Source organism: Oncorhynchus gorbuscha, linkage group LG08 (genome assembly GCF_021184085.1).
Source record: "Oncorhynchus gorbuscha isolate QuinsamMale2020 ecotype Even-year linkage group LG08, OgorEven_v1.0, whole genome shotgun sequence".
In the NCBI taxonomy this organism is placed as follows: Eukaryota; Metazoa; Chordata; class Actinopteri; order Salmoniformes; family Salmonidae; genus Oncorhynchus; species Oncorhynchus gorbuscha.
Window position 1 is genome coordinate 46,186,123 of NC_060180.1, and position 72,089 is coordinate 46,258,211.

The window sequence follows — 72,089 nt, forward strand, 5'->3', positions numbered from 1 at the left end:
TTCACTGGTGTACGTGGCCAAAGAGGTCTATCTTCACTGGTGTACGTGGCCAAAGGGGTCTATCTTCACTGGTGTACGTGGCCAAAGGGGTCTATCTTCACTGGTGTGCGTGGCCAAAGGGGTCTATCTTCACTGGTGTGCGTGGCCAAAGGGGTCTATCTTCACTGGTGTACGTGGCCAAAGGGGTCTATCTTCACTGGTGTGCGTGGCCAAAGGGGTCTATCTTCACTGGTGTACGTGGCCAAAGGGGTCTATCTTCACTGGTGTACGTGGCCAAAGGGGTCTATCTTCACTGGTGTGCGTGGCCAAAGGGGTCTATCTTCACTGGTGTGCGTGGCCAAAGGGGTCTATCTTCACTGGTGTACGTGGCCAAAGGGGTCTATCTTCACTGGTGTGCGTGGCCAAAGGGGTCTATCTTCACTGGTGTACGTGGCCAAAGGGGTCTATCTTCACTGGTGTGCGTGGCCAAAGGGGTCTATCTTCACTGGTGTACGTGGCCAAAGGGGTCTATCTTCACTGGTGTGCGTGGCCAAAGGGGTCTATCTTCACTGGTGTACGTGGCCAAAGAGGTCTATCTTCACTGGTGTGCGTGGCCAAAGAGGTCTATCTTCACTGGTGTACGTGGCCAAAGAGGTCTATCTTCACTGGTGTACGTGGCCAAAGGGGTCTATCTTCACTGGTGTACGTGGCCAAAGGGGTCTATCTTCACTGGTGTACGTGGCCAAAGGGGTCTATCTTCACTGGTGTACGTGGCCAAAGAGGTCTATCTTCACTGGTGTACGTGGTCAAAGAGGTCTATCTTCACTGGGGTGCGTGGCCAAAGAGGTCTATCTTCACTGGTGTACGTGGTCAAAGAGGTCTATCTTCACTGGGGTGCGTGGCCAAAGAGGTCTATCTTCATTGGTGTACGTGGTCAAAGAGGTCTATCTTCACTGGTGTACGTGGCCAAAGAGGTCTATCATCACTGGTGTACGTGGTCAAAGAGGTCTATCTTCACTGGTGTGCGTATCTTCACTGGGGTGCGTGGCCAAAGAGGTCTATCTTCACTGGTGTACGTGGCCAAAGGGGTCTATCTTCACTGGTGTACGTGGCCAAAGGGGTCTATCTTCACTGGTGTACGTGGCCAAAGAGGTCTATCTTCACTGGTGTACGTGGTCAAAGAGGTCTATCATCACTGGTGTACGTGGTCAAAGAGGTCTATCATCACTGGTGTACGTATCTTCACTGGGGTGCGTGGCCAAAGAGGTCTGTCTTCACTGGTGTACCAACCACTCCACTCTCTAGACTCTTTTGATCACTCGACTAAGGATGCCTCTCCTTAATGTCAATATGTCTTGTCCATTGCTGTTCTGGTTAGTGTTTATTGGCTTATTTCACTGTAGAGCCTCTAGTCCTGCTCACTATACATTATCCAATTTATTAGTTCCACCACCCACACATGCAATGACATCTCCTGGTTTCAATGATGTTTCTAGAGACAAATATCTCTCTCTTCATCACTCAATACCTAGGTTTACCTCCACTGTATTCACATCCTACCATACCTTTGTCTGTACATTATACCTTGATGCTATTTTATTGCCCCCAGAAACCTCCTTTTACTCTCTGTTCCAGACGTTATAGACGACCAATTCTTATTGCTTTTAGCCGTACCCTTATTCTTCTCCTCCTATGTTCCTCTGGCGATGTAGAGGTGAATCCAGGCCCTGCAATGCCTAGCTCCACTCCTATTCCCCAGGCGCTCTCTTTTGATGACTTCTGTAACCGTAATAGCCTTGGTTTCATGCATGTTAACATTAGAAGCCTCCTCCCTAAGTTTGTTCTATTCACTGCTTTAGCACACTCTGCCAACCCGGATGTTCTAGCTGTGTCTGAATCCTGGCTTAGGAAGACCACCAAAAATTCTGAAATTTTAATTCCAAATTACAACATTTTCAGACAAGATAGAACTGCCAAAGGGGCGGTGTTGCAATCTACTGCAAAGATAGCCTGCAGAGTTCTGTCCTACTATCCAGGTCTGTACCCAAACAATTTGAACTTCTACTTCTAAAAATCCACCTCTCTAAAAACAAGTCTCTCACCGTTGCCACCTGCTATAGACCACCCTCTGCCCCCAGCTGTGCTCTGGACACCATATGTGAACTGATTGCCCCCCATCTATCTTCAGAGCTCGTGCTGCTAGGCGACCTAAACTGGAACATGCTTAACACCCCAGCCATCCTACAATCTAAACTTGATGCCCTCAATCACACTCAAATTATCAATGAACCTACCAGGTACCCCCCCAAAGCCTTAAACACGGGCACCCTCATAGATATCATCCTAACCAACTTCCCCTCTAAATAGACCTCTGCTGTCTTCAACCAAGATCTCAGCGATCACTGCCTCATTGCCTGCATCCGTAATGGGTCAGCGGTCAAACGACCTCCACTCATCACTGTAAAACGCTCCCTGAAACAATTCAGCGAGCAGGCCTTTCTAATCGACCTGGCCGGGGTATCCTGGAAGGATATTGATCTCATCCCGTCAGTAGAGGATGCCTGGATATTTAAAAAAAATGCCTTCCTACCCATCTTAAATAAACATGCCCCATTCAAGAAATTTAGAACCAGGAACAGATATAGCCCTTGGTTCTCCCCAGACCTGACTGCCCTTAACCAACACAAAAACATCCTATGGCGTTCTGCATTAGCATCGAACAGCCCCCGTGATATGCAGCTATTCAGGGAAGCTAGAAACCGTTATACACAGGCAGTTAGAAAAGCCAAGGCTAGCTTTTTCAAGCAGAAATTTGCTTCCTGCAACACTAACTCAAAAAGTTCTGGGACACTGTAAAGTCCATGGAGAATAAGAACACCTCCTCCCAGCTGCCCACTGCACTGAAGATAGGAAACACTGTCACCACTGATAAATCCACCATAATTGAGAATTTCAATAAGCATTTTTCTACGGCTGGCCATGCTTTCCACCTGGCTACTCCTACCCCGGTCAACAGCACTGCACCCCCAACAGCAACTCGCCCAAGCCTTCCCCATTTCTCCTTCTCCCAAATCCATTCAGCTGATGTTCTGAAAGAGCTGAAAAATTTGGACCCCTACAAATCAGCCGGGCTAGACAATCTGGACCCTTTCTTTCTAAAATTATCTGCCGAAATTGTTGCCACCCCTATTACTAGCCTGTTCAACCTCTCTTTCGTGTCGTCTGAGATTCCCAAAGATTGGAAAGCAGCTGCGGTCATCCCCCTCTTCAAAGGGGGGGACACTCTTGACCCAAACTGCTACAGACCTATATCTATCCTACCATGCCTTTCTAAGGTCTTCGAAAGCCAAGTCAACAAACAGATTACCGACCATTTAGAATCTCACCATACCTTCTCTGCTATGCAATCTGGTTTCAGAGCTGGTCATGGGTGCACCTCAGCCACGCTCAAGGTCCTAAACGATATCTTAACCGCCATTGATAAGAAACATTACTGTGCAGCCGTATTCATTGATCTGGCCAAGGCTTTCGATTCTGTCAACCACCACATCTTCATCGGCAGACTCGACAGCCTTGGTTTCTCAAATGATTGCCTCGCCTGGTTCACCAACTACTTCTCTGATAGAGTTCAGTGTGTCAAATCGGAGGGTCTGCTGTCCGGACCTCTGGCAGTCTCTATGGGGGTGCCACAGGGTTCAATTCTTGGACCGACTCTCTTCTCTGTATACATCAATGAGGTCGCTCTTGCTGCTGGTGAGTCCCTGATCCACCTCTACGCAGACGACACCATTCTGTATACTTCCGGCCCTTCTTTGGACACTGTGTTAACAACCCTCCAGGCAAGCTTCAATGCCATACAACTCTCCTTCCGTGGCCTCCAATTGCTCTTAAATACAAGTAAAACTAAATCCATGCTCTTCAACCGAACCTGCACCTACCCGCCTGTCCAACATCACTACTCTGGACGGCTCTGACTTAGAATACGTGGACAACTACAAATACTTAGGTGTCTGGTTAGACTGTAAACTCTCCTTCCAGACCCATATCAAACATCTCCAATCCAAAGTTAAATCTAGAATTGGCTTCCTATTTCGCAACAAAGCATCCTTCACTCATGCTGCCAAACATACCCTTGTAAAACTGACCATCCTACCAATCCTTGACTTTGGCGATGTCATTTACAAAATAGCCTCCAATACCCTACTCAACAAATTGGATGCAGTCTATCACAATGCAATCCGTTTTGTCACCAAAGCCCCATATACTACCCACCATTGCGACCTGTACGCTCTCGTTGGCTGGCCCTCGCTTCATACTCGTCGCCAAACCCACTGGCTCCATGTCATCTACAAGACCCTGCTAGGTAAAGTCCCCCCTTATCTCAGCTCGCTGGTCACCATAGCATCTCCCACCTGTAGCACACGCTCCAGCAGGTATATCTCTCTGGTCACCCCCAAAACCAATTCTTTCTTTGGCCGCCTCTCCTTCCAGTTCTCTGCTGCCAGTGACTGGAACGAACTGCAAAAATCTCTGAAACTGGAAACACTTATCTCCCTCACTAGCTTTAAGCACCAACTGTCAGAGCATCTTACAGATTACTGCACCTGTACATAGCCCACCTATAATTTAGCCCAAACAACTACCTCTTTCCCAACTGTATTTAATGTATTTATTTATTTTGCTCCTTTGCACCCCATTATTTTTATGTCTACTTTGCACATTCTTCCATTGCAAAACTACCATTCCAGTGTTTTACTTGCTATATTGTATTTACTTTGCCACCATGGCCTTTTTTGCCTTTACCTCCCTTCTCACCTCATTTGCTCACATTGTATATAGACTTGTTTATACTGTATTATTGACTGTATGTTTGTTTTACTCCATGTGTAACTCTGTGTCGTTGTATCTGTCGAACTGCTTTGCTTTATCTTGGCCAGGTCGCAATTGTAAATGAGAACTTGTTCTCAACTTGCCTACCTGGTTAAATAAAGGTGAAATAAAATAAATAAATAAAAAATCTTCACTGGGGTGCGTGGCCAAAGAGGTCTATCTTCACTGGTGTACGTATCTTCACTGGGGTGCGTGGCCAAAGAGGTCTGTCTTCACTGGTGTACGTGGCCAAAGAGGTCTATCTTCACTGGTGTACGTATCTTCACTGGTGTACGTGGCCAAAGAGGTCTATCTTCACTGGTGTACGTGGTCAAAGAGGTCTATCTTCACTGGTGTACGTATCTTCACTGGTGTGCATGGCCAAAGAGGTCTATCTTCACTGGTGTGCGTGGCCAAACAGATTTATCTTCACTGGTGTGCTTGGCCAAAGAGGTCTATCTTCACTGGTGTGCGTTGCCAAAGAGGTCTATTTTCACTGGTGTGCGTGGCCAAAGAAGTCTATCTTTACTGGTGTGCTTGGCCAAAGAGGTCTATCTTCACTGGTGTGCGTGGCCAAAGAGGTCTATCTTCATATCTTCATGGCACCATTTCCAATCCAAGTGACAAAGCTGTTTAGCAAATTCTAAACGTTTACATTTGTTGGATGACATGAAAATAGAGCGAGATGATGAGTGAGAAAGTTACAGACACACAAATATCATATCCTCAATATCTCACCATTACAATAACAGGCAAGGTTAGCATTTTTGGGGGGGTATGATATTTGTGCGTCTGTAACTTTCTCACCATTTCCTCTTTTACTGCTTGGTAGCCCGTGTAGCAGACCTATAATTCCACAATCAAACAATGAGGGTTGGGATACGTATCTTTCCATTTCATAAAGAAGAAGCAGCTGAGCCAGCACTTGTTCAAGGATGCTGAGGGGTTGGGTAGACAGAGTTAGAGAGGAACTGATCAGTCTGCAGCATAAACTGATGAGGCAGATGCTGGCTGACCAGAGCAAAAACCAAGCCAGGAGGTAGAAGGAAGGGAGATGACCAAGAACCCTATGGTCACTCTGATAGAGCACCAGAGTTCCTTTTCGGAGATGGGAGAGCCCTCCAGAAGGACAACCATCTCTGTAGCACTTCACCAATCAGGCCTTTCTGATAGTGACCAGATGGAAGCCTCTCCTCAGTAAAAGGCACATGACAGCTTGCTTGGAATTTGCCAAAAGGCACCTAAAGACTCTCAGTCCATGAGAAACAAGATTCTCTGATCTGATGAAATCAAGATCGAACTCTTTGGCCTGAATGCCAAGCGACATGTCTGGAGGAAACCTGGCACCATCCCTACGGTGAGGCACGGACTATGAGACTAATCAGGTTTGAGGGAAAGAAGAACCGAGCAAAGTACAGAGAGATCCTTGATGAAAACCTGCTCCAGAGTGCTCAGAACCTCAGACTGGGCTGAAGGTTCACCTTCCAACAGGACAATGACCCTAAGCACACAGCCGAGACAACGCAGGAGTGGCTTCGGGACAAGTCTCAGAATTTCCTTGAGTGGCCCAGCTAGAGCCCGGACTTGAACACGATCGAACATCTCTGGAGAGACCTGAAAATAGCTGTGCTGCAACGCTCCCCATCCAACTTGACAGAGCTTTAGAGGATCTGCAGAGAAGAATGGAAGAAAGTCCCCAACTACAGGTGTGCTGTGGGCATCCCGAGTGGTGCAGTGGTCTAAGGCACTGCATCGCAGTGCTAGCTGTGCCACTGGAGATTCTGGGTTTGACTCCAGGCTGTCGTGACCGGGAGACCCATGGGGCGGCGCACTAAGGTGCTTCAACAAAGTAAAGGGTCTGAATACTTATGTAAATGTGATATTTATTTTTATTATATTTAATATATTTGCGAAATGTTCTAAAAACGTATTGTTGCTTTGTCATTATTGGTTATTGTGTGTAGATTGATGAGGAATGAAAACAATTTAATCAATTTTAGAATAAGGCTGTAATGTAACAAAATGTGAAAAAAAAGTGAAGATGTCTGAATACTTTCCAATGCACTGTATTATTTATTTATCTTTGTATTATATAATCTTTAAACTGCATATACAATGATATACTGATGTTAATTGTTGATTTAGTCAAGCCTGTTTGATACAGGTTACGCAGCCATATACAGTACCAGTCAAATGTTTGGACACACCTACTCATTCAAGGGTTTATCTTTATTTGTACTATTTTCTACATTGTATAATAATAGAGAAGACATCACAACTATGAAATAACATGTATGCAATCTTGTAGTAACCAAAAAGTGTTAAACAAATCCAAATATATTTTAGATTTTAGATTCTTCCTTGTAGCCACCAGTTGCCTTGATGACAGCTTTGCACACTCTTGGCATTCTCTCAACCAGCTTCATGAGACAGTCACCTGGAATGCATTTCAATTAACAGGTGTCTTCACTATTATTCAGCAATGTAGAAAATAGTAAAATAAAGAAAAACCATGAAATGAGTAGCTGTGTCCAAACTTGTGACTGGTACTCTTCAACCAGGATTGCCATTACAAAAATGACATTTTTGGCAAGCAATTATTATTTTAGCAAACAATTATTGTGATTCATCCTATATTGTCCCTAATATCATTACCCACTAGCAACAGATGTGGGACACACACACACACACACACACACACACACACACACACACACACACACACACACACACACACACACACACACACACACACACACACACACACACACACACACACACACACACACACACACACACACACTCAAAATTGAGCAAAAATGTGCAAAAATGTTTTGATTAGATTTGATTAACCATTGTCAAGTCCTAGGTGATTGAGATCAGATACACCCCCTTCCCCTGAAACACACCCAAGCTGGTCCCCCGCTTTGACTATTATCACAAGAAACTCTGCTGTCAGACCTTTGATTATTTTGTGCAACCAGGGCCACAATAATATGGCCTCCCCCCTCTAATTTCCTTAGTGTGACCCCCTCCCCATGGGTTACTTCAGTTAGAGTTGCCAGCGCTGCCACTATCTGGGTGGGGGCACCCCACCGGATTCCCCACCAGCTAGGCACAAGGTTGTCAAGTTTCTCATTAGCAGCTTTGGTCCTGTGTAGCTCAGTTGGTAGAGCATGGCGCTTGTAACGCCAGGGTAGTGGGTTCGATCCCCGGGACCACCCATACGTAGAATGTATGCACACATGACTGTAAGTCGCTTTGGATAAAAGCGTCTGCTAAATGGCATATATTATTATATTTATTATTATTATAATTTCCTTGTACTGTATATTATGCTCTCCCATATGGGTTGTTTGGCACTGTAGGAGCAGCCCTGCCAGGCAGGCTCAGATTCTTGAGGGGGCGGTGCTGCTTTGGTAGGTCTATGACAACATCAGCTTTCTGATTTGGATGCGTATCGGCTACTTACAGAAGGCCCATGAAACAAATAAGGATTTCTCCTTAGTGCATGGGTCTCTCAGGTGGGTGTTTAGGGTATAGTGTTGGGGACCGTTCCATCATGATAGGACAACAAATAAATCAACTATATTTATAATTTATTTTAAAATGTATATCCCATATCTGCACAAAATTGAAAGCTCTCTCTCACAACCCCTGCTAACAAGCACACATATGGGCTCCTGGTTTTGCAACCGTTTTCCATTTTCAGTCACTTAACTCCACACTTTTCTAGACACCAAAACACACACTCCACCTTCCATCACAATACATCCGCACCCACCCACATAAGGTGTCTTCTATTGAGTACTTTTGTGTTCCAGTTATATATATTTGAATATGTATTATTTCTCTAATTATCCTTTCTTCTAATGCTGTTTTATCAGTTTATAAAATACTATAAATGGAAAGTCTAACGCTAATTATTTCCCCAGCAATCTATCTTGAATGGTATAGTGTAATTGTAGTTTATTTCTTTAACAATTGTTGTATTTGATTGCTTTTCTACCCATGGGTTTTCCATTATTTGACCCCTCTATGGGAACTGTGTAATATTTAGAATAGCCATGGAGTAGTCTTTGTGTCTCGGAACATTTGACTGTCAATGTACAGTTTATCGACTACGAGAGCTACACGTTTCCCTTTTAAATTATTCTGAAGACTGCTACAGAACTTTGCTCCGTTTTGTCATTTCCTTCGGGAACTGATCATTCATGACTATTTTCGTGCCAGCGACTCTTTCAGCCCTGATTTATCTTTAAAGAAAGTGAACTTGGCAACAATTGGCCACTCATATCTCGGTCTTCTTGGTCTGAAGCGGTGTACAAATTCGCGTGGATTTTGTTGACAGCTTCGCGTGGGATCTGAAGCGCTGTCAGAAAGAATTCCTTCACCACATTTTTAGGAACTGCCTTGTTGTTCTTGGTTACCAGTAGTCTGTAGGTCAAGTAAGGCTTCTCTCGGAAAGATATTCTCCTTTTTAACATCCGTTTGACTCATTGATTGTCACTTTTAGCTTGTTTTGTCAATTATTGGACTCACCTGGATTCAATCACCTGTGTCATTACCTCCCCTATATCTGTCTTTTCCCAAACTCTATTCCCTGTTTCAGGATTAATGTTTGTTTGTCTTTGTATACCCGGTTCTGACGCTGTCCTGTTTGATGTGTGTTCCACATTGAATGTTCAACATGTTTGGTGTTTCCTGTTTTCAACATATTTGTCGATGCATTTCTCTTGCCTTATGATTTGCTTTGTGGTGTTAACCAGATTGAAGGTTATTACTCACAAGTTTGTAAAGTGCAAGTATCTAGTCTAACTTACAGATATTGAAGATAACGTTTTTGTCTTGAGGCAATCTGCACAGCTGTGTTCAGTTTGCCGCCTTCTGATTTATTTGATCTCTCTTCTCTAATTCCTCCTGGCCAGAGAAATTCCTGGAGTAACTACAATGTTGTTGATCCATCCTCAGTATTCTCATATCACAGGTATTAAACTCTGTAACTGTTTTAAAGTCACCATTGGCCTCATGGTGAAATTCCTGAGTGGTTAGGACGGACAAATGTATCTTTGTACTGAGTGTGTGTATTGGTACACCATCCGAATTGTAATGAATAACTTCACCATGCTCAAAGGGATATTCAATGTTTTTTTAAAATACAAATCTACCAATAGGTGCCCTTCTTTGCAATGACATTGGAAAAACTCGCTGTTTCTTGTGGTTGAATCCGTGTTTGGAATTCACTGCTTTACAGAGAGGAAGCAGTCATTCAAAATCATGTTAAACACTATTATTGCACACAGAGGTTGTCCATGCAAGTTATGTAACATGTTTACTCCTGTACTTATTTAGACTTTCCATAAAGGGGCCATAAAGACGTTGAATAGTTATTGACTCAAGAGATTTCAAATGTCCATTTTTATTCATTTATAAACATTTTTAAAAACAAAATTCCACTTTGACATCATGGGGTATTGTGCCAGTAACACAAAATCCCAAATTGTATATATTTTTTTAAAACTCAGACTGTGACTAAATGTGGAGTCAAGGAGTGTGAATACTTTCTGAAGGCACTGTACAACTTAGGTCAGTGTAAAACCTTGATCTGTTTTACCTGTCCTTGTGCTTTTCTCCACCCCCTCCGGGTGTCACTCATCTTCCCCAGGGTATTTATACCTGTGTTTTCTGTCTGTCTGTGCCAGTTCGGCTTGTATGTTCCAAGTCAACCAGCGTGCCTTTCCCGTGCGCCTGCCTTGTCTATTCTCTTTTGCTAGTACTCCTGGTTTTGACCCTTGCCTGTTTTCTGTACTCTGTACCCGCCTGCCTGACCGTTCTGCCTGCCTGCCACACAGTACCTCCTGGACTCTGAACCGGTTTTGACCTTTTGCCTGTCCACGACCATTCCCTTGCCTACCCCTTTTGGATTATCAATAAATATCAAAGATTCAAACCATCTGCCTCCCGTGTCTGCATCTGGGTCTCGCCTTGTGTCCTTATAGTCAGCTATGTAAAGCTCTTGATGAATGTTTTCTGCTAATTCCATAAAGAAGAGCAATTTAATACATGCTAACTTAGATATGTCATTTAGCAGACGCTTTTATCCAAAGCGACTTACAGTCATGTGTGCATACATTCTACGTATGGGTGGTCCCGGGGATCAAACCCACTACCCTGGCGTTACAAGCGCCATGCTCTACCAACTGAGCTATTGAAGGACCACACTTCCAAACCACTGTGGTTACTCATCTTACTGACACTGTGTACATCAATGTGCAACATACTATAGATCTATAAATCACCAGTGAAAGGGTTTCATGCGCAAGGTGGAATGCTCTTAAACCCTCAATGCCAACAAGCTGTAGGCCGTGAGGCCCCCTAACCCCCCCTCACCGGCAAAACACCAGTCTCAACGTCAACAGTGAAGTGGCGACTCCGGGATGATGGCCTTCTAGGCAAAGTTGCAAAGAAAAAGCCATCTCAGACTGGCCAATAAAAATAGAAGATTAACATGGTCTAAAGAACATAGACACTGGACAGAGGAACTCTGCCTGGAAGGCCAGCATCCTGGAGTCGCCTCTTCACTGACGTTGAGACTGGTGTTTTGTGGGTACTATTTAATGAAGCTGCCAGTTGAGTACTTGTGAGGGGTCTGTCTCAAACTAGACATACTAATGTGCTTGTCCTCTTGCTCAGTTGTGCACCAGGGCCTCCCACTCCTCTCTCTATTCTGGTTAGAGACCGTTTGCGCTGTTCTGTGAAGGGAGTAGTACACAGTGTTGTATGAGGTCTTCAGTTTCTTGGCAATTTCTGGCATGGAATAGCCTTAATTTCTCAGAACAAGAATAGAATGATGAGTTTCAGAAGAAAGTTCTTTGTTTCTGGCCATATTGAGCCTGTAATCGAACCCTTCAAATGCTGATGCTCCAGATACTCAACTAGTCTAAAGAAGGCCAGTTTTATTGCTTCTTTTATCAGAACAGTTTTCAGCTGTGCTAACATAATTGCAAAAGGGTTTTCTAATGATCAATTAGCCTTCTAAAATGATAAACTTGGAATACCTAACACAACATGCAATTGGAACACAGGAGTGATGGTTGCTGATAATGAGCCTCTGTACGCCTATTCCATAAAAATATCAGCCTTTTCCAGCTACAATAGTCATTTACAACATCAACAATGTCTACACTGTATTTCTGGTCAATTTGATGTTATTTTAATGGACCAGAAATGTGCTTTTCCTTAAAAAACAAGGACATTTCTAACTTTTGAACGTTCAAACTTTTGAACGTTAGTGTATATGTATATGTATTTATATGTATGTATGTGTATATATGTATAAGTATGTACAGTTGAAATCGGAAGTTTACATACACCTTAGCCAAATACATTTAAACTTAAAAAGCGTGTGCGAGCAAGGAGGGGGGAATGGGCCAAAATTCACTCAATTTATTGTGGGAAGCTACCTGAAACGTTTGACCCAAGTTAAACAATTTAACGGCAATGCTACTAAATACTAATTGAGTGTATGTAAACTTCTGACCCACTGGGAATGTGACGAAAGAAACAAAAGCTGAAATAAGTCATTCTCTCTACTATTATTCTGACATTTCACATTCTTAAAATAAAGCGGTGACCCTAACTGACCTAAGACAGGGAATTGTTACTAGGATTAAATGTCAAGAATTGTGAAAAACTGAGTTTAATCGTATTTGGCTAATGTGTATGTAAACTTCCGACTTCATCTGTATCCGTAGGCCGCACATTGTATGTCTTACTCAGCCACTTTCGCCCACGCGCAAAAGTTCATGCTTCAATCAAGAAGGAATGACTGACCCCCGGTAGTCCCAACGTTGGTCTCCTTTTGTGCATGCTCCTCTGACACTCGGTTTGATTTCCTCAGAGTAAATAGAGAGACAATGGCTGGAAAGGCAGGGAAGACAACAATAGTCGAGTACACATGTTCTCTATTTTTTTCTCCTTCTGATTACACAAATAATGTCTGGATTTTAGCTCGGAAGCACACCCAGGGCCAAGGGGCTATAAAATACATCTGAGATAGTTCCCAGGGTAAAAATAACTTTTCACACTGTCTGACAAGGATGCTTTTTGTATGGAAGCCTTTTGAATGATTCATTATCAGTCCCAGATCTTTCAGTAGGAATGAGCTTCCACAAGTGTTTCTATGTAATTACATAATTTCTGGACAATATTTTCCTGGATATTTATTTAACATATGGCATTGTCACTCCAGTTGAATTTCTCTCTTTAACTCCCTGTTGTACAACTGTAGGCCTATAGACTATTGGTGATTGTAAAGATGATCCACACGTGTTTCTATAATGTGGTTAGATAACTTATATTAACTTATAAAAACAATATTTTTCCTGAATGTCCATCCTGTGATTTCGTATGGTTTTCTCACTCTTTCATGTGTTGTCAAAAACCCAGATAAACGCATTGCACGAAGCATTATTCCGTTCTTTAGAAAGATTGCAAGTGACAGTATAAGAAGTCAAACTAATCGATCTAGGTAACAATATCAACACGACTGAATACATTACATAATTCAATTGTCTTGCTCCAGAGAAGATTGGAAAAGGGTGTTCTTGTAACCAGTCTTCTCTTATGTGATGTTCGAACTGACATTTAAATAAGCCAGGCTCACAGACAGATTTGTTAATGCAACATGTACGACATTAGGAACGCCTTAACTCACAGAACAGCTAAAACACACAATTATATGGAATTCGTCTTATTCATTTATTTAAATTTTTACATGTGCAGTTTGATCTTATCATATGTTGCTTTACATGTTGCCACGTTATCACATTAACTTCACATAAGATCACGTGATCACATAAAACATGTGTTCCCTTTCAGTCAGGCAACTTCGGCACAACATACCATGGCGAGTCGCACTCTCGCGACTTTGGTTGAAGGATCTACACTCCAGCTTGACAAGGCCAATGAAATCTGCACCTCGCTGGAAGCCCCGCTTTCCACATGTGATAAGCGATATTCATTCCTTCAATTAGTTTGCTCTTTACCTAGGGGGGTAACAGGAACAATTCGTGCTACTAAAACAAACATTTGGAAAATGAGACTGTCCCATAGTGGTAGAGAGTGCTCAGCCCTTGGATGTTGTGTGCTGAAGTTTGTATTTGTTCTCAGGAAGTTTTCTAATCACAAACACTAAGCTGTTCTTCAATATGCTGGTGCAATGAGTAAGATGGCTAACAAAACGACCAAGACGATGATGGCTCAGCCGGGTTCGGCGTCGGGATTGTGCACACAGTCATGCGGTTATAGCATTTCTCTGAAAGATTTCCACGATCAATGTGTAGTTAGTCTCGGCTTGGAACAAGCTCACCCTCACTCGAGCCAGTCCACGTGCGCATTTACACGTACTGCGTACAAACTCCTTGGAAAGACGTAGTATTCTTGAGAAAGCTTGGAGTAACCGATGGTGTCTTTCCTTTCACGAATGCTGGTACATTGGCTGAGACCAAGGTGCAGGAAGTGGAGATGGATTGGGTGGTCGGTGCAAATGTCTTGTCTGCCTGGGCATGGCGTTTGCTGTGGCTGGCCCTGCCCAACTCGGCTACTGTGTGAGCTGATGCTGGTTACGGGGTGCTACTTGTAGAGAGAGGGCGGCCAGGTTTGGTGGGTACCCCCCGCCGCCTGTGTCTACCTCGGTAACGCATCACTTGCCTCTCTTCCCAGACTTGTTGATGAAGGGTCCCACTTACGTGTGCTTTCAAGACCGGGCTAGCTTAATAAGCACTGCAATGCGTGCAAGCCAGGTTGGCTAACTCGCTGAGGTGAGATAGCTTATTCTAGCTATTCCTGCCTCCCCATGGTGGATTCGCTTGGTTGTTCTAAATGGACTATGCTGCGGTCAAAGAGGTTAGCTAGCCTAGCTTAGGCTTAAAAGCCTCCTGGCTAGCATTGGCTAGCATGCTTAACTTCCGGCGAGTGAAACTTACTAGCTTCCCCCGGCCTTATGGGAACCCCATTCCTATTTTCAATTCCTAGAGTGAAGGAAGCGGGGTTTCCGTGCACCTCTGATGAAAAAGCAGCCCCCCCCCAAGCACTCGGCTGGGGTAACCCAGGATACTACGTCAGCCATTGCCAGAGACCCCTGTGCCTGTAAAGGGCCCAGTCTTCATGCAGGCTATACAGTCTCACGGAAGCACAACGTATGCTGGAAGCTTGTCCATGTTTAATGCTGCCCCCCTATGTTACCACACGTTCCACAGTGTTCATAGGGTTCAAGGGGTGTATCAATCTCCCCAGGGTGAGTGATAAGTTGGGTTACTGTCCACAAGGGGTGCCCCTCCCCCACGGGTGTGTCATTACTGGGATTCATTGTTGATTCCTGCCTGAAGGTCACTAGTCCCTATGAGGTGTCTTGGGATACAGGTTATGGGCTCTTTAGGCGATTAGTTGTTGGGAGTCGAGGGAACAAACAAAGTTGGACACGACCACATTATTATCCCACATGCAGTCGCTGTGGTTCATATGAGCCCCGAAATGGGGCTGTCTTTTTCCAGCTCAACGCTTTTCATTCCTAATATTTTTGTCTATTTTTAATGCGTCCAGTCCAGTCCTGCAAACATAGGAATGAGAAGCATCCTGCCCCTTCAGATCGCACTTGATGTTAAGATACAGGCTACAATTTTATGTGCCTCCCCCATGCTTCTGCAGCATCATCACATCGACTGTTTCCGAGGCCTCAGTGCCCATTCCCGTCTCCAGAAGCAGGCAAACCCTGTGTTTCTTATATTGAAAGATCTGTGACGGCTGGTACAGCTGGTATTCATGGTTACGAAATGGGATGGGACTTTCCTTCCCAGAAATCACCTCAGAGTTTACAAACTCAGAATGCTCACGAGCCGCTGGCTATTACAGCGATTGGTCGAGTGAGCAAGCAGTGTTACACACATCCATGCTATTGTCCTATATTCAGTCTTTAGGCTTCATAAGAAACAAGAAAAATAGCTGTCTGACGCCATCTCAGTGCATTCAATTTCTGGGTCTCGAGCTAGACTCACACGCTTATCGCGTTTTTTCTATCCCTACGGATGGTATCTGGGTTCTGGTTCTGCTTAGCCAAATTTTGTCTCAGTCACTCAGTGCGTTTTTGCCAGTGCCTGTGGAGATGATGGCTTCTGTTGTGGAAGTCGTTCCCGTGGGGCTATTGTTGATGCAGCCCTTCCAGTGCTGAGTGCTTGCCACTCACCTGGATGCATCTCGCAGCCTATGCTGGTCGCTTCGGGCGTCCCTGTTAGGCCTACGGTCCAGGGTCCAGTCAATGGACCCTCTGCTGTTGTCATGGGGGCTCCCATGGGCTGAGATATATACTCTGCAAATTTGGGGGTTATGGACAGTGGTGTGACGCACACTGCATGTCAATTTCCCAGAGTATCTGGCACTCAGGCGCTTCCCCCTGTTTTTGTCAGGACGGTTTGTGCTGGTCAGCACCAGCAGAATGTCGGTGGTGGCATGCATAAATGATGGGGAGAGACTCTGTCTTTCTGGGGAGCAGTGCACACATGCTTTCACTCTGGGCGACCCATGTCCCCTGTTGCCTCAACTAAGATGAAGATCTTTTATCAAGGTCTCAGGAGTGGAGCCTCTCCCAGGTATGGGGAATGTTCTGCAGGGCTGACGTAGATCTTTATGCATGACTTTGATCTCTTATTTTTATCTGTATTTTGTTTAAACTGCATTGTTGGTTAGGGGCTCGTAAGTAAGCATTTCACTGTAAGGTACACCTGTTGTATTCGGCGCATGTGTCTAATACAATTTGATTTGATCTCCAGAAAATGCGCAGTGTCGTCAATTTTTTTTCTAAGAGGGACACGAGTTCCCCGTTGGGAATGGACGCTCTGGCACACCAGTGGCCTCGGACCCTTGCGTTTCCACCGGTGGTTCTGATCCAGCCCACATTGGAGAGGTTGCGCTGGGTGGCCTTACCATTGATTCTTGTGGCTCCCCGTTGTCCCAGGCAGCCTTGGTTTACAGGGACAGGTTGGCAAGTTGGTTTCCATGGGCCTGTCCCCTAAGAGGGCCAATCTGATGGCTAGAGGTTTAACGCTGAATGTTATTTCTACCATTCAGTCTGCAACGGCACCCTATACGAGAAGGCTGTATGTATAAAAGGCAAGCTTTTGAGCTCTGGTTCCAAGATAAAGGATTTTTTCATTATCAGTGCTCTGTGAGGCACATCCTTATGGTTCCTGAAAGTTGTATGTCATCTCAGACAAGTCTCTAAACCTATTGCTCCCACATAGGACTTGGCGCTGATTTTGGAGGCACTGTGTGCAGCCCCCTTTGAGCCTCTGGAATCGGTGGATCTGAAGATCCTCTCCTAAAAAGCCTGCCTACTCATGGTATTGGCCTTGGCTAAACATGTTGGGGACCTCCGTGCGTTATCAGTACACCCTTCCTGTACTCAGTTCGCCACTGGCAACTCTAAGGTGATGTTGAGTGATAAAACGCGGCCTTTGCCCCGAAAGTCATGGCTATGTCCTCCAGGTCCTTAGCCTTTGAGCGATTTACCTTTTTGCCTCCTCCTTTGGCTTTAGAAGAGCAATTGTGATTTACAAGCCATGAACGGACCCATTGATACCCGGTTATATGTGACCAACTTTTTGCCTGTTTTGCTAATCCAGCTCGCACAGGGCGCTCTCTAAGCAGCGTCTCTCCCACTGAATTGTGGAGGCTATCTCCCTGGCATACAGCAGCATGGGGCAAGGATTTCCTACAGCAGTGTATGGACCCACTCCACAAGGGGTCTGGCAACATCTTGGGCGTTATTTAAAGGTTTGACTATAGGAGATATTTCTGCTGCGTTGAGTTGGGCATCACCACACACTTTTGTGAAGTTTTATCACTTGGATGTCACTGCTTCCAGTATAGTACACAGAGTACTTATGGCTGGGACAGGGGAAAGTCACTAGCCAGCACGTTGTGTGTGCAATACTGGCGCATCTGGTGAGATCAGGTCTGGTTGGTTTGCCATGGGCTGTTTCATTAAGTATCTGTTGGGGTCAGCTTGGGGCGTGAATATATTTCCCCATGGTATTTTGTACCGATGTTGACTGACCGAAGGGGAATGTAACATTATGACTATAACTATTGTTCCCAAGAAGGAGGGAAACGAGGTACAAAACCAGTTTGGCCCAGCACAGTCCATTCCTGGGCTCGATGTAGACGGGTATTAAATTGAAGGAATGAATCTGAACCTCCAGTGGAATGCGGGCCTCCAGCGAGGCACGGATTTCATTGTAGATCCTTCAACCGAAGTCGCGAGAGTGTGACTCCAAATAGTATGTTATAACTCATTTCCTTCCTCCAGGGAACAGAAGTTATAGTCATGACATTGGGACACATCATATTTTGTTTTTTCCCTCCTTACAGGACATACCTGGTCATTTCTGTTCTGTACAATAGTGTGCAACCAATAAAATCTTGTGTAATTTGGTCAGATGCTCGACTACGTAGCATGTCCATGAGAGATTATGCAACCAACAACTTTGTGTCCATGATGTCATCACATAACAGGGTTTAAGGCTATCGTGTGTACTCTATATCTGTTACTGTTGGTTTGTGTGATAGCATGCAAACCATAACATTTTGAGGACTTTGGGTGGAAGTGGGAGGCATTGCACAATCTTGCCAATTCATTGTTGGGATGTTTAAAAAAAAACAAATGTTGGTGTGATTGTGTACTGTGAACTGATAAAAGACAATAGTAGGAATAGGGATGCAGAGGCAGGATTTGACACAACAGGCAGTGTGGTAGCATAGCATCAGATGGATTCTAAAATAGAATGGATTCTTAGAGAGTCAAGAGAATGCTCTTTGACAGTCCCACAACAATCTGACACAATAGAATCTGACCACGCCAAATCACACAATGTTAGGATTCTTATCTGCAAACGAAAGGAAATGGATTGACACACTTGGAGAAGCTTGTCAGACAAGCAAAGAGACGTTTGAGACTCCTTAGTAGATACAAACTCCCCACTGGTTTGGTTTAAAACAGGGGTTCACAAACCTGTTGGGGCCGGGGACCGCTTATGTGATTCCAATTCATCAGGGACCCACTCATAATCAGAACACAACTCGAGTGAGTTACATAATATTATTTAAGGAGTTGCTATGACTTCTGCGGTGCATGGCCGGACGAACCAAGTCTCGGCCCTAGGAGGGAACATATTAAAGGGATTCTTCGGGATTTTGATAACAAAGCCCTTTATCTACTTCACCAGAGTCTGATGGATACCATTTGTATGCCTCTGCATCCAGTATGATGGAAGTTAGAGGTAGTTTTGTGAGCCAGTGCTAACTAGAGTTAGTGTAATGCAGTGTGAGTGTCATAGTGCTGGAAACTGAGGTCCTGTCTCAGGGATTGTACTCGGGTCTTAACTTGGTCTCGGACAATGAAGACTCGTAATTTCTTCCGAGACCAACAGAGTAAAGCCAGGACTTTCTACTTCACCCATAAAATTATTGTCCTGTACTTTAATAATAAAATATCCTCAAACTTTGTCCCACTCGACAGAAATTCCTTGATTCGCTGGTAAGGATGAGTGGGGTAAGTTGTAACCTATTTTGTATTTGTATCTATTACATACCTTTTTGGGTTAGTGCTCATTTGTTTGGCTCTCTATTTGCCCCCAGCATGCATTATTTCACTATTCTGAATATCTAAGGAATCCACATGTTCTTCTGAAATATGAACACAGAAATACTGGACATTTTGAACTTTTATTATGGTGGTGATTTGACACAATTGCAACCATGTTATTGATTTGGACTAAAAAAATTCTGGTCTCAGTCTTGACTCGGTTTGGACCCCTGCTGGTCTTGGTCACAACTCGGTCCTGCCCCCCCTCCGGTCTTGAATCAGTCTCGCTTTAGGCGGTCTCAAACACAGCATTGGCGCAATGACTGGAAGTATATGGTATCTGCAAGCATGCAAGTTAGCAATTGCGATAGATCTAGTTATCAACTTCCTTCAAACTGCAGGCAGAGAGATAGAAATGGTATCCACAAGTTCATGACTCTGTAGATAAAGGGCATCATTGCGAAAATCCAGATGTGTCCCTTTAAAGGCCCCAGAGAGAAAATTATAAAATGTTCAAGCTAATTTCCTGTGATTCTACACATTTTGTCATGTAGCAGAGAGATTTGGGGTTGTTTCGACTTTAAAGATAATATCCTGCAATTCTACCATTTTTTCTATGAAGCAGAGAGAAAACGTTGCAGTTTTAAAGCTGAAATTACAGTCCATTTATGTAAAAAAAAAATATTGAAGTATTGAGTTGAACAAAATGTATAATTGGTAGATACCAATATCCTTTTGAGCTTCCCAGTCCAATGTTGCCCAGGGTTAAGAACATACATTTTACATTAATAATATTACAATGTATTGTTTACACCCTCTAAACTTTGTTTAGTTTAATCTGTTTGTTGTTAGTAATATTCATACAAAATACACAAATGTAAGAATTTATATATATATACAGTATATATGTATATACAGTTTTAGTCGGAAGTTTACATAAATAAAATAAAATTGAAATATCACAGTTACATAAGTTTTCAGAACATTTACTCATTTCTTTATTGAAGTACCTTTGTCAGTGACTACAGCCTCACTTCCTCTTGGATATGACGCTACAAGCTTGGCACACCTGTATTTGGGGAGTTTCTCCCATTCTTCTCTACAGATCCTCTCAAGCTCTGTCAGGTTGGATGGGGACCAAGCATCATGTCTGGAAGAAAACTGACACCATCCCTACGGTGAAACTTGGTGGTGGCAACATCACGCTGTGGGCATGTACTTAAGTGGCAGGCACTGAGGAGACTGGTCAGCATCAAGGTAAAGATGAACGGAGAAAAGCATAGAGAGATCCTTGATGAAAACCTGCTCCAGAGCGCTCAGGACTTCAGACTGGGGCAATGGTTCACCTTCCAACAGGACAATGACCCTAAGCACACAGCCAAGACAATGTAGGAGTTGCTACGGGACAAGTCTCTGAATGTCCTTGAGTGGCCCAGCTAGAGTTCGGACTTGAACCCGATCGAACATCTTTGGAGAGTCCTGAAAATAGCTGTGCAGCGGCGCTTGCCATCCAACCTGGCTTGAGAGGATCTGCAGAGAGGAATGGGAGAAACTCCCGAAATACAGGTGTGCCAAGCTTGTAGCGTCATACCCAAGAAAACTGCTGTAATCGCTGCCAAAGGTTCTTCAACAAAGTACTGAGTAAAGGGTCTGAATACTTATGTAACTGTGGTATTTCAGTTTTTAATTTGTAATAAATGTAGAAAAATTCTAAAACCCTTTTCTTGTTTTGTCTTTATGGGGTATTGTGTGTGGATTGATGAGGAAAACATTTTTTAAATCAATTTTAGAATTAGACTGTAACGTAACAAAATGTGGAAAAAGTCAAAGGGTCTGAATACTTCCCGAAGGCACTGTTTATTTAGATATGGCTGCAGGATCCCCTGCAGTACCTCCAGACCCCACTTTGAGAACAAAATTTACAAAATTAGTTACGTGCACATATTTTTCTTTACCAAACACATATGTTTTCCATTCAAATTTTTGTCATGTTTGTCATTTATTATCATTGTCTTGTCCCTGTTCTAAGAATGCTGATTTTCATTTGGACACGTGTGAACAAATCACATTTGAAAAAAATGTTTTTGGACACTTGTGAAGTTTCACATGTACAAAAATCCCCACATGTGACATTACACATGAATAATGCATTACTTCCAGCTACATATGGTCTCCCATCCAGGGACCAACCAGGGCCGACCCTGATCAGCTTCAGAGGCATGCAGGTGCTATGTTGCTGGAATGGATGTTCGAAAACATGCAACTAGATAAAGGGCAGCAAAAGCAAAGGCCAGGGTAACAACTGAAGATAATAAAAATTGCAGGAAAGAGGGAGGCGTTTCATTTAATTGCGTTATCATAAAAGCATTTTTACTGAAAACGACACATTTTTGCATCCATTTACAATACGTTTTTCTAGCATTTAAAGAGTATTTCCTTGCAACACTTTGTTTAGCTATCAATAATTTTGTGGACATATTTTGCTTTCAATACCATTATTTTTGTTTGCAATACTAAGAGCCGTTAGACAAGCCTACGCCCATGTTTGCCTTAGATGGTAGTCATCTTGTATCATTTCTTCCCAGCAAATTTGAGACACTACCTTTAGTATGTCATAATCCTCATTGGTCTAGTATCCTATCCTGGAACGCAGCTTTTGCCATGCTGTTCTCGGCTTCAGTTTCGCTTGAGATTGATGGTACAAAGGTAACTTACTCACTAGAGGATTGAACCATAATAACACTACTACTCTATTAAAGGTGTTTGAAGTGGCTATCCCTAATAGCCTCTTGAAAGAAAAAGAAAATGCAACCACTCTCAAATCCATAGACTTATGCTAATCCATTATATCAAAATTATAATATTAATCATGTTTTTAGGCTCTACAGTGTTTGGTTACATTTATTTTCTTTACAAACATTGGAGTAAATGTTTTCTTACATGTAAAATTGCCAATTTGATTTTCACTTTCACATGTGGAGTTTTCTTACATGTGAATCTGCAAATCAGATTGTTTTCACAGGTTTTTACATGGTAAACGGCAAATGTGATTTTCATGTTTTTCACATGTGGAAATGCAATTCCAAATGTGAAAGTGAAATGTAATACTGTACATGGGAAAATATGGTTTCACATGTGAAAATAAAGCTCAATGTGAAAACAGCTATTCCACATGTAAAACAGTGTATGATTTTCACATGGGAAACTGCCGCTTCTTCCATGTTTTTTTGTTGTAAGGGTTGTGGTTTCTCTTTTGGTCACACCGACCTTGTCTCGACTCATTAACTTTTACAGCTCAGCAACGTTTTGCAGAAATGGTTGGGTCGAAAGACATTGACTACATAGCAACTTAGACTGCTCAAAATGTTTAAAAAAAAAGACTTATCCACGAGCTACAAAATGTCTGCTGTTCTTGAATTGTTATGTTTATAGGGATAGCCTGCTGTCACTGTGTGTGAAAGGCAATTTGGAACACTGACATCATATCTTCCACAGTCTCACGTGCTCTACGGGCTTCAAACTCAACTCTGGACCTCAAAGCCAGTTCCACTGCATTTTTTCCATTGTTCCCCTCCTTTTTAATAAGGTAGAACATAAAACCAGCAGGCTCGGGCCTCGTGGGGTAAGAGTTGAGAACCCTTTCTCTACAATATCTCATAAAGAAGGCTAATAATAATTTGGTGTTCTAAATCAATTTACTCGCATGCACAGTTGATGGTTAGCTATGCTTCAAATGCTAAAATTGAACACTGTGTAACTACAAAAAAGATATATTTATCTATAATATATACTCTTGACAGTATCTCTGTTGTGGTTTGCCTGCTGTCAATATCCCATCTTAGAACATACACAAACTGTTGAGAGATATAGATTTGTTGCCTTTCTTGGATTTACTCTCAAAGATCAGAGCTATTGAACGACATTTTAATGATGGTGCTTATGTCACCAATACAAATATCAACAACTACCAACATCCCGTCAGCATCCATCACCCTTAATTGACTAAGTAACAAGACCTCATCTAGACACTTGCTCTGGCTCCACCCATATCATGGCCGCTGGTCACATCAATATAGTTAACCTAACCGATGCAAATATCAACTCATAAATCTCATGCACAAAGAACTTCAATGTTTTACATTTGAGTAATTTAGCAGATGCTCTTATCCAGAGCGACTTACAGTTAGTGCATTCAAGCAGAGCACACAGACACAGCACACAGAGCGCGTGCACATTCTGAGCAGAACCGTGTTGGAAAGGCTACTGAGTAATCAGCAGGGGGGTGGATTGTTGGAAATAGTAAGAGGCGACGTGATGTGGTCAACTGTACCGCCGGTGGTGGTGTCAGTTGAGAAAGTAAAGGATCTTCTTACAGGGACCATACCCGTGGGGAAACAGAGTCTCTTATGTCTGTTTCCCATTCTCTGGTGATCACTGCCTTTCCTTTTGTTGTGAAGGAAGCATTCTGGGACCTGCTTCCCTTCATTGTGTATTTTTCCCAAAGTGAGAGCAGGTACTTATGACTCACAAGTACTGGGACATGAGAATATACTCCAAGGAGGTTAGCTCAAGCTTAAGGCTGTGTCAGTGCCCAAGGGGGATATCATCTGTAGTATGGTATCTGAAGTTCTGGAGATGTCCTTATGGATAAGTAGAGTAACAATTCATATGGATACGTTGATATGGAAAGTGAGAGTCAAATTTTATAATTAAAAAAATTGCATTTAAAAGCCTTCTTGCTGTACCTTAGAGAACTGCTTTATATCGACCCATATTATAGCTGGACCAAGTGATCAAAATGAACTTTTAGAATTAAAATCTCGAAATTCCTAACATACTGTACCCAATTCCTCCATATTGAACATTTATTACAGTGGCTTGCGAAAGTATTCACCCCCCTTGGCATTTTTCCTATTTTGTTGCCTTACAACCTGGATTTTAAATACATTTTTGGGGGTTTGTATCATTTGATTTACACAACACGCCTACTACTTTGAAGACACAAAATATATTTTATTGTGAAACAAACAAGAAATAAGACAAAAAAAACGGAAAACTTGAGTGTGCATAACTATTCAACCCCCCCAAGTCAATACTTTGTTAGAGCCACATTTAGCAGAAATTACAGCTGCAAGTCTCTTGGGGTATGTCTCTATAAGCTTGCCACATCTAGCCACTGGGATTTTTGCCCATTCTTAAAGTTGGATGGGTTCCGCTTGTGTACAGCAATCTTTAAGTCATACCACAGATTCTCAATTGGATTGAGGTCTGGACTTTGACTAGGCCATTCCAAGGCATTTAAATGTTTCCCCTTAAACCACTCAAGTGTTGCTTTAGCAGTATGCTTAGGGTCATTGTCTTGTTGGAACGTGAACCTCCGTCCCAGTCTCAAATCTCTGGAAGACTGAAACAGTTTTCCCTCAAGAATTTTCCTGTATATAGCACGTTGGAGTGGGGGCTATCCTGTCCCAGCGATCCGTCCAGGACCAAAAGCGCCATCTCTGTGCCTTCCTGTCCCATTGTCTCAACTCTGCAGAAAGAAACTACGATGTGGGTAACCGAGAACTCCTGGCAGTCAAGGTGGCACTGGAGGAGTGGAGACACTGGCTGGAGGGAGCAGAAATTTTTGGTTTGGACCGACCACCACAATTTGGAACATCTGCGCTCAGCCAAGCACCTTAACTCCAGGCAGGCCCGGTGGGCTCTGTTATTCATCAGGTTCAACATCACCATTTCCTATCGCCCAGGGTCCAAGAATGTTAAACCTGATTCGCCTGTACAGTCCCGCTGCCACATCCTCTGACTCTGAGACCATCCTCCCTACCTCATGCCTTGTGGCTGTTGTGGGCTGGGGTATTGAGACCCTGGTCTGCAAGGCACAACGTTCCCAGCCTGCCCCCAGAGGGAGCCTGGCTAACCGGTTGTTCGTCCCTAATTCCGATCCAGGGTCCTGGAAGGGGCTCATTCCTCCAGGCTTACCTGTCATCCGGGTTCCCGTCGAATCCCTACATTCCCCCGACAACGTTTCTGGTAGCCAACAATGGTTCCTGACGCCTTTTCCTTCATCGTTGCATGCACCATTTGTGCTCAGAATAAGACTCCGCGGCAAGCCCCTTCCGGCCTCCTTCAGCCACTACCTGTCCCTCATCGTCCCTGGTCCAATATCTCCCTGGACTTCGTCACTTGGCTCCCTCCGTCTGATGGCAACACCATCATTATAACGGTAGTGGATGGGTTTTCCAAGGCCACCCATTTCATCCCTCTCCCTACACTACCCTCTGCCAAAAAGAAGGTTCAGCTCATGGTGCAGCACATCTTCAGGATCCACGGACTCCCGGTGGACACGGTCTCTGACCGGGGTCCTCAGTCCTTGTCACAGTTCTGGAAGGTGTTCTGCATCCTTATTGGGTCGTCAGCCAGTCTGTCCTCCGGATTCCATCCCCAATCCAACGGCCAGTCGGAGCGAGCAAACCAAGACCTGGAACCAACATTAAGATGCCTCGTCTCGACCAACCCCACTACCTGGAGCTGACAACTGGTCTGGGTGGAGTATGCCCGGAACATACTTCCCTGTTCGGCCATAGGACTCTCCCCTTTCAAGTGCCCTATGGGGTATCAGCCTCCGCTTTTCCAGAACAAGAGCAGGAAGTCAAGATGTTCGTCTGCCGCTGTCGGCATAGCTGCAGAAGAGCCCGGGTGGCGCTTCTCAAGACCAACTCCAGGTATCGTCGACAAGCGGACCACCGCCGGACTCCAGCTCCTCGCTATCACATTGGGCAGAGGGTATGGCTATCCACACGGGACCTGCCCCTTCGGGTGGAGTCCTACAATCGTTCCCCCCATTTCATTGGCCCTTTCCCCATTTCTAGAGTCCTTAGTTCCACTGCTGTTCGTCTATTGTTACCCCGTGCCATCCGTATTCACCCTATGTTCCATGTGTCTAGGATTAAGCCCGTGTCTCACAGCCCTTTGTCTTCTGTTTTCAGGGCCACCCCTCGGCCTGTGTCATCGATGGCCATCCGGTGTACACGGTGAGAAGCCTCCTGAGTATTCGACTGCGTGGCAGGGGTTTCCAGTACCTGTTTGACTGGGAGGGTTATGGCCCGGAGGAGAGGTGCTGGGTCTCCATTAGAGACATCGCCATCTTCCACCGCCGGCACCCCGGTCAACCAGGTATGCGCCCAGGTAGGACGCCAGGTGTCACCCCTAGAGGGGGGCCGGGGGTACTTTCACACCCTGATCTGTTTCACCTGTCCTTGTGCTTATCTCCACCCCCTCCAGGTGTCACCCATCTTCCCCATTATCCCCTGGGTATTTATACCTGTGTTTTCTGTCTGTCCGTGTCAGTTTGTCTTGTTTTGTCAACTCAACCAGCATGTTACTCCGGTCTCCTGCTTTTTCCTTTTCTCTGTTTTTTTGCTAGTCCTCCTGGGTTTTGACCCTTACCTGCCTTGACTCTGATCCCGCCTGCCTGACCATACTGCATTGCCACTCTGTACCTCCTGGCCTCTGACCTTGTCATGAACTTTTGCCTGTCCATGACCATTCTCTTGCCTGCTGCTTGAATACTAATAAATATCAGAGACTCTAACCATCTGCCTCCTGTGTCTGCATCTGGGCCTCGCCCTGTGCCCTTATACTTCAGTCGTTTTTTGGGGCATCTGACCTTTATGTTAATATTTATATTTTTGGCTACTTTTACTTTTGATTCATTACATTCCCAAATACAATATTGTACTTTTTACTCCATACATTTTCTCTGACAACCAAAAGTACTCTTTACAATTGCAATGCTTGCTTGAACACACTGTGCAAACATTCACAGATAGCCTTACATTCTCCTGAAAAAGTCTTAAAAAACGTACATTTTTACGTCGATGACAACAAGCTGACCAGGCCTTTTTTTCTCCACACATAGTGTTTTGTGTTTCTTCCAAACAACTCAACTCTAGTTTCATCTGTCCACAGAATATTTTGCCAGTAGCGCTGTGGAACATCCAGGCGCACTATTGCAAAGTTCAGATGTGCAGCAAAGTTTTTTTTGGACAGCAGTGGCTTCTTCCGTGGTGTTCTCCCATGAACACCATTCTTGTTTAGTGTTTTACGTATCGTAGACTCATCAACAGAGTTTGCATGTTCCAGAGATTTCTGTAAGTCTTTAGCTCTCTACTCCTAGGGAGAGTAGCAACAGTGCTGAACTTTCTCCATTTATAGACAGTTTGTCTTACCGTGGACTGATGAACAGCAAGGCTTTTAGAGATACTTCTGTAACCCTTTCCAGTTTTATGCAAGTCAACAATTCTTAATGTTAGGTCTTCTGAGATCTCTTTTGTTCGAGGCATGGTTCACATCAGGCAATGCTTCTTGTGAATAGCAAACTCAAATTTTGTGAGTGTTTTTTATAGGGCAAGGCAGCTCTAACCAACATCTCTAATCTCGTCTCATTGATTGGACTCCATGTTAGCTGACTCCTGACTCCAATTAGCTTTTGGAGAAGTCAATAGCCTAGGAGTTCACATACTTTTTCCAACATACACTGTGAATGTTTAAATGATGTACTTAATATAGACAAGAAAAATACAATCATTTCTGTGTTATTAGTTTAAGCACACTGTTGGTCTATTGTTGTGACCTAGATGAAGACCAGATCAAATGTTATGACTAATTTATGCAGAAATCCAGGTAATTCCAAAGGGTTCACATACTTGTTCTTGCTACTGTGTATGGATGAGCAATGACCAAGTGGTATAGGCAAGATGCAATAGATTGTATTTAATACAGTATATACATATGGGATGAGTAATGCAAGATATGTAAACATCATTATTAAAGTGGCATTAATAAAGTGACTAGTGATCCATTTGTTAGAGTGGCCAATGATTTCAAGTGTTTATGTAGGCAGCAGTCTCTCTGTGTTAGTGATGGCTGTTTAACAGTGTGATGGCCTTGAGATAGAAGCTATTTTTCAGTCTCTCGGTCCCAGCTTTGATGCACCTGTACTGACCTCGCATTCTGGATGGTAGTGGGGTGAACAGGCAGTGTCTCGGGTGGTTGTTGTCGTTGATTATCTTTTTGGTCTTCTTGTGACATCGGGTGCTGTAGGTGTCCTGGACGGCAGGTAGATTGCCCCCGGTGATGCGTTGTGCAGACCGCACCACCATCTGGAGTGCCCTGCGGTTGTGGGCTGTGCAGTTAATACAGCCCGACATTATGCTCTCAATTGTGCTTCTGTAAAAGTTTGACAGTTGCGCATTCTTCACCACACTGTCTGTGTGGGTGCATTCCAGGTGACTATTTCATGAAGCTGGTTGAGAGAATGGCAAGCGTGTGCATAGCTGTCATCAAGGCAAAGTGTGCCTTCTTTAAAGAATCTCAAATATAAAATATATTTTGATTTGTTTAACACATTTTTGGATACTGCATGATTCCATATGTATTTTTTCATAGTTTTGATGTCTTCACTATTATTCTACAATGTTGAAAATAGTCAAAAAAATGAATAATAATGAGTAGGTGTGTCCAAACGTTTGACTGGTGCTGTACTGTACAAATTAGCTCCATTACCTCGACTAACCTGTAGCCCCGCACATTGTCCCCGGTACCTCCACTATATAGCCTCGTTATTGTTATTTTATTGTGTTACCTTTTTATTACTTTAGTTAATTTAGTTAATATTTTCTTAACTCCGTTTTTTCTTAACCCCCTTGTTGGTTAAGGGCTTGTAAGTAGGCATTTCACAATAAGGTCTGTACTTGTTGTATTCTGCGCATGAGACAAATACAATTGGACTTGATTAATAAAAGGGACTTTAAACGAATTATACTTTTACTTTCGATAAATAAGTATATTTTAGCAATTACATTTACTTTTGATGCTTAATTCTATTCAAAACCAAATACTTTTAGACTTCAACTTAAGTGGTAATTTACCGGCTGACTTTCACTTTCACTTAACTTTTTAAAGTTATATACACTGGACCAGTGACCGCATCTCCTAAGCCATGCATGTTTGGATACCAGGCACCGCACAATCTTTGTACAGGGCAGACAGGGAAAAAGGCACAACCGGCACTTGTGAGCAGATCAACAGGCAAATCAACAGGTACAACAACTAGCCGGGGTGGGGGATGACAAACTTGACCACGACTTGCTGGTAGTGCAAAAACATTTACACGCAAAATATTTTGGGGAAATTATACCACCACCCAAAAGGGCACTTTGGAGACTGGAAGGGCAAAAGGGCCATGTGCTCTGCAACAGACTGGTCTCATAGACAAAAAGTAACATAGTAAACCTAAATCCGGGACACTCAATTTAATATGATATGTTACGTTTGGTGTGGTTACATGAGATAGAAGGTTACTTAAGGCAAAAACAAAGGGAGGGTGGACTAGTAAGTGTATAATATGAATGTCTAGCAACCCAAAGGTTTTGTGTTTGACGCTCATCAAGGACAATTTTAGCATTTTAGATAATTAGGAACTTTGCATTTACTTACTAGCTAACTCTTCCCCTAACCTTCTCCCTTTTAGCAAACCCTTGCTCGAACCCTGACCGTAGCCTTAATTAACCCTTTAACCTAACTCCTAATCCTAACCCCTAGAGTTAGCTAATGTTAGCATTATCCACCTATCTAACGTTAGCCACAACAAATAGGAATTTTTACCATATCATACGTTTAGCAGATTTGTTACACATTGCATGAATTGCAAGTCGTAACATATTTTACAAGTTGTAATTTGCGGACAAAACGATATGAAATGCTCTGAGACCCCATTGTCTGCACAGGTGGAGCCATGTCTGTGCAGGTGACTGAACTGGACTGCCACAACAAATCCACAACGACAGCAAAAAGGCAGCTTCGATGCGTTTTGTTCTATAGTGGCCACAGTTGATCCCAAGGTAATTCTCTGGGTGGCCACAACAAGCTGTAGTACCAGCTTTGTGTCCTTTTAACTGAAATCCAGTGAATACTTGAGTTGTTCATCTGCGTACAGTGGTACAAGTTCTGTCCATTCACTCAACTTGGTAATCAATGGTGCCAATGCCACAAACCGTCAACTTGGCAGTAGAACAGGGAATAAAGCCTTTTGGAGAACCACAGCCTGTTTCAACCTGTCAATTGAAACAGGGAATACAGTATACATGATACATTACATTGTCTAGCTAAATTAAATAGTATTGGCCAATTTACATCAATATTATTATCCTATACATATCATCAATATCATGATATTATCCACAGCTGTGTGGATTAACAGATCATTATGTAATGGTCAGCAATGAGGTATTGAGGTGGTTAGTATGCTTGCAGCATAATGTCTCCATATGGCGGCCGCTATGGTATTTTTTGTATAGTGGCCCCCTAATGACATCCTGAGACACTGTTCTGTTTGGCTGCCTTGCCCTGGACTGAGGCCTAGCTACTTTCTCACAAAACAGGCCTGGAATGATTCCAAGCCAACCCTCACTCCACAAAAACATCCCTTGTAAAGCAGTGCTACAACATTACTCAGCCTCCCTCTGTCCTCTGTCTGTCTGTCTGTCTGTCTGTCGGTCTGGTCGGAGGGTCTGGATTTTGTCAGTCAGTCGCTGGGCTAGGTGTTCGTCATCCTGCTGTGCGATAGAGGCAGACTTTGCGCTCCTCTCACAAGCTCTTTGGCCAAGAAGACACAGTATCTAAACAGTGGTATCCTCACAGAGAGCTCGACATGGTCAAAGATGGTACATAGTCTAAGATATCCGCATTAGCAGTGTCGTTTTAAACCATCCTCGGTGATTGTTGACACATTTGGTCTATCTTTTTCAGCCAATCTGTCACCCGAGATAATCTGTCTTTATTCAGTCACAGCTCATAAAGCACCTCTTTTAGAGACCAACTCTCAGTTCAGAATCGTTATCATTGGCAGATACAATGGTAGCGCTAATGTCATTTGGAGTTCAGAGGAAGAATCTCAAAATACTACTAAATACAGGTTATGCTTAGTGTGTAGAGGATCTATAGCCACATGAGACTAGCTATTTATTTTTCTACTGGTGGGGACAGGACAGTGAAACCATAAAACCTAGTCAATAATATAATTACATTATCTTTATGTTTTGATCTTAATTCTGTAGTTTAAAGTAAACGTTTAATTGGTAAAACACTAATGCTTACACATGAAGCATTACGCTTGCAAACAGAAACTTGGCCTACTTGAATAATAAGACAAGAGCACTACTGTAAATATGTCCAACATGTGCAACACAACATAAAGACAGAAAGATTGATGAACTGACAAACCTGTTAGAAACCGTTTAAAAATACTAACGTTTTCCCAAGTAGAACCGAAGTAGACATTTCTTATTAATTCCTCAACCTAGCCACAAATGTTCCTATACTGTACTAGATAACATCTATCATCCAGGCATCATGTTTCGAGCTGGCCCTACCTAACCCCAACGTATCGCTGAGCCACAGAACAGCAGAAAAATGGCTTTGCAGGTGCTGTTTGAAAAGGTCATATGTTATTTTCATTTAAGACACGGATGTGGGGTTGGGGGCCATTTTCCCTCCATCTAACAGACCTGCTAATGTTTTTAATCTACTTTCCTGAGGGCCACTGTAACCGTGCCGACCCCCAACTGAGACACATAATGCCTATTGAGTAGAGTTTGGGTGCAATCCCCATGATGGAGAAGGATCAAGAGAGAAAGTGTGTGTGTGTGTGTGTGTGTGTGTGTGTGTGTGTGTGTGTGTGTGTGTGTGTGTGTGTGTGTGTGTGTGTGTGTGTGTGTGTGTGTGTGTGTGTGTGTGTGTGTGTGTGTGTGTGTGTGTGTGTGTGTGTGTGTGTGTGTGTGTGTGTGTGAGCAGTAAGAGGCCATTTCAAACATCCAGAGTGATGAGAGTCCTCAGCCAAGATGCTTCCTTCCGCAGTGGTTCTGAATGTGAACAAGAGATGCTGTCTAAAACCTTGAAATAAACACCTTTTCAGCTGGAATTGAATGTCCTAGTTTTTGTTTGTGTCTTATTTCATCCCCTGGACTCAGTTTCACAGCCCGATGAAGCCCGAGACAAACTGCAATGAATAGGAGAGTGGTGACTTTCATTTATTTTGCGAGTTCAGGTTTATTCTGTGTTAGTCAGTACCACATTCAAAACAGAGAGTTCTTTTCCAGTTATTTTGCTCATAACTTCAGATAGAACATGATTGAATTTCACATTTATGTGGTCCAGTTGAGTCAACACTGCAACATCTAGTACTGAACATATAATTTCTTATGTCTCATCCAATTGTTCCGATAAGTGTCACTGTGTGGGTAACGAGGGTTTGAATCGCACACAGTATGCCAACTAAGACCTTAAAACCTTCTCAGTAAAAATGCATGCATTTAAAAAAAAAGGGTTCTTCGGCTGTCCACATAGGATAACCATTTTTGGTTCCAGGTTGAACCCTTTTGGGTTACATGTAGAACCCTCTGTGGAAAGGGTTGTACCTGGAACAAAAAAGGAATATTCAAATGGTTCTCCTATTGAGGCACCGGTTTTACCTGGAACCAAAAAGGAATATTCAAAGGGTTCTCCTATTGAGGCACTGGTTTTACCTGGAACCAAAAAGGAATATTCAAAGGGTTCTCCTATTGGGGCACACATTTATGTTCTAGATATCACCTTTTTTTCCCCTAAGAGAGTACCTATGCATTTCCATGATCTACTGTACATGTTGCATTGTACATGCTACACTGTTCTCAATATTTTCTCCAAAACATGTCATGCCTGTAGCTAGCATTCCTTGGTTGATCATCCATACACATCACACATGACTCAAATAGGGCAACTCATTGGTCTATGTGATAAAAAGGGAATAAATTCACTGAGTTACAGAAATGAGTCACAGACAGTCCATTTCAAGTAGTGTTTTGGACAAGCCCATACGTGGACAATAGCAGCGTAGATAATAGCAGCGCAGCATATTTACACCACAAATCAGTAGTAGCATAGAGGCACCAGGCCAGTCATTGTGACAGCATGTCTCTATATTATAATCATGTTTCCAGAATGGACTGGTTGGGTTGGTTTGCTTGGCTAGCCTGGCGTTTCACGGCATCCTGTCTTGAAGGTCGTAAACTGGTGACATAATTCACACAGATTTATAGATGTAATCGAGGAATGCAGGAACAATCCACATCGTCTTTCCACCTTGTACTGACCAGGGGAGAGTCATGCTTCGGGGAGAGTCATGCTTTTTCAATTACAGTCCAGAGGAGGGTCATGTGATTTGTAATTTATTACATTTCAATATTTCTTAGTCTTTTAGAGTGAGTTGCTTATTTGGCTATATGTCGATGTGTGCCCGATGCCGCCTCTCATCTCTGATTCTCCGCTGGGCGCACAATATCAATTGCGCTTATAGGCTAGTTATTGTGGTCTCAATCAAATGATCCATAGGCTATAGGTTACTAAGTGTAAAGGCATATTAAAGGCATATTTTTAATACAGCTGCTGGGATGGTGTAAATAAAACGAGGCTGAATTATACACGGCAATGGACATTCCAACCCTGAGCCGCGGTCTGCTCTGCCCTTGCTGATCTAAAACGTTTTTGTTTGTTTGTTGTTGTGCTGCTTAAACAATGGACGTGCTGGGTAGGGCTATGGTGGTAGTTCAGGAGTGAAGTCAAAGGTTTCTTCAGAATTTGTTTTATTTATTAGAACCAAGTAATATATATGCTATATGCTCTGTTCAGTTCGAGACTGAGATCGAAGATGAGAAGGAGGACCGAAAGTCAACTTTGATAGCTTGGTTTTATTAAAAACAATATGTTTCTTGCCCATGATCTATTTAGCAGAGTTATTGACCTCACCACAAGCCAGATTCAAGTAACTTACATTGTTGTTCTGAAACTTGAAGCAGCAGTCGCTGCACAATCAATCGGATGTGGACAGCTCATGGTGCTGAATGTAGGCAAATTCAAGTTGGCATAATTCATTTCAACCGTCTTCATTTTAATTAGACATTACTAATAACAAGAGGGCTTTGTGTTGGAGCCTATTTATTCCTATTTAAGAAAAAGTAGGTAGGCTTACCTGTTTGACACACAGAATTAGGCTACAGGCGCCTATATCCGTAGATTTGTCGGTCAATTCCTTGACACACCATGCACTCTATAAATATCCTATCTCCGCGTCAATGAACGGCTATTAAGTTAAAAGCAAGACTCAAATTGAGGGGGCATGAGAGGGTATGCCGTAGGCCTACCTTTTATTAAAGAAAATGGCAAAAAGCATTAGCTTATCCCTTGTTACATTGTAGAATACTAGTGAAGACATCAAAACTATGAAATAACACATATGGAAACATGTAGTAACCAAAAAATTGTTAAACAAATCCAAATATATTTTAGATTTCAGATTCCCCTTGACTTGACGACAGCTTTGCACACTCTCTGCATTCTCTCAAAGAGCTTCATAAGGAATGCTTTTCCAACAGTCTTGAAGGAGTCCTCACATATGCTGAGCACTTGTTGGCTGCTTTTCCGGCACTCTGCAGTCCAACTCATCCCAAACCATCTCAATTGGGTTGAGGTCGGGTGATTGTGGAGGCCAGGTCATCTGATGCAGCACTCCATCACTCTCCTTCTTGGTCAAATAGCCCTTCCACAGCCTGGAGGTGTTTTGGGTCACTGTCCTGTTGAAAAACAAATGATAGTCCAACTAAGCACAACCCAGATGGGATGGTGTATCGTTGCACAATGCTGTGGTAGCCATGCTGGTTAAGTGTGCCTTGAATTCTAAATAAATCACTGACAGTGTCACCAGCAAAGCCCCCCCCACACCATCACACCTCCTCCTCCATGTTTCACGGTGGGAACCACACTTGCAGAGTTCATCCGTTCACCTACTCTGCATCTCACAAAGACACAGCGATTGGAACCAAAAATCGCAAATTTGGACTCATCAGACCAAATGACAGATTTCCACTGGTCTCATGTCCAAGCACCTCTTCTTCTTATTGGTGTACTTTGGAAGTGGTTTCTTTGCAGAAATTTGACCATGAAGGCCTGATTCACACAGTATTTTCTGAACAGTTGATGTTGAGATGTGTCTGTTACTTGAACTGTGAAGCAGTTATTTGAGCTGCAATTTCTGAGGTGCAGCTAACTCTAAGGAATTTATGCTCTACAGCAGAGGTAACTTTGGGTCTTCCTTTCCTTGGCGGTCCTCATGAGAGCCAGTTTTATCATAGTGCTTGACAGTTTTTGCGACTGCACTTTCAAAGGTCTTGAAACTTTCGACATCTACTGACCTTCATGTATTAAAGTAATGATGAACTGTAATTTCTCTGTGCTTATTTGAGCAGTTCATGCCATAATATGGACTTGGTCTTTTACCAAAAAGGGCTATCTTCTGTATAGCACCCATATCTGATTGACCCAAATGCAATAAGAAGGAAAGAAATTCCACAAAGAAGGCAACCTGTTAATTGCAATGCATTCCAGGTGACTACCTCGTGAAGCTGGTTGAGAGAATGCCAAGAGTGTGCAAAGCTGTTATTAAGGCGAAGGGTGGCTACTTTGAAGAATCTCAAATAAACATTTTTTTGGTTACTCCATGATTCCATATGTGTTATTTAATAATAAAATTGTCACGAATATTACCGAAGGTGACTCCCCTTCTTGTTTGGGTGGCGCTCGGCGGTCGTCGTCGCCGGTCTACTAGCTATCGCCGATCCGTTGTTCTGTGTTCGGTTAGTTTTGTCTAATTGGTAGCACCTGTTTCTAGTTTGGTTGTTAGGATAGGGTTATATATAGTCTGTTCAGCCCGCTTCTGTTTCGTGCGGGCTTGTTCTCCTGTTTCCTTGTTTGAGTGTATTTTTGTTGGCATTTTGGGTTTCACGCTGTCCGTTTATATTTCTGTTAATTTGTGTTTCCACTTTTGTTCATGTTATGTTTCCAGGACATTAAAGCGTGTTGTTTTTCCCACATCCTTTGCTCTCTGCGCCTGACTCCACACCTCTTCACTCATTTACTCTTAACAAAAATAATAAATTAGAAAAAAATAAAGAAAAACCGTTGAATGAGTACGTGTGTCCAAACTTTTGACTGGTACTATATATATATATATATAATGCATTCGGAAGTATTCAGACCCCTTGACTTTATCCACATTTTGTTACATTACAGTCTTATTCTAAAATTGATTAAGATGTCTTTCCCCCTCATCTGTCTAGACACAGTACCCCATAATGAGAAAGCAAAAACAGGTTCTTAGAAATGTTTGCTAATTAAATTGCAATATTACATTTACATAAGTATTCAGACCATTTACTCATTACTTCGTTGAAGCACCTTTGGCTGCGATTACAGCCTCGGGTCTTCTTGGGTATGACGCTACAAGCTTGGCACATCTGTATTTGGGGAGTTTCTCCCATTGTTCACTGCAGGTCCTCTCAAGCTCTGTCAGGTTGGATGGGGAGTGGCGCTGTACAGCTATTTTCAGGTCTCTCCAGAGATGTTAGATCGAGATCAAGTCTGGGCTCTGGCTGGGCCACTCAAGGACATTCACTGGACCTTCACTCCAGTCTGAGGTCCTGAGCACTCTGGAGCAGGTTTTCATCAAATATCTCTCTGTACTTAGCTCTGTTCATCTTTCCCTCGATCCTGACTAGTCTCCCTGTCCCTGCCACTTAAAAACATATCCACAACATGATGCTGCCATCACCATGCTTCACCGTGTGGATGGTACCAGGTTTCCTCCAGACGTGACGCTTGGCATTCAGGCCAAAGAGTTCAATCTTCTTTTCATCAGACAAGAGAATCTTGTTTCTCATGGTCCGAGAGTCCTTTAGGTGCCTTTTGGCAAACTCCAAGCGGCCTGTCATGTGCCTTTTAATGAGGAGTGGCATCAGTCTGGCCACTCTACAATAAAGGCCTGATTGGTGGAGTGCTGCAGAGATGGTTGTCCTTCTGGAAGGCTCTCCCATCTCCACAGAGGAACTCTATAGCTCTGTCCAAGTGACCATCGGGTTCTTGGTCATCTCCCTGACCAAGGCTCTTGTCCCCCGATTGATCAGTATGGCCGGGCGGCCAGCTCTAGCAAGAGTCTTGGTGGTTCCAAACGGTTATAGGCTGTTATAGCAGCAAAAGGGACTACCAACTCCATTGTAATGCTCATGATATGTTCAACGAGCAGGTGTACACATACTTTTGGCCATTTAGTTTATCTTATCATATATATTTTCCTTTAGATAAGACTAGTACAGATTTTCTCAGGGCCTATGACCCCAAGGCAGGCTGCATGCATTGTAGCCTGCCTCACCACTGAGCACCACATCACTGTCTGTCTCAGTAGCCTCTCTGTAAAGCAAAGTTATTTTGAGAACTTAGTACCTTTTTTTTCTCTCCTCCTGATTAGGTAGGCTCTGTTTAATGTTCGCTTCTTACTTCATCCTTCTAGGTGGCTAAGTAATACTAGCCAGAGCCCTTCAATGTCATATTTTTTTTTATCCGACATGTACTTTACTCGCATAAAAATGTTGGATGGAAGCCTGGTTACTGTCACAAAAATTGCTCCATGTCATAACTCAAACTGGGGCATGTAAAACATTTCTAAGCTGCTGCTCCTTTAGTCAAGGTCAAGGTGCTACTTGTGTGGTGACATTGTGATGAAAACAAATAACACCGGAAACACTGTGTAAAGGAAACATGACTATTGACAAAAGCATTCGCATAGACCTTAAATAACACTGAGTTTGAACTCAAAATACGGAAGAAGTGTTGTTTCAAAATGGCATCCTGTCATTGTGACTTGACTCGATGGGAGAAAAGCGCATGGGCTATCCAAATCAAGCTCTTGTTTGACAGCTGTTGCTTAGCAAAGCTTTGTTGCCAAATGTTGTTGAATGTTGAATAAATGTTCCCCTTTAGTCAGTCTAGTAATGAATGACCTTGAACTTTTCATGCTCATGTAAGCAATTAGACAGCTCAAATCAAATTGTATTTGTCACATGCTTTCTTAACAACAGGTGTAGGCTAACAGTGACATGCTTACTTATGTGTAATTTTGAAACAATGCAGTGTTAAGAATTCAAATGAAAAAAATAGTGGCAGGAGGAGTAAATACATAGTGAATAATGAATAACAATGACAAGTATAAATAACATGGCTATATACAGCAAGTACCAGTACTGAGTCCAAGTGCAGGGGTTCAAGGTATTTGATGTAGCTACAATATGTGCATATACGTAGGGTTAAAGTGATTAGGCAACAGGATAGACAGCAGCAGCAGCGGGAAGCCATTAGCTATTTGGCCTTCTTGTTTAGCAGTCTTATGGCTTGGGGGTTAAAAGCAGTTCAGGGCCATGCTGGTTTCAGACTTGGAGCACTGGTACCGCTTGCCGTGCGGTAGCAGAGAGAACAGCTTATGTGTTGGGAGCCTGGATTCTTTAACAATTGTTTGAGCCTTCCTCTGACACTGCCTGGTATAGAGGTCCGGGATGGCCGTACTCATCGCAAATGTTCCCTCAAAAATGTTTCATCACTAATGAAATTTCAGGTCTGCTGTATAAATTCAGTGCAACTTCCGGTGTGCTTTTTCAGTGAACACTGAGGGTGTATCCGCTTTACGTTAGTTTTAACAGTGATCAAGTAGGCTACTGTGGCTATTTGATCATAATGTAGGCCTACCAGAATGGCCTAGCATCAAAAATGATGGAGAAAATACATCCAATAACATTTTAACATGGAACTAGGAGTTCTATCATTCAGCAAACAGTAGCAACCAATGTGTGGTGTTCAATATAGGCCTACATTCCACGAGACTTTTGAAAAAACATGCAGGACTTGACATTAACCTGTTTATCCACGTATCCTTCAGACAAAGGGGTGACAATATTGTTGTGTTGTTTGATGCAAGAAACCACTTTACAAAATAAATGCATTATTATTCCCATACCATTATTACAGAGAATCAGACAAATTATGCTACTCTTTGCCTATTGGCGTATTCAAGCATGTCTCAAAATACAACACTACCCCTTTAAAGCAAAAAAAAGCTCTTTACCTGACTCACTTTTCAGAATGATCTATAACTGGGTTAATAACTCATAAAACTAGCAAAGGATATTAACAAATGTACAATGTATAGCTCTCGCTTTGATCTCAAAACAAGTGCATCTACTCACGACCACTCATGCTGTAAAAAAACGTCCAGTTCAAAGTGGATGGCACACATCCATACAGTATATGGCAATGGTCTATTTGTATGTAGCCCTACTGCAACTCTGATTGGTTATGGTGCACCGGTCTGTAGAGTATGTGCCTGAGTCATGCCTGTCATCTCAATAAAATAGAATCATACTCCGATGCTTTCTGCCTACAACAAAATCTCTTGCATGTTTAGTTTTGCATACTAAGTCTTACAGAGTTTGTTTTGTTTCGGTATGTTGCATTGAACGTGACTAATATTGCATTGATTCGATCACAATTCCCACAGTAACGGGACTAACTAACAGTGAAAACTTCAGGACGTTCAGTGAGGTTCATTTTCTTGCTTCTCCGTGCGTGCTGATATTTCTTCTGCACCTGCAGTCCTGAGGGAGTTGTGTTCCCCCTTGCAGCTTAAAAGGAACATTGCTCACCACCCTCTGTAGCGCCTTGCGGTCAGGTGCCTTTCAGTTGCCGTACCAAGCAGTGATGCTGCCAGCCAAGATGCTCTCAATGGTGCAGCTATAGAATTTCTTGAGGATCTGAGGGCTCATGTCAAATCTTTTTAGCCTCCCGAGGGGGAGAGGCGCTGTCATGCCCTCTTCAAAACTGCGTGGGTGTGTGAGGACCATGTTAATTCCTTAGGGATGTGAACACTGAGGAACATGAAGCTTTCGACCGGCTCCACTGCAGCCCCATCGATGTGGATGGGGGCGTGCTCACCCCTCCATTTCCTGTAGTCCACGATAAGCTCCTTTCTTGCTGACGTTGAGGGAAAGGTTGAGGAAGGGAGAGATTTTAATGGATTTAAAATGTTCCATTCTGGGAACAATACAATGAATGTTCCCCTTTATTCAGTCTTGTAATGAACAACCTCCTTGAACTTATCATGTTCATATTAGCAATCAGACATACAGTACAGTGCCTTCAGAAAGTATTCATACCAATTGACTTATTCCACATTTTGTTGTGTTACAGCCTGAATTCAAAATGGATTAAACAAACCAAAAAATCTCACCCATCAACACACAATACCCATAATAACAAACTGAAAACATGTTATTAGAAATGTTTGCAAATGTATTGAAAATCATACAGAAATATCTACATAGGTATTCACACCCCTGAGTCAATACTTTATATAAGCACCTTCGGCAGTGATTACAGCCGTGAGTCTTACAGGGTACGTCTCTGAGAGCTTTCCACACCTGGAAAATCATAATGTGCAATATTTGCCCATTATTATTTTCAGAATTCTTCCAGCTCTGTCAAATTGGTTGTTGATCATTGCTAGATAATCATTTTCAGGTCTTGCCATAGATTGTTTTAAGTAGATTTAAGTCAAAACTGTCACTTGGTCACTCATTCTCTGTCTTGGTAAGTAACTCCCGTCTAGATTTGGCCTTGTGTTTCAGGTTATTGTCCTGCTGAAAAGCGAATCCATCTCCCAGTGTCTGGTGGAAAGCAGACTGAACCAGGGCCCTCATTTATCAATGTTGCATAGAAAAGCTTCTAAAATGTAGATGTAACGGCGTTCTTCGTTTGTTGAAAGAGAGTCAGACCGTAATGCAGCGTGGTGGTTACTCATGTCTTTAATGAAACAATCGCGATACATGAAATAACTTTTACAAATGCAAAACAACAAACGGAACGTGAAAACTAATTACAGCCTATCTATTGAACACTACACAGAGACAGGAACAATCACCCACGAAATACAAAGTGAAACCCAGGGTACCTAAATACGGTTCCCCATCAGAGACAACAAGAATCACCTGACTCTGATTGAGAACCGCCTCAGGCAGCCAAGCCTATACTACACACACCCCTAATCAACCACAATCCCAATGCCAACAAAAACCCCAATACAACAATACAATAACCCCATGTCACACCCTGGCCAGAACAAATAATAAAGAAAACACAAAATACTAAGACCAAGGTGTGACAGAACCACCCCACTAAGGTGCGGACTCCCGGACGCACCTCAAAACCATAGGGAGGGTCCGGGTGGGCGTCTGTCCATGGTGGCGGTTCCGGCTCGGGACGTGGACCCCTCTCCATTAATGTCCTAGTTCCCTTCGCGTCCTGGGATAATCCACCCTCGCCGCCGACCATGGCCTAATAGTCCTCACCCAGAACCCCACTGAACTGAGGAGCAGCTCGTGACTGAGGGGCAGCTCGGGACTGAGGGGCAGTTCGGGACTGAGGCAGCTCGGGACTGAGGGGCAGCTCGGGACTGAGGGGCAGCTCGGGACTGAGGGGCAGCCCTGAACTGAGGGGAAGCCCAGTACTGAGAGGAAGCCCAGTACTGAGAGGAAGCCCAGTACTGAGAGGAAGCCCAGTACTGAGATGAAGCTCAGGCAGGTAGTAGGCTCCGGTAGATCCTGGCTGGCTGGTGGATCTGGAAGATTCTGGTTGACTAGCAGATCTGGAAGATTCTGGTTGACTGGCAGATCTAGCTGCTCTATGCAGACTGGCAGATCTGGAAGAGACTGGTTGACTGGTAGATCTGGAAGAATCTGGTTGACTGGCAGATCTAGAAGATCATGGCTGACTGGCGGATCTAGCTGCTCCATGCAGGCTGACAGCTCCCTGCAGACTGACAGCTCCTTGCAGACTGACAGCTCTGGCTGCTTCATGCAGACTGACAGCTCTGGCTGCTTCATACAGACTGACAGCTCTGGCTGCTTCATGCAGACTGACATCTCTGGCTGCTTCATGCAGACTGACAGCTCTGGCTGCTTCATACAGACTGACAGCTCTGACTGCTCCATGCAGGCTGACAGCTCCTTGCAGACTGGCAGCTCCTTGCAGACTAGCAGCTCCTTGCAGACTGGCATCTCTGGCTGCTTCATGCAGACTGACAGCTCAGGCTGCTCCGAACAGGCAGGAGGCTCCGGCAGCGCTGTAGATGAGGAAGGCTCTGATAGCGCTGAACATACAGGAGACTCCAGCAGCGCTGTAGAGGAGGAAGGCTCTGATAGCGCTGAACATGCGGGAGACTCCGACAGCGCAGGAGGGAAGGAAGGCTCTGGCTGTGCTGAACAGGTGAGGCGCACTGAAGGCCTGGTGTGTGGTGCTGGAACTGGTGCTACAGGATCGAGGACACGCACAGGAAGCCTGGTGCGGGGAGCTGCTACCGGAGGACTGGTGTGTGAAGGTGGCACAGGATGGACTGGACCGTGAAGGTGTACTGGAGAGCCTGAGAGCAGGACTGGCACAGGACATGCAAGGCTAGGTAGGTACACAGGAGGCCTGGTGCGTGAGGCTGGCACATTTTTCACCAGCCGACTAACACGCACCTCAGGACGAGTATGGAGCGCTGACCCAGGTGCCATTAAATCCCGACACGCTCCGTCGGACGAATATCGGCCCTATAGCACCATACTAGCAACTCCCTCATTACTCTCTCCTCCACTTTCCCCATTAACTCCTTCACAGTCTCTGCTTCGCTCACCTCTAACACCGGCTCTGGTTCTGGTCTCCTCCTTGGCTCCACACGATAAACAAGGAGAGTTGGCTCTGGATAGACCGGACCGTGCAGGCGCACTGGTGCTCTTGAGCACCGAGCCTGCCCAACCTTACCTGGCTCGATGCCCACTCTAGCCCGGCCAATACGAAGGGCTGGTATGAACCGCACCGGGCTATGCACCCGCACTGGAAACACTGTGCGCTCCATAGCATAACACGGTGCCTGCCCGGTTTCTCTAGCCCCCCGGTAAGCACAGGGAGTTTGCGCAGGTCTCCTACCTGGCGTAGCCATACTCCCTGTAAGCCCCCCCCCAATAATTTTTTGGGGGTGCTTTTTCGGGCTTCCTTGCCAACCGTGTTCCCTCGTATCGTCGGCTCCTATCTCCTGCTGCCTCTGCTCTGCTAAGGGCCTCCACCTGTTCCCATGGGAGGCGATCTCTTCCGGCCAGTATCTCCTCCCAAGTGTAACAACCTTTGCCATCCAACACGTCTTCCCATGTCCATTCTCTGAATAATTGATCCTCCTTTCGCTGCTCATGCTGTCGCTGCCGTGTCTTTCTCTTCAACTCCATTCTCCTATAGCCCTCCTCACACTGCTCCATTGAATCCCAGGCGGGCGCTGGCACTCTCTCTGGGTCGACCGCCCACCTGCCTATTTCTTCCCACGTAGTATACTCCATACTTCTGCTGTCCATAACGTCCTCCCTTCGCTGCTCATGCTGTCGAACGGAGTTCTTCGTTTGTTGAAAGAGAGTCGGACCGTAATGCAGCGTGGTGGTTACTCATGTCTTTAATGAAACAATCGCGATACATGAAATAACTTCTACAAATGCAAAACAACAAACGGAACGTGAAAACTAATTACAGCCTATCTGGTGAACACTGCACAGAGACAGGAACAATCACCCACGAAATACAAAGTGAAACCCAGGGTACCTAAATACGGTTCCCCATCAGAGACAACAAGAATCACCTGACTCTGATTGAGAACCGCCTCAGGCAGCCAAGCCTATACTACACACACCCCTAATCAACCACAATCCCAATGCCAACAAAAACCCCAATACGACAATACAATAACCCCATGTCACACCCTGGCCAGAACAAATAATAAAGAAAACACAAAATACTAAGACCAAGGTGTGACAGAACCACCCCACTAAGGTGCGGACTCCCGGACGCACCTCAAAACCATAGGGAGGGTCCGGGTGGGCGTCTGTCCATGGTGGCGGTTCCGGCTCGGGACGTGGACCCCTCTCCATTAATGTCCTAGTTCCCTTCGCGTCCTGGGATAATCCACCCTCGCCGCCGACCATGGCCTAATAGTCCTCACCCAGAACCCCACTGAACTGAGGAGCAGCTCGTGACTGAGGGGCAGCTCGGGACTGAGGGGCAGTTCGGGACTGAGGCAGCTCGGGACTGAGGGGCAGCTCGGGACTGAGGGGCAGCTCGGGACTGAGGGGCAGCCCTGAACTGAGGGGAAGCCCAGTACTGAGAGGAAGCCCAGTACTGAGAGGAAGCCCAGTACTGAGAGGAAGCCCAGTACTGAGATGAAGCTCAGGCAGGTAGTAGGCTCCGGTAGATCCTGGCTGGCTGGTGGATCTGGAAGATTCTGGTTGACTAGCAGATCTGGAAGATTCTGGTTGACTGGCAGATCTAGCTGCTCTATGCAGACTGGCAGATCTGGAAGAGACTGGTTGACTGGTAGATCTGGAAGAATCTGGTTGACTGGCAGATCTAGAAGATCATGGCTGACTGGCGGATCTAGCTGCTCCATGCAGGCTGACAGCTCCCTGCAGACTGACAGCTCCTTGCAGACTGACAGCTCTGGCTGCTTCATGCAGACTGACAGCTCTGGCTGCTTCATACAGACTGACAGCTCTGGCTGCTTCATGCAGACTGACATCTCTGGCTGCTTCATGCAGACTGACAGCTCTGGCTGCTTCATACAGACTGACAGCTCTGACTGCTCCATGCAGGCTGACAGCTCCTTGCAGACTGGCAGCTCCTTGCAGACTAGCAGCTCCTTGCAGACTGGCATCTCTGGCTGCTTCATGCAGACTGACATCTCAGGCTGCTCCGAACAGGCAGGAGGCTCCGGCAGCGCTGTAGATGAGGAAGGCTCTGATAGCGCTGAACATACAGGAGACTCCAGCAGCGCTGTAGAGGATGAAGGCTCTGATAGCGCTGAACATGCGGGAGACTCCGACAGCGCAGGAGGGAAGGAAGGCTCTGGCTGTGCTGAACAGGTGAGGCGCACTGAAGGCCTGGTGTGTGGTGCTGGAACTGGTGCTACAGGATCGAGGACACGCACAGGAAGCCTGGTGCGGGGAGCTGCTACCGGAGGACTGGTGTGTGAAGGTGGCACAGGATGGACTGGACCGTGAATGTGTACTGGAGAGCCTGAGAGCAGGACTGGCACAGGACATGCAAGGCTAGGTAGGTACACAGGAGGCCTGGTGCGTGAGGCTGGCACATTTTTCACCAGCCGACTAACACGCACCTCAGGACGAGTATGGAGCGCTGACCCAGGTGCCATTAAATCCCGACACGCTCCGTCGGACGAATATCGTACCTATAGCACCATACTAGCAACTCCCTCATTACTCTCTCCTCCACTTTCCCCATTAACTCCTTCACAGTCTCTGCTTCGCTCACCTCTAACACCGGCTCTGGTTCTGGTCTCCTCCTTGGCTCCACACGATAAACAAGGAGAGTTGGCTCTGGATAGACCGGACCGTGCAGGCGCACTGGAGCTCTTGAGCACCGAGCCTGCCCAACCTTACCTGGCTCGATGCCCACTCTAGCCCGGCCAATACGAAGGGCTGGTATGAACCGCACCGGGCTATGCACCCGCACTGGAAACACTGTGCGCTCCATAGCATAACACGGTGCCTGCCCGGTCTCTCTAGCCCCCCGGTAAGCACAGGGAGTTTGCGCAGGTCTCCTACCTGGCGTAGCCATACTCCCTGTAAGCCCCCCCCCAATAATTTTTTGGGGGTGCTTTTCGGGCTTCCTTGCCAACCGTGTTCCCTCGTATCGTCGGCTCCTATCTCCTGCTGCCTCTGCTCTGCTAAGGGCCTCCACCTGTTCCCATGGGAGGCGATCTCTTCCGGCCAGTATCTCCTCCCAAGTGTAACAACCTTTGCCATCCAACACGTCTTCCCATGTCCATTCTCTGAATAATTCATCCTCCTTTCGCTGCTCATGCTGTCGCTGCCGTGTCTTTCTCTTCAACTCCATTCTCCTATAGCCCTCTTCGCACTGCTCCATTGAATCCCAGGCGGGCGCTGGCACTCTCTCTGGGTCGACCGCCCACCTGTCTATTTCTTCCCACGTAGTATACTCCATACTTCTGCTGTCCATAACGTCCTCCCTTCGCTGCTCATGCTGTCAAACGGAGTTCTTCGTTTGTTGAAAGAGAGTCGGACCGTAATGCAGCGTGGTGGTTACTCATGTCTTTAATGAAACAATCGCGATACATGAAATAACTTCTACAAATGCAAAACAACAAACGGAACGTGAAAACTAAATACAGCCTATCTGGGGAACACTACACAGAAACAGGAACAATCACCCAGGCTACCTAAATACGGTTCCCCATCAGAGACAACAAGAATCACCTGACTCTGATTGAGAACCGCCTCAGGCAGCCAAGCCTATACTAGACACACCCCTAATCAACCACAATCCCAATGCCTACAAAAACCCCAATACGACAATACAATAACCCCATGTCACACCCTGGCCTGAACAAATAATAAAGAAAACACAAAATACTAAGACCAAGGCGTGACAGTAGAAAGCTCGCAAGTACAAAAAAGTTGGTACTTATCAATTGCTCGTATGCTTGATTTACACACACCTGTAAGTATTTTGCCTTGATAAATCAGACACATTCTAAAACACTGTGCTAGTGCACATGAAGTCACATTTGCATAAGGAACCGCCCTAAATGTCAATTTATGGTCACAAATATTCCTTTTGAAGTCGCAAGAACTGTCACTAATTTCTGTCCGCCAACATGGAGAAATCAAAGAAGTCAAAGAACAAAAAAAAACATTTCGGATGCAGAAATAGAACTTTTGATCACCGAAGTGGAAGTAAAACAGGCCATACTTTTTGGAGCCCTCAGCAATTGCTTGACAAATAAGATTTAAAAAAATATTGCTTGGGAGCAGGTTAGAGCTGTGGTGAATTCTGCCTCATCTGAGTGGAGAACAGTTAAAAATTAAAAAGGAATTGTTTTTATTACAAAACATATGCAAAAAATACAAAAATATGATCCACAAAAGGGATATAAGTGCAACAGGAGGAGGACAGAGTGACTCTTCACTGTCTGCTATGGACCAGCGCATTGGCAGCATAATTGGAGAGACCTCAGTGTCTGGCATCATTTGTGATGGTGATATTGAGTACCCTCTCCCAGACCCTGAAGGAATACCAGACACACCAACTGATGGTAAGTCAAGCTTTATTTTCGCAACCATATTCAGACATGGAACACATCAAAAAAAAAAATCTTGACAATAAATATAACAAATATATAAAACAAAATAAATGTACCAAAATGAACATAACAAAAATAACAAAAATATGAAATCTTGACAGATGTGGGTGATTTGCCTGACCCCTCACCCCCAGGCCTACCAGAAGGGTGTCCTCTTTGGTCAAGCGCTTCAGCTGCACCGCATGTTTTGACTGACGCAGTCTTGAAACAACAAGAAGAGATTATCAACACACCAATTCTTGGACTCAAACAGCAGCTGGAGGCAACAGCCTGAGAGAGAAATCAAATCTTGAAAGAACTTGTTGATTGTCTCACATGTTTGACACAATCATTTCTGGTGCAATGTCAATGTGTTTTCCTTGTCGATTTGATTACAATAACAGGTAACTTAAAACCGTTGTATGATATTGACTCTTGTCCTCAGTGCCAGAGCTATGGGTGGTGGGAAACACTCCCTGTCAGGCATGGGCTCATCGGATCTGGGTGGATCATTCAGTGGAATGCCATTTTTGATTGCAATGCTGTGGAGCACACTGCAAGCCTTGACGATGTGGCAAACCTAAAAAGGAATTTGCACATTGTATTACATTCACCTAATGGCATTTGAAGGAATGTCATTTCAGAGGCAAACCTTGCTATGCTGGTATTGCAGTGTGCCTCCTGTCCCAGACAAACACAGCCAACGCCCTTTCAGCAGGCCGATGGTGCGCTACGCTGTTGTTCTTGTGCGTGCGTGGGCTTGGTTGTAAACTTGCCTCTTGTTGGTTTGAGGGGTTTGTGAGTGGAGTCATCAGCCAAGTTTTTAATGGGAAGCCCCGGTCTCCTGCAGTTATGAACACAACATTCAGATATTGTTTCCCAGTATAGATCTAACATTACAAATAAAACCTTGCAAATAAAACATAAGTCACTTACTAATAAGCCATCCATCCTCAACAGCTCCTTCCTGGAGGTTAAGGCCGACTGAACTGTTCTGCACAATGACTGAATCGTGTGTCCCAGCTGGCCATTTGGCCACTACATTCAACAAAGCCAAATGTGAATCACAGATGACCTGCACATGGACAGAATGGAAACCTTATCTGTTGACGAAGTTGAATTCGTTCAATGATGGTGCTTTTATTGCGATGTGGGTGCAGTCAATTGCTCCAATGACATTAGGAAATCCAGCTATGGAAATCCCTTTTCCCTCTGTCCTGTTGCACAGCAGTGTACGGAAACTGGATGTATTGTGGGGTCAATGAAATAGTGCCATGAAGGACTGCAGGCAATATTCGGCTCATGGTTGGTTGTGAAATGCCAGACCGAGCGGTAATCTTCCGTTGGAATGTTCCAGTGGCCAAAACTCCTAGGGTGGAGAGGACTTGGGTATGCACTGGGATGGCATTGGTGCGTTTCGTCTCCCTTTTTAATACTGGAGAGAGTTGGTTGCAGAGATCAAATAAAATACGCCTTGGAAAACGAAATTATTCTAATAAGCCAAGCGTCGCTCTCAGCAAAGAAATCTGTGTATTGCAGCTTGTGCCAGGTCCTCCAGAAATGCTAGATTTGCCATGTTGGACAAGGCACAATGCCTCAGTGTTGCCTTTTATATTATTTAACTGGTTTAACTCAATTGCCTCCAACCTTACATTCCACTCTCTTTCTAATTGATCTTTATCATTCAATTAGGTTTAAATGGCTTCATATTCCATAGCACCCTGAGAAAACTATTAGTAGCTGAAGTGGATAAACTATTTAATGTGTTATCTTTTTTCTTCATAGGTGATGATTTGGTCCAGTATGTCAATCTTTTCTCCATTTGGTGGATGGTATTTCATTTAGCAGTTTGACTTTTCTACCAGAAGGTGCTGTGCGTACACATGGTCAGAGGTGTACTTAAATGTACACACATTCTCAAGTATAAGTACAAATGGATAAATCCCACACTTTGCTTAGAAATGATCGCACGCATGGTTTACGAACGTCTCTGGTCGTACGCAACATTGATAAATTGAGGGCCCAGGTTTTACTCTAGGATTTTGCCTGCGTTTAGCACCATTCCGTTTCTTTTTTTACACTGAAAAACTCCCCAGTTCTTAACAATTACAAGCATACCCATAACATGATGCAACCACCACTATGCTGAAAATATGGGGAAAAAGTGGTACTCAGACACAACACTTTTTACTCAGGACAAAAAGTATATTGCTCTGCACATTTTTTTGCAGAATTACTTTAGTGCCTTGTTGCAAACAAGATGCATGTTATGGAATATGTTTATTCTGTACATTTACCCATCTACCAATAGGTGCCCTTATTTGCGAGGCATCGGAAAACCTCCCTGGTCTTTGTGGTTGAATCTGTGTTTGAAATTCAGTGCTCGACTGAGAGATCTTACAGGTAATTGTATATTTGGAGTACAGAGATGAGGTAGTCATTCAAAAAATCATGTTATTGCACACAAAGTGAGTCCATGCAACTTATTATGTGACTTGTTAAGCAAATGTTTACTCCTCGACTTATTTAAGCTTGCCATAACAAAGGGGTCAAATACTTAATGACTCAAGACATTTCAGCTTTTCATTTTTTAAATAATTTTTTAAAATAAACTTGAAAAACATAATTCCACTTTGACATATGTGTGTTGAGTGTAAGACCAGTGAAACAAAATATGTTTAATACATTTTAAATTCAGGCTGTAACACAACAAACTGTGGAAAATGTGAAGGTGTGTGAATAGTTTCTGAAGGCACTGTATAAAATATATTTGTATTTTGTTTTCTTTATGGAATTAAAATGTCACATTCTGGAAACAGTACAATGGTGAAGAAACACTGAGCAAAGCTTTGTTGAATGTTGCTGAATTAGGCAGTCTAGTCAGTTGAATCCCGGCCTCCATGTTTTTCGGGCCCACATACTGTACAATGAAGAAACAACTGTTGCTTAGCGGAGCTTTGATGAATGTTCCCCTCTAGTCTGTATAGTAAAAAATGACTTCCTTGTACTCATTATGCTCAGAGCAGGTAATCAGACAGACAGCTTCATGTGGTTCCAGCTACGGCCTCCCAAACCTTAACCATATTGGCCTCCGGAGCAATTAGGTGTAAATATGTGCCCTTCCATATCAACTGTGATATTCAGTTTATCTTTCTGGTACCAGGGCATACTTCACATTCATAAGAGGCCACCCACAAGGACCTTTATTTCTGGAAGTTTTGGTATACATGGGTGAACTTCATAAAACCAGTAGACAGTATTTATATTATTTTATACATTTTACAGAGGAAAGCCCAGTAATCACCCTTTGGTCACATTTGGGCCTAAACTGTAGAAACTATACAAACGAAACATTTAAAGGTTACACTAATGTGGGGTTAAGGCATTGGAAGGGGGCAGTAAGAAAATATCGTACATGCCATATTTCCATTCTTTTACATTTACATTTACATTTAAGTCATTTAGCAGACGCTCTTATCCAGAGCGACTTACAAATTTTAATAGTGGACCAGAAAGAAATTTGTAAAACATGTTGGCAAGTCTGTGATGATGGATTGGTTTATGCCCATGATACCTGACATGAAAACAAACTGCACTAAAACCAATAAAATTACCTTGAACCAACGTGGCATAGACGTTGAATTGACATCTGTGCCCAGTGGGAGATAATCATGTATTTCTCTAAAAAAGCCCTAAACCTAAACCTAAGAAAGCCCTAAACCAAGAGGTAGCAGCTTACACTTCTCTAATGTCAAAGAAGGTTCACAAAAAGTGTCAATCCAAGGGTGGATTCTTTCTACAGTAATCGAGTAGAAGAGATCACAATTACTGTAAACAAATGATGACTGGCCAATGTTGCATGCACATATTTTGAAAATGCTTATTGTGGTTTGTGTGAGTCCTAACAAAGTTTACTGTAGCTGGGCCTCATCAAATTCCTTGCATTCCTTCAACCCAGTGCAATCTGGGGGAGTTTCACTTGACCAACGAATGAACAATTTAAAGTATTCTCAGTGCAGGTTTTTGTTTACCTCTGCAGTTTTATGGATGTGGTCAGGTACAGGTCATTTTGGCAAGCCAGTATGGCGTAAGAACCTTTCCCAGCACAAAACATGGTTGGTTAACGGTAGAAGCTCCCATTTCTCTCCGGTAGTTTGTGGAAACCCCTGGCATGAAATTTTTCAACTTGACACTTTGATTATTTCAACAAGAACACAGCTTGTACAGGATGAACTCCCATCACCATCCTCTGCCAGAGTCATCAGAGAGTTGATAAGGATGGGACACACTCCAAGAAAAATGTCTGTATAGTCTTTGTTTTCATCAATAAAAATCATAATGACAGAAACAGCAGCCAGTGCCCAACGTGTCGGCTAGATGCCTTTGTCAAGAGCACAGGGCAGGAATCACTGGTCCATTAAAGAGCCAGAGGGATTAGGAGTGTCCGATAGCTATCTGACTGACGGGACAGGAAGATGCTGTGGGGCATTTCACCACCACAGGCCACCAACTCTCAACTCTGTCTCGCCTCACAAATGGGGGCGCATACATAACAAACAGGCAAACTGTCATGAAATGTCCCATTCTGGAAACAGTACAACGGTGATGAAACACTTATCAGAGCTTTGTTAAATGTTGTTGTATGTTGAATCAATGTTCCCCTTTATGCAGTCTAGCGATGGACAACCTCCTTATCGTGCTCACACTGTATCAGCAGTCAGACAGATATTATATTTATGGATTTATTTTCAGGGAATGTTCAAGCCCTCAAAAACTGTTGTCTGCTAAAGACGATCACCTGTTTGCGACTGCCAATTTATTGGCTGTCCAGTATCCAGACGACCTGTCCCCAGAGCTTCATAGACAGTTCATCTCCTTCCGTAACGTGTTGTGGCTGCCGATTAAGGAGAGTGAGAGGCTCAATTAAAGATGCTGCATAACGGCTGTATCTGAAGCACCACTCCCTTCTGCCCAGTTTCCCAGACGTTGCTATGGCAACCAGGCTGTTTTTACCATCCCGGTAACTGTGCTTCTACGAGAGATTGTTTTCTAAAGTAAAACGAATAAAGAAGTAGCTACCTAAGAAGCATTAGGCTCTCGGTCTGATATGCGCTTTTGAACATCTGAGTATTGCTCCGTCGCAGCTTTAACCAAAACACTTGTTCACCAATATCCCCTTATACTTCAGTTATTTTATTCTTTCAAAAGCCTGGGGCACTTTTTCAGTCACATTCCCGAAGCCTAAGAAACAAACACTTAGCTTCCTAGTAAATATAGAAATGAAATGAATGACCTTTTGGAGGGTTGCTGTGAAAACGATTTATTGCATTTAAAATAATAGACATCAATGACAGGCGCATGGGCCCCCAGATCTCGTGTGCCCCCCTGGGTCAATGTTAGATGCACATACTGTATTTTGAAAATGATTATCGTGGTTTGTCAGGTCCTCCTTATTTCCCGACATTGTTTACTGTAGCTGGGTCTGATCAAACTCATCATACTCTTTCAACTCAGTGCATCCTGGGGGAGTTTCACCTGCAGTTTTATGGATGTGGTCAGGTACAGGTCCTTTTGACAAGCCAGTATGGCGTAAGAACCTTTTCCCAGCACAAACATGGTTGGTTAACGGTAGAAGCTCCCATTTCTCTCCGGTAGATTGTGGAAACCCCTGGCATGAATTGTTCAACTTGACACTTTGATTATTTCAACAAGAACACAGCTTGTACAGGATGAACTCCCATCACCATCCTCTGCCAGAGTCATCAGAGAGATGATAAGGATGGGACAAACTCCAGGAAAAATGTATGTATATTCTTTGTTTTCATAAAAAATAAATCATAATGACAGAAACAGCAGCCAGTGCCCAATGTTTCTTGTAGATGCCTTTGTCAACAGCACATCAGAAAGAGCAGGAATCACTGGTCACTTTTACTCCTCTTCCCTCCTCGAGGAAACAAACACAGCCTTAACCTTTTAAGAATAGTACTTTGGGGAATAAGCCGAGGGGACTTGTTCTCCTTTCCACCTGGATCACAACAGATGGTTCAACTATTTGGGTCCTAGGGGACATTTATAGCAACATGGGTGGGTCGTCTAACGTGTGACCGAGGTGGGGGATGTCGGGTTCAGACACAATGGGTACTACCGTAAGGAATGGAGTCACATGTCTGCTCCACGTGAAACGACACAGGTCATTCTGACCATATCGTACTCTATCTTAACATTTCACATGCCAAACAATCGCCAATCATCACAATTTTATTTCTAAGTAATTACCCATTATGTTCTTCCAAACTTGTATAACAATTACCAGAGATGACAAATGATCAGTGAACACAGGTTTTTTTTTCCTCCGTTCGATGTTCCACAGCCAACACATGAACAAAGAAAGAGATTGAAGTATATTTTTGCAAGCATACGAGCAACATTTGACATCAATGTGGGTGAACATCCAAAGTTTTTAGTTTCACTATTCATTCTAAATGTTGAGTAGACCAACTAAAAACAACTAGGATATCTTCAAAATAAGATAAACATTCTGTTATTGATTAAGATAAGATACACGGAACTCTATTCCACATCAAGTAACTGATGCAAGCAGTAAAATTCATTTTTTTTAAACCAGATAAAAATACACCTTATGGAACAGCGGGAACTGTGAAGCAACACAAACATAGGCACAGATACATGCACACACACACGCACACGATAACATACGCGCTATACACACACGTACAAATGGATTTTGCACTGTAGATATGTGGTAGTGGTGGAGTAAGTGCCCGAGGGAACACATTATCTGTTGTAAAATCTGTGAATGTATTGTAATGTTTTTTTAAAATTGTATAAGGCAGCAGGTAATGGGGATCCATAATAAATACAAAACACAAATAGCCTGTCTAACAAAAATAAGTAGTATGTTCTAACAACATAATTAGACTCAACAGATCTTCACTTGATCTGAGTCAGCTTCCCAAACTTTAGACATCTCGCTCATGCCCCCTAGTGATGCAATGTGGACAAAATATATATTCCAAAAAGGATGCTCTCGTTTGTACTGTCATAGCCCGAAGTAGACTGTTTTATGCTTTATGAAGGAGCAGTCTATTGGTAATCAACATCATCATTCTTTCTTTCTCCTTTTTCTGCTGAGATGGAGACTCCTGTAGAGTTAGTTGCCTTGTATTCTCAATCTAGCATGAAGCGCTAGAGACGTGCTGGCAGGCTGAGTAAGGGCTCTAATTTCAGTAGGAAGTGAAGGGTTCTGCTTTTGTCTTGCAAGTTGTTCTCTACAGTATCAGATCCAGCTGAGCTTTCAAAGGAACTAAAAAGAAAGACAGCACGGAAGAGAAAATGTATAATCTCTCCAGGTATCTTTTTTTTTCACTCTCAATGCATGCATTGCAATTTGAGCACTTTTCTTCACAAACATCAACAGGACTCCAATCATTCAAACGGTGTCTTTTGTAGTGCACCAGTGTTGAATTAAATTCCTTTCACAACGGACTGTCCGTTCTTTCTGGATACAATTGGAATAATTATTCAGACTTGACATCAATGAGAATTGTAACATAGTGATTTCCACTCAGCAACACGTTAACTATCTCAGATTTCATTCTTCCTTTTCAGCTATGCGCCAAGCGCTCTGCCGAGAAAAAGCATGAGAAAACAAAGGCAACAAATAAGATGGCAACATTTGAGGAACAATACGGTTTGATATGGATTAAGGACTACTGTTGGCTTTGAACAGTTATGCAGTACCATGGGATTATGCTCCCCCGTTCTCTGTCTGAGGAGGTCTTAATAAAATGCCATCACAAACTCTTCACAGTGAGTCTTGTTTGTTCCTTCACTTTGCAGGTGTGTTGACAAGGGACTGTGTTCATTGAACACAACAACATCCCAAATTAAAATAATTCCGAACATTACAGCAACATAGATTTTTAGATTTTACTTCACCATACGAAAGTCATAAAAAACTATGTTTGAACAAAAACATAAATGCAACATGTAACAATTCCAACGTTTTTACTGAGTTACAGTTCATAGAAGGAAGTCAGTCAATTGAAGTAAATTCATTAGGCCCTAATCTATGGATTTCACATGACGGAATAATTCAAAAACATCTAATGCTATTGGTCGAATACACATATTTAGAATGTGTTATTGTAGGTGTAGCGAAATGCTTGTAATAAACTCCGAAGTGATGGATGGTATGCACACCTCCTGAGTCGGACTAAAAGTCCACTAAAAGTCCACTCCGAAAATCTCTTCTCCCCCCGGCAGCATCTTGAAGCAGTCTCTGGCATAAGTGGAATTCCCTTGTGGGTACTAACAAAGGGTCCAACTGAGGAAAGTCGTATTACCATCGTTCTAATATCCAAAAGTTATTCCCGGCTGTATGTAATAATGCAAAGGACGTTCTGAGCGAATGATGTGAGATATAACACATTAGGAGCCATGAACAGGGCGACCATTTCCATCTGTTGGTCACAAATACTGTTAAGAAAAGTGTAGGGCCGTGGATCAGAAAACCAGTCAGTATCTGGTGTGACCACTATTTGACTCTTGCAGCGTGACATGTCTTTTTTGCATAGAGTTGATCAGGCTGCTGATTGTTGCCTGTGGAAACTCTTCAATGGCTGTGCGAAGTTGCTGGATATTGTCAATCCAGAGCATCCCAAACATGTTTAATGGGTGACATATCTGGTGAGTATACAGGCCACGGAAGAATTGGGACATTTTCAGCTTCCAAGAATTGTGTGCAGATCCCTGCTGTGCAATATCATGCTGAAACACGAGGTGATGGCAGAAGATGAACGGTACTACAATGGGCATCAGGATCTAGTCACATTCAAATGACCATTGATAAAATGCAATTTTGTCCATTGTCCGTAGTTTATGCCTACCCATACCAGAACCTCACCACCACCATGGGGCACTCTGTTCATAACGTTGACATCAGCAAACCACTCACCAACACGGCGCCATCTGCCCAGTACAGTCATGGATTCATCCATGAAGAGCACACTTATCCAGTGTACCAGTGGCCATCGAAGGTGAACATTTGCCCAAGACCCTATCGAGGACGACAAACCCACAGTTGTGCAAACCCACAGTTTCCTCAGCTGTCCGGGTGACTCGTCTCAGACGATCCCGCAGGTGAAGAAGCCAGATGTGGAGGTCCTGGCCTGGCAGAGAAATTAACATTCAAGTCTCTGGCAAAAGCTGGTGGACATTCCTGCAGTCAGCATTCCAATTGCATGCTCCCTCAAAACTTGAGACATCTGTGACATTGTGTTGTGTGACAAAACTGCACGTTTTAGAGTGGCCTTTTATTGTCCCCAGCAAAAGGTGCACAATTGCAATGATCATGCGGTTTAATCAGCTTCTTGATATGCCCCACCTGTCAGGTGGATGGATTATCTTGGCAATGGAGAAGTGCTCACTAACAGGGATGTAAACAAATGTGTGCACACAATTTGAGAGAACTAAGCTTTTTGTGGGCTTGGAACATTTCGGGGATCTTTTATTTCAGCTCATGAAACATGGGACCAACACTTTACATGTTGTGTTCATATTTTCATTCAGTATGTTTTCCCCCTGTAACTGTGACTGGTAGTTTCATCTGTCACTGACTTTGAAGCCAGTCTTCAGTCTATTTTATGTAACAGATTATTGTTTTGCTTCCACTGGTCTTAGTGGCCAATCATCAATCCAACGTTTGTACTTGGGGAGTCAGGCCCAATACAATATTCCCACCTAATCTACTGAGCTGATTCTGACCCAGCAATAGGGAATGTTTTGAAGCACTGCTACAGTAGCATATGTCTTACTCGGAGAACACTTCTACATCTAGGGCTGTTCACAGAGTTGGCCAGCAGAAGGCAATGACGGACTGAATGTGGCCTGGCTAATGGAAGACCTGAGCCATCCGTACCAATTTATTATTGATAGATTCACAATATTAGTACACTGTTGTTCGGAATACAGTTGCTGTCATGTTACTAATTTCATGAATGATACTCTGTTGATTCCAAAACAGTTCATGCCTAGGCTACACGTCCTTAGCTGGGAAGTCCAAGGAAACAAAAATACATAGGCCTATTCTGTCACACATTCACCAACTAGCATCGCAACAAGAATCCATTTGCACATAAATAAGGAGATTTGTCTATGTAGAGGAAGTCTCAAGGGTGTCCTTATACCGACTGAAGATGTTGATGCATTGCCGAGTTGCATTCAAAACGTTGACCTCTGTGTGTTTTGTTGCCCATGCCTCCCCTACCTCTTCTACACCTGTAATCCAACCACTTTACAGCCCTCCAAGCTGCCGTCCTGCCGCACAGATATCAGACATAAGTCAACACAATGGAAGTAATGCAGGACAGAGATGAAAACAATTCTAGCCTAACTAGCTGCTCTGGTGTCAGGTCTCAACTTTTCATCAAAGTGTGAAGAGATCATAAGAAAGGAAGTAGCCAATAGACTGCCTACATCTCCTTCCTTTCAAAACGCAGAAGCAGCAGCTTCCCCCAACAGGCCAGGGGATGGGTAGGAATGACAGAGAAAGAGCGAGAGAGAGAGAGAGAGAGAGAGCGAGAGAGAGAGAGAGCAGCTTTTCTCCAACCTCTGGAAATTGAGATGATGTAAAACATGTCACAGGTTGTGATGCTTTTTTCGGTTACATTCAATGCTGGTCCGACGATTCCGACCTCACAATGTAGAATATTGGTGAGGAATGGTTCTATAATGAAGTTCTTTTGAACAATCTTTTTAATCGTGGTTGGATTCGCAGGGGTTACCCATAAGTGTGTAAAATACTAATTCTAGAATATTAACATTGATTCAGCTCACTTAGAGGGAACCCCCAAAACTCTTAAATTCATCTGGGACCTTGATAAGTATAATCATTATTTTGAAGCAGGAATATTCTAGCCTTTGAGCACATATTTTAGTCTTTCTGTGGTCCTGTGGGGAACAGTTGGTTGATAGAACATGGCTCTTGCAACGCTAAGGGTGATGGGTCCAATTCCCGCTGGGGCCACGCATATGAAAATGAATGCACGCATGGTGGGATAAAAGTAGTTTGCTAAAATGGTATATATAGTATAGATAATGTCATATCTTACATTTAGCAGACTCTTATCCAGAGCAACTTACAGTAGTGCATACATTTCCATACTGGTCCCCCATGGGAATCAAACCCACAACCCTGGTGATGCAAGCACCATGCTCTACCAACTGAGCCAAAGCTGTACAGTCTGGCTGTCTTCTGTTGTTGTGCAAAAAGGAAAGAGACAGAGTGTCTCCTGATGTCTTTGTTTACTCTCTGAAATCCCACCAGGGGAAACAGATAGCTCCTTGATGTGCCTCTGTGGTGCAAATCCGTATCTCATTGTACCCTGCATTCCCACCGTCTGCCGTTTGTTGATGGCGGTTCGACTTTAAATAGGTTATTACTGATACTGAGAGAATGCCTTGGAACAGTAATTAAGGTTGAGAATAATAGGGGTTGTTAGGTTAATAATATCTGAAAAAGCCTCGGATGGGCATGGCTATTCTAACATGCTTGATAGTGGGGTGACTATTTTGCACGGAGGGGTCGCGATCATATCAACAAAGCTTTTTAATTGCTGTGGTCGGATGTGTTTCAGGCGAAACACAGGCTAATCCTTAGACCTCCGCGTGTGCCTCTAGGACAGTCAGAGACTGAGAACAGTTAGACTCTAGGTTACCGCTCAATCTCAGAGCAACAGTTGTCCATCAACCGCAACAGTTGTCAAATCTAGGCTAATTAGCTTAAAACAGGATTTTATCCCTGCAGCGCTCGTAGCCCACAGCGGGGTTTCGTGCAGTCCCTTTAACATGCTTACAGTTGACATGCACTCTGATCACTGTATTGTTAAACCACTACTTAGCAGGTGAGTCACTAAGGGGCTCGACAGAGTAATAAAGATTATATATAGTGATCGATGACAATAGGGACGAGTTCTATGACGCTGCACAAGGACGTTCTCTGGGGAATACGAGTGTGGAGGCTGAGCACAACTGAAGTATTGTGTCGGTTTTTGAAACAAAACTACAGAGGCTCGCCCACATTCGTTCCTATTCTTTGTATATGGAACTCCCGACCTTGAACGACCCTGCCAAATAAAAAAAACGGACCGTTATGTCGTCAGAGGCATCTGCTTACGTTAGTATCACAGAGGTAGTATCGGGGTTGTTCTTGAATTGTATGGCATTTTAGAGAACATTTTTTTTCCCCCCAGGTACATTTTTATTTAAATGTATTTTGGGTACATCTTCCCATTCTAAATAAACTAATATGGCAGCTTAATGACTTTAAATAGTCTTACCATTAGGATAACATGATGTCACCAGTAGGAGTAATTCATTTTTCTTTATTCAAGGGAGCCCAATTGAGACCAGGGTCTCGTTCTCATTGGTTATCTGAGAACAAACAGGTCACAAATCAACATTAGTATTCATTAAACAGCAAAAAAGAAACGACCGGATACAGAATTTAAAGATACACTACATTTCTACAACGCAAATAAATGATCACAATCAACCAAAACACAACCTCAGTGTATTCACCTCTCAACGGTGTTCTAAACTGCCCCATTCACACCCGAGATTCCAGATGTAATGACATTTTGTAAATTATTCCAAACATGGGGGGGTTAATCTAAAGGCTGATTTACATAGGTTGGTAGAAAAATGAGGGACCTCAAGAGTTAACCAACCCTGGGTTTGGTGCCCCATATTTTTTTTACTTTAACAGAGAAGTGAGATATGTTAGAAGCGTGTGCTGCAGAGCTTATGTAAACATAGAGGGAGAAATGATGTGACCTACGGGAATTCAGAAAGGTTCAGCTGACCTTCTGATAAAGGATGCAGTGATGAGCATTAAACCTGTCACCTGTGATAAATCCGAGCACGCTTACGGAACACTGCATCCAGGAGCTTAGAGTACTGGCTGCTGCATTCTGATAAGTGGTGTCACCAAAACCAAGAGCTGGTAGAAAAGTTGCCTGTACAGCCTGCTTTCCTGCTGTTTAGGGAGAGACACGATCTGCTTCTCTAAAATAAGCTTACTTTAAATCTCATCTCCTTAAACTAGCTCATCCAGCCCAATAAGCCCAGATATTTACAAGCGGGAACCTGCTTGGTGAAAGAACCATCCAATGCATAAATGCGTAAACCATCGGAGATATTTCTACCAGAATTAGGAAAACAACATACATTTCATTTTTCCCGGCATGAAGTACCAATTTGTTATGCAAGGCAACAAAGTCAGATTGCAGCTCTAACATAGCCTGGTCAGCAGTAGGGGCAATAGCATACATATCAGTGTCATTTGCATACAGATGAATGTAACAGGTTTTTGCAGATGGACCAATATTATTTATATAATAGTAAAAAGGACAGGTTCCAAAATCTACCCCTGTGGGGACACTTTTAGTAGTATTGAGGTAACTTGACAACATCAGAAAGCACACATTGTGTGCAGTTTGCAGATAGTTCCAAAAATACTTACAAGACGCCTGGTCAAGGCCCTTTCGGACAAACTTTAAATGAGTAGGGGATGGTTGACAGTAAAGGCCTTGGATAGGTCTAGAAATATGGATCAAAGGTTCTACAATGAGGGGGCAGAAAGCTGCAGTGGAAAGGGACAGTGGTAATACCAATGATAAATGTTTTGGTTATTGAGGATGTTCTTCAATGAAGGCCGCAGATTTTTTATTTTATTTATTTTTTAACCTTTATTTAACCAGGCAAGTCAGTTAAGAACACATTCTTATTTTCAATGACGGCCTGGGAACAGTGGGTTAACTGCCTGTTCAGGGGCAGAACGACAGATTTGTACCTTGTCAGCTCGGGGGTTTGAACTCGCAACCTTCCGGTTACTAGTCCAACGCTCTAACCACTAGGCTACCCTGCCGCCCCAGATGACACAACACTGCCGCCATTAGATGCTCAAATCTAAGGTCATTAACCCTTTAGAAAATGATTTACTAAAGTGATATGATTAATAATTAAATGTTGCTTCGTTTACATTGAGTAATCCCAAGTGACACTTTGGATTTAGACAAACCAAATTATCAATGGAATGATCAAATGTATGACAAACTAAACGGATGCAATTAGTATTTTGGTATTTTATTAGGATCCCAAATTTGCCGCTGGCAAGGCAAAGACTACTTTCCCTGGGGTCCAAACAGGAAACAAAACAAATAAAATACATAATATACATAACACTACATACTACAATACAAAATATATAAATATGTCTGTCTCTTCACAGTCCCTGTCGTGCCTTAAAGCTCTTTTTTTAATCAGTTTTCTTTATCAGTTTGTATTGCTAGCTTGAATTACCTGGGGTGGCAGAGAGTTTCATGTAGTCATGGCTATTTTTAGTACTGTGCATTTCCCGGCCTCTGTTCTGAACATGGAGACGGAAGACATTTGTGTGATTATCTCCTGATAACTGTTTGCCACTGGAGGGAACTTGGATAATTGGGTCATATTTGGTTGAGACGTTGATCAATGAATTTACAACCTGTATCCACCCACTCAAAAACACATTCAAAAGTTAGTTGAAGTTCCAATGTGTTATCACTATGCTTTCAACTATCTAAAAGCACAATCAAATATCACTGTGCTTTCTACCATTTAAAAGCACAGCAACGATCAAATGGGAAATTACAATGTCAGATATTTAGTTGATTTATAAAACATATTGTGTTATTACTGTACTTCACCTAATAGTAGAACCAAATGAGCTTGAATGGGATTGAACATGATTACTTTAATGTATAGCTTCAGTAACCTCATACTGTGGTCATGGACATGTTATTGACTTTAAGGATGAATGTTACGTTAACTTATGAGAAAGCCTTAGGCTATTTACTGTATTAGAAAAGTAATATTGAAATGTGTTTGGTTGACAAAGGAGATAGATGTATTTCCTGCTTGGAATGTTCCATCTGAGCCACTGGATTAATCACATTCTTTAACTTTTATTCTTGGTTGAGTTAGAGATGTGGATTCAACATATCATTTCTTAACATGTTGACATGTTAACTAGAGTCGATTTCCACAGCCCCACATAAATACAATTAGTAAAATAAAAGAATAGCAGTTTTGTCAATGTTTCATAAAATAATTGTTTTATATATATTGTTGATACTTCATGGGGCCTTAAAATTCCAAATCAAATCGCTAAATGATCCTTGGTATGACCCCCCCCCCCCCCCCCCCCCCACACTTTGTTCAGTCATGTTACCTCATTGGCTTGTTAGCTAACTTTACCAGTATATGTTGGTAACCAGTATATACCTCAGCCCTCAATACCTCAGTATATCACAAACCCCAAAGGTGCCTTATTGCTATTATAAACTGGTTACCAACATAATTAGACCAGTAAAAATAAATGTTATACCTCAATGGATCATAGTAATGAATGCATGACAGATATCTTGCATGTCTTCATCACAAACCTGACATTTTTAAAGGGACATGCTGCGTTCACAACAACTGCGAACTCTGACATTTCTGACTTCAGTGCGTTTAAGACAACTGGGAACTCTGAAAAAAATTTGCTCCGACTGGGAAAAATAGTTTTGAAAGGTCATCCAACTCAGATTTCCTTGTCGGAAACTCCGGCATATTTCTAGACCGACTTTCCAACCTGAAGATCACCGATGTCATGATTTGACCTCTTTTTAATTGTTTGACCTTGTTTTAAGTTCCCAGTTGTAATGAAAGCCCCAAGAGTGTAATGTATCTCACAAGAAAAATAATGCATTTAGACAATGTAGAAACCTAATATTCCACAAATGACTTCGTAGTTTCAATGACAGGTATTTGCATGAACATTTTAGCTTTTAAAAATAAACTAATGTCTTTACAGTGTTACACAATAGATTCTAGGGCACAACATTGGCTTCAAAAGAAGCTAGAATTCATGTATGCCCAACATAATGGTGCCGGAGGGGATGGCTGCCATCATTCGCGTGAAGAAAAGATGGAAATACAGGGGGCGTGGGTCTGGGTGCCTTGTGAGAATTCGTCGGCGAGTGAGTAAACCATCACTACCCTCTGTATTATTGGCCAATGTGCAATCATTGGAAAACAAACTGGACAATCACAATTAAGACTATCCTACCAATGGGACATTAAAACCAGTAATAACCTACAGTATGTTTCACCGGGAATTGGCTGAACGACGAAATGGATAATATAGAGCTGGCTGGCTTCTCCGTGTTTCGGGGGGACAGAGCAGCTACGTCTGGTAAAATGAGGGGCGGGGGTCTGTTTCTGTTTGTCAATAACTGCTGGTGTGCGATGTCTAATGTTAAAGAAGTATCGAGGCCCCCATTGACATCAACGGGAGGGAAGTGGTGTGGGTCGAGTTTCAAGTTCCTTGGTGTCCACATCACCATGCTCCAAACACACCAAGACAGTTGTGAAGAGGGCATGACAACACATTCTACCCTTCAAGAGACTGAAAAGATTTGGCATCGGTCCCCAGATCCTCAAAAGATTCTAGAGCCGCACCATTGAGAGCATCCTGACCGGTTGCATTACCGCCTGGTATGGAAACTACTCAGCATCTGGCCAAGCTTCCTGACATCCAGTACCTATATACTAGGCGGTGTCAGAGGAAGACCCAAAAAATTGTCAAAGACTCCAGTCAGACAAGTCATAGACTGTTCTCTCTGCTACCGCATGGCAAGCGGTACAGAGTGCCAAGTCTAGGACCAAATGGCTCCTTAACAGCTCCTACCCCCAAGCCATAAAACCGATGAACAACTAAAATAATCAAATGGCCTCCTGGACTAATTACATTGACCCCCCCTTTTTTACACTGTTGCTTCTCGCTAACTTTACTTTCTATGCATAGTCACTTAACAAATTACCTTGACTAACCTGTATATAGCCTCATTATTGTTATCTTCAGTTCTTGTGTTACTTTTTGAGTGATTTATTTTAATTTTATTTAATAAATCTTTTATTAACTCTATTTCTTGAAGTATATTGTTGGTGATTAAGAGCTTGTAAGTAAGCATTTCACATTAAGGTGTCAGCGAATGCGACGAAAAAATAATAATTTGATTTGATCTCAATAAAAATCAAATCTGGTGCCCCTAAATGTCCTTCTTTAAGTTGAAAGCACCATACAATTTAATAATTATCATGTCGGAATCATGTCTCCATCTCAACCAAAAATTGAAGTTAACCCATAAATGGCTAAGCCCTGCCCCTTTTTGTAAATGTATTAAAAATAAAAACCTGAAATGACACATTTACATAAAGTATTCAGACCCTTTACTCAGTACTTTGTTGAAGCACCTTTGGCAGCGATTACACCATTGAGTCTTCTTGGGTATGACGCTACAAGCTTGGCACACCTGTATTTGGTGAGTTTCTCCCATTCTCCTCTGCAGATCCTCTCAATCTCTGTCAGGTTGGATGGGAAGAATCGCTGCACAGCTATTTTCAGGTCCCTCCAGAGATGTTTATCTCTAGAGATGTTTTGTTAATCTTTGCCTCGATCCTGACTTGTCTCCCAGTCCCTGCCACTGAAAAACAGCATGATGTTGCCACCTCCATGCGTCACCGTAGGGATGGTGCCAGGTTTCCTTCAGGCGTGACGCTTGAAATTCAGCCCAAAGAGTTCAATCTTGGTTTCATCAGACCAGAGAATCTTGTTTCTCATGGTCCTAGAGTCCTTTAGGTGTCTTTTTCGCAAACTCCAAGCGGGCTGTCATGTGCCTTTTACTGAGGAGTTGCTTCCATCTGTCGACTCTACCATAAAGGCCTGATTGGTGGAGTGCTGCAGTGATAGTATTCCTTCTGGAAGATTCTCCCATCTTCACAGAAGAACTCTGGAGCTCTGTCAGAGTGACCATCAGGTTCTTGGTCATCTCCCTGACCAAGGCCCTTCTCCTCTGATTTCTCAGTTTGGCCTAGGAAGCGTCCTGGTGGTTCCAAACTGCTTCCATTTAAGAATGTTGGAGGCCACTGTGTTCTTGGGGACCTTCAATGCTACAGACATTGTTTGGTACCCCTTCCCCAAATCTGTGCCTCGACACAATCCTGTCTCGGAGTTCTATGGACAATTCCTTTGACCTCATGGCTTGGTTTTTGCTCTGACATGCACTGTCAACTGTGGAACCTTTATAGACAATGTGCCTATCCAAATCATGTCCAGTCAATTGAATTTACCACACTGGTGGACTCCAATCAAGTTGTAGAAACATTTCAAGGATGATCAATGGAAATAGGATGCACCCGAGCTCAATTTCGAGTCTCATAGCAAAGGGTCTGAATACTTATGTAAATAAGGTGTTTCTGTTTTTTAAAATACATTTGCAGACATTTCTAAAAACTTGTTTTAACTTTGTCATTATGGGGTATTGTGTGTAAATTGATGAGGGGGGGAAAAAAGTCAAGGTGTCTGAATACTTTCCGAATGATTTTATTCCTGCAGGGGCGATGACATCGACTTTAGAATAGGATTAGATGAAATCAAATGTATAATGCATTTTAAATTAAGTTTAATTTTGATTTAGTCTTTTGTTTAACTTTGAAATTTGGTTGAGATGGAGACATGAATCCAACATATCAAATATATATTTTTAGACAAACTGTAATTAAAGCCAAACTAAGTCAGCGGCACAGATCAGACTATCCAAACAGAAGATAAATCTCCTTCAAATGTTGATACTTGGTTGTGTTGACAACCAAAAACAATTTAACATCACTAAATATATTATTTAGGCCTGTTATATTGTTTCTTTTTTGATTGAATTCCAAGTTTGATTGAAACAATAGCTGTTGATGACTTTGTGAATGCTATATGGGCCTAAACGATATCATTGATGATATATGAGTGATAAAGTATGGTTAAACCTGTTAAACCTATACTATTTGGAATGACTTGAATAGCAACAGTGACTCTATCTGATTATTCTCATGATAGTACATTGGTAATAGTCAGTGACAAATACCATAACTATGCAGGGCTGAGCTTGGATAAAATCCTGAATGGGAGACTAAAGGGTAACTGTAGATGGATCAATTCTCCATTAGGAGGTGCTGTCCAGCCAACATTTTTTTTTCTGACAATGGCTATACAGTAAGGTTGAAAATGGGACATTGTTTTAATGATACAAATGCAATGTATTTTAACAAGGTTTTTCTATGTTGAAATGTGGTTACCATGATGACATCATTCCGTTGTTGAAAGTTCCCCTTCAAAACAACTGTTGATGGCATTTTTCAAATCCAGTGTGTTTTCCACGTAGATTCCACATGACAATACATTGACAATTACGTTGAAACAATGTTGATTCAACTAGTTTGTGGCCAGTGGGAATGCTCAAGGTCCTTGTACTGTCTAACTTTGTAATACGTGATTTTCAAGGCGGTAACACCAAAGACATAAAACTGAGGGACAGACATTATTACAGACTATATATTATATTTTTTGTTGTTGCTCTATAGAATATATTAAATCATGTTGTTCACTTTCTAGCATTCAAATAGATTGATATCCAAACCATGTCATTACAACGCTACGCATCACTACTGGGACAAGCCAATATACTTTCCCTAAGTACTTAAAACAATGTATAAACATAAAGCTTTGCAGTATAAAGGATTTGCATTATGTTTTAGCATTGGTAAAAAGTTCAATACAAACAAAAACATGTGTGATGTGTAACTACTTGTCATTTAAATGTGTTTTTCATGGTGGCGAAGGCAAGGGGTGTAACTGCCACCACAATTCAAGAACGACTCATTCGACGAAGCAATATTTGCAGCTTCGATCACTTTTTTTGTTGTAGCGCTCCAGGGTTCTAGTGGGAGAGAACCCCGGAGTGCTGCTAATAAAGTCATCGAACACAGTCAATAAAAAGCTTCTGATAGATTTACCACAAGGAAATACACTGAGACGAACACAAAGCACGACAGCCTGACGGCGCTTTCACATTTTTATGAGTACATAAATAGCCCATCAAGTACACATACAAATATTAATCATACTATCATGTGCTAATTTTTTTATTTTACTAGGCAAGTCAGTTAAGAACAAATTCTTATTTTCAATGACGGCCTAGGAACAGTGGGTTAACTGCCTGTTCAGGGGTAGAACGACAGATTTGTACCTTGTCAGCTCAGGGATTTGAACTTGCAACCTTTCGGTTACTAGTCCAACTCTCTAACCACTAGGCTACCCTGCCGACCCTAATAGGGCTGTCATATTTATTTCTTTAACATTTGTACAATTACAGAAAGTGGTTTCTTTCAACCATGTTTTGGAGCAGTATCAGTGCTTGACCCACGTGTTTAAAAAGAAAAGCATGCTTCATGATGATTCAAGCACCACTCTGCTGTCCAGAAGAGGTGGCAGTGGCACTCTAATGATGTAAATGTGATGATAGGCCTACTGAATGGTGCTTCAGCTTCAAAGACTGTAAGGGTAAAAAAATAGCCATTTGATCCATCAAGTGGTTGCTGCAGTATGGGGGTGATGGGTCGTGTTCAATCGGTGGAAAATGTTTTGAAACAGAGTGAACCGAGAAAGTTCTACAGTCTGTCCAATTTAATTTTCAGTTGCAAAATGTTTTGCTATGGTGTGCCCACTGAACATGTCTGTGATATCTCTGGTGCATATTGATTCTGGTGGGTGTAAATTACACATTTGTGGAATGGTTAATGATATCTTATGCTTCTACATGCTGAGTTTATAACAAGTCACAACAGAACATACATGAAAACACAAATACCAGAATGACAAAATCTCAGGGAAATTTTTTATCAATTACATGTCTAACTGATGGCAACACAACTAAAACAGTGGGATGAAACAGGAGACAAAGGGCTGTGAGACATTGGTTTGATTTTAGACACATGAAAATCAAATCAAGTTTTATTTGTCACTTGCATCGAATACAACAGGTGTAGAACTTACAGTTTGATTTTCCGAGATGGCGTAGCAGTTCAGACGTCTTTGTCTTCCTCTTGTCATGTCCCGTGTATGTATATATTTTTTCCCTTCGCATATATTTCGTATATATTTTTAACATACTCTTCTGCAAACCGCCTCAACCAATGTGGTTTGGATCTGCTATTTTCTATGCTTTAGAACCGGAACCCCCAACAGAAGCTAGCCAGCTAACTAGCTAATAGTCAGTTAGCCACTGCTAGCAGTCATCAGCTAACCTTAGCCTGGAAACTCCTGCCAGTCTGTACAGCGCGTTTCAACCCAGAGCATACAGGACTGCTCTTTCTCCACATCTCCGGTTTCCTACTGCAAGCTCTGAACCTTTTCACCTGGATCATCGCAGCTAGCTAGCTGCTATCCAAGTGGCTTATAGCCTTTAGCCTTACCCTTATCCTACTCCTCCTCAGTTCCTCTGGTGATGTAGAGGTTAATCCAGACCCTGCAGGACCTAGCTCCACTCCCATTCCCCAGGAACTCTCATTTGTTGACTTCTGCAACCACAAAAGCCTTGGTTTCATGCATGTTAACGTTAGAAGCCTCCTCCCTAAGTTTGTTTTACTCACTGCTTTAGCACACTCTGCCAACCCGGATGTCCTAGCCGTGTCTGAATCCTGGCTTACTGAAATTTACATCCCTAACTATAACATTTAACGACAAGATAGAACTGCCAAAAGGGGGCAGAGTTGCAATCTACTGCAGAGACAGCATGCAGAGCTCTGTCATACTGTGCCCAAACAATTTGAGCTTCTACTTCCAAGTAGTCTCTCACCATTGCCGCTTGTTATAGACCACCTTCTGCCCCCAGGTGTGCCCTGGACACCATATGTGAATTGATTGCCCCCCACCTATCTTCAGAGCTCGTACTGTTAGGTGACCTAAACTGGGAAATGCTTAACACCCCGCCGTCCTACAATCTAAGATAGATGCCCTCAATCTCACACAAGTTATCAATGAACCTACCAGGTACAAACCCAAATCTGTAAACACGGGCACCCTCATAGATATCATCCTAACCAACCTGCCCTCTAAATACACCTCTGCTGTCTTCAACCAGGATCTCAGCGATCTCTGCCTCATTTCCCGCGTCCGTAATGGGTCTGCGATCAAACGACCACCCCTCATCACTATCAAATGCTCCCTAAAACACTTCAGCGAGCAGGCCTTTCTAATCGACCTGGCCCGGGTATCCTGGATGGATATTGACCTCATTCTTTAAGTAGAGGATGCCTGGTTATTCTTTAAAAGTGCTTTCCTCACCATCTTAAATAAACATGCCCCATTCAAACTTAGAACCAGGAACAGATATAGCCCTTGGTTCACTCCAGACCTGACTGCCCTTGACCAGCACAAAAACATCCTGTGGCGTACTGCAATAGCATCGAATAGCTCCCACGATATGCAACTTTTCAGGGAAGTTAGGAACGAATATACACAGGCAGGTAGGAAAGCAAAGGCTCTCTTTCAAACAGAAATGTGCATCCTGTAGCACAAACTCCAAAAAGTTCTGGGACACTGTAAATTCCAAGGAGAATAAGAGCACCTCCTCCCAGCTGCCCAATGCACTGAGTCTAGGAAATATTGTGACCACCGATAAATCGATACATTTCAATAAGCATTTTTCTATGGCTTGCCATGCTTTCCACCTAGCTACCCCAACCCCGGTCAACAGCCCTGCACCCCACCCCCACAGCAACATGCCCAAACCTCCCCATTTATCCTTCACACAAATCCAGATAGCTGATGTTCTGAAAGAGTTGCAAAATCTGGACCCCTATAAATCAGCTGGGCTAGACAATCTGGACCCTCTCTTTATAAAATTATCCACCACAATTGTTGCAACCCCAATTACTAGCCTGTTCAACCTCTCTTTCGTATCATCTGAGATCCCCAAAGATTGGAAAAATGCCACGGTCATCCACCTCTTCAAAGGTGGAGACACTCTAGACCCAAACAGCTACATACCTATATCTATCCTACCTTGCCTTTCTAAAGGTCTTCGAAAGCCAAGATCACCGACCATTTCAAATCCCACAGTACCTTCTCCGCTATGCAATCTGGTTTCCGAGCTGGTCATGGGTGCACCTCAGCCACGCCCAAGGCCCTAAACGACATCATAACTTCCATTGATAAAATACTTTACTGTGCAGCCGTATTCGTCGACCTGGCCAAGGCTTTCGACTTTGTCAATCAACACATTCTTATCGGCAGACTCAACAGCCTTGGTTTCTCAAATGGCTGCCTCGCCTGGTTCACCAACTACTTCTCAGACAGAGTTCAGTGTGTCAAATCGGAGGGCCTGTTGTCTGGACCTCTGGCAATCTCTATGAAGGTGCCACAGGGTTCAATTCTCGGGCCGACTCTTCTCTGTATACATCAATGATGTCGCTCTTGCTGCTGGTGATTCTCTGATCCACCTCTATGCAGACACCACCATTCCGTATACTTCTGGCCCTTCTTTGGACACTGTGTTAACTAACCTACAGATGAGCTTCAATGCCATACAACTCTCCTTCCGTAGCCTCCAACTGCTCTTAAATGCAAGTAAAACTAAATGCATGCTCTTCAACCGATTGCTGACAGCACCTGCCCGCCCATCCAGCATCACTACTCTGGACGGTTCTGACTTAGAATATGTGGACAATCACAAATACCTAGGTGTCTAGTTAGACTGTAAACTCTTCTTCCAGACTCACATTGCCACAAAGCATCATACACTCATGCTAACAAACATACCCTTGTAAAACTGACTATCCTACCGATCCTTGACTTCGGCGATGTCACTTATAAAATAGCCTCCAACACTCTACTCAGCAAATTGGATGCAGTCTATCACAGTGCCATCCGTTTTGTCACCAAAGCCCAATATACTATCCACCGCTGCGACCTGTGTGCTCTCATTGACTGGCCCTCGCTTCATATTTGTCGCCAAACCCACTGGCTCCAGGTCATCTATAAGTCTTTGCTTAATAAAGTCCCGCCTTATCTCAGCTCACTGGTAACCATAGCAGCACCCACCCGTAGCACGCGCTCCAGCAGGTATATTTCACTGGTCACCCCCCGAAGCCTATTCCTCCTTTGGCCACCTTTCCTTGCATTTCTCTGCTGCCAATGACTGGAATGAATTGCAAAAATCACTGAAGCTGGATACTCATATCTCCCTCACTAACTTTAAGCATCAGCTGTCAGAGCAGCTCACAGATCACTGCTGTACATAGCCCATCTGTAAATAGCCCATCCAACTACCTCATCCCCATATTGTTTTTTTTTGGCTCCTTTGCACACCTGTATCTCTACTTGTACATTCATCTTCTGCACATCTATCACTCCAGTGTTTAATTGCTAAATTGTAATTACTTTGCCACTACTGCCTATTTATTGCCTTACCTCCCTAATCTTACCTCATTTGCACACACTGTATATATATTTTTTTCTATTGT